Here is a 72089-nt window from a genome sequence, read left to right on the forward strand (position 1 = left end):
TTGGAAAATTATTAAATTTACATCTAAATAGACTACCTCTGTAATACACCAATAATCACTTTCAAAGGCATACAGAGAAAGAAGACCCTTAGGCTTAAGGAAGCGCCACCAAACCATGTTGGTCTCCTGACTGAATTCACTGCTCCTGTTTGCAGTCAAATTTCCAGTCTGTAACTCCACTCAGGATTAGTAGTAGCATTTACCAAGCCTCCAGCTAGGACCACAGCTGACAGATTACTGTCAGCACACTGCATCCATTACACACTAAATTCAATGTTTTTTGACTGCTGCCCTATTTTATGCTCTTAAGTCTGTAGTTTTGTTCTGTTTGACCCCTCCAAACTCTGCTAGGCTGAACACAGAATCGCAATAGCACACACAGCAGGCAGCCCTCACAAAACTCCTGCTTCCGTGCTGCTATAAAGTCTATTCATCACTAGTCTTTGTTTCATAAATTCACAAGCTTCAAAATATTATTTTTATGAAAATGAAGTGTCAGCAGCTACACAGGCTCCTTTCTGGAGGAAAAAATTGAATTGCTACCACAAAAAAAACCCACAAAACAAAACCAAAAACAAAACCACAGCATTTTCAAGAGGCCCAAGCGTCACTGTGAATGGTGGAAAGAGGTCAGTCAATATTAATCTCCCATGGTTAGCTAAACCTGTATATTATATGTTGAATTTTAATCTTAATCTAAAACTAAACCAAAGCCATCAGGGAGCCAGTGGTCAGATATTAACATACTGATTGACAGCGGCAGTGTTGGTCTCAGTGACAAAACTAATACTGCAGAGTACTCTGTTGAATACGTGTCTTGTCCAAATATGTCTTCCCATTCAGTGACCCAGAACATGCTGGAGATACAATTGCATAATGACCCATAATTAAGCCAGATATTCAGATGAAGTTTAACTCTAAAGTATGCTTTCTAGATACAAGTTTCTCTTTTAAAAGATTACACATTTCCTCATTTTCCCCAGTGCAGTTCTTTGAAATTCTATTATATTAATTACTTTATAACTGAAACTATTATATTAAACAACATATATTTTCATCAACAAAATATGTAGAAAAAAGTAGATATTATTTTGCAGTACAAATTTCTGGAATAGAACACTGACTGAAGAAAAGTAAAGTGAATGTAAACATGAAACCAAAAAAAGGGTTTCCATTAGGATTTGGAAAAAGCTAGAATATCGTGTAAATGTGCAAAATATTCTGAGAATCTGCTTAATAAGGTCTTCCAGTGTATCTTTAAGAAAGTTTTTTAAACCAAAAGTTATACGTTTTACAGGAAATAGCAGCTGATTAAAAACAAAACCAAAAAAAAAAACCAAAACCAAAACCCATGAACAAACAAACAAACAAAAAACCCCACAAACAAAGAACCCTTTCCCTCTTGGATAATGAAGCATAGTGTTCATCCCATAAGAAAGACTAGATGAAACTCTTATGAACTGAAAACTCTGAATAGCACAGAAAATTTTCAAACCCAAAGCATTCTAAAACATGCTTTAGCAATTGAGAGATATAGGAATTTGGTTCGATACTTGGTTAGAAAAAGTGTCCTGGCAAGCTTATGGATTAAGAGAGAACAATCAGGTACTGAATAAAGCTTAATAAGAACATTCATGAGCTATGCTTACTCTGAAGAAAAACAAATTACTTTAGATATTCCTATGATGGCGTGACATACGAGTTTAAAAAAGGACCAGAGGATTTAAAGACTGTCAATAAAGAACACTTAAAAATATATGTTATTAGAGATGTTTCTTCAGTATCATAAAATAAGGTAGATAATTTTTCATAGACTGCAGAGCCTTTGTTCAAACAGGTGACTGCAGAAAATATTTTAGAACAGATGCTTAGTAAAGCTTGCCATGTTCAACCTACCTAAACACATTTACACATGAGGGACTGTGGCTTTGTCATTCTATTAAAAATCCTCCCTGAAACATATCAAAGTCATTCCACTGATAAAGGTATAAAGAATACGTCCTTTATGATCATGGGATGATATAATACTTATGTGTTATATGGCTCTCTGAATCCTCGTTGCAGAATAAGGGATAGCATAACCCTACAACAATAAAATATGACCAAAAAAAAAAAAAAAGAATCATGATTTTGGTTACTGTAGACCTAAGTACACATCCCATTGTACTCATTTTACAGCACTGGCCGCTCAATTTGGTTACCCTTCCTCATAGTGTTGACACTTATGATCATATCCTTATGGATGAAAAAGAAATGAAAAGTAGATATAAACTTTCAGGAATCTAGATGATCAGAGTGTCATAGATTGTGGTGGCTTATTTGCTTTATTCTGCTTATTTTTTAGTCAGATTTTTAACTATCAGCTGATAAGTAAGAACTGTAACATGTTTGTTGTTTTTTCCTAGTAAATTAATAACTATCAGAAAAAGTTAATAATTTCATTAGTTCTTCAGTAAATGATCCACACCAAATTTACTAGTGTTTCTATCATTTCTGCAACCCATTTGCCTTTTTCTTACCTGGCACCATCAATCTTGCAGAGTAGGAGGCATGTTCATGGTCAGGTATTGCTGCTGCAGCTTGGGAATTAAAGCATTATTGAAGTAGCAAACTAATTTTAGATTTAGTCTATAATATTGTGTCATGGTTATAATTAGTAAATTACAACAGAGCTCCTATGGGAATTGCATATTACAGCCATATGATTACTCAATTTGTTCACTCATGATTAATATTATTACACTAAACATAAAAGGAAATGATTAATGATTTATCTGCAAATTGCTTAATAAAGCTGGTAATGGTGCAGGATAGAAGAAAGTAAGTTTATCTATGTGTTTGCAAGCTAGTCTACACAGAACAGGGAAACTAAACCAGAGCTGATTAATTTCCTAGCGAAATGAAACAAAAATATTTGTCCTTCAATAATAAATGCATATCAATTTTATGTCATGTTACTTCAAACACATTTGTCAAAATACATAAGAAAAAAAAAAGTATAAATATTTTCTTATATTTGGCTCTTGGACTTTGCAGCCTCCTAAGACATTTCATACACTAAATTTCTGGCTTGCAGTGGAAGCAAACAGCAAAATAGCAAATGACAGCGAGGTTTAGAAATAGGTCTGTTTATATATTACATTACATAACCAAGCTGTTTTTCCAGTACTAATTTGGCTTTCAGGTGTGTATATATTAAGTAATAAAATGGATATATTTTTTTCCTAGCTAAGTTACTACAGTCTTAGAGGCCTTAACACAACATGGTAAAAGTCATGACATCAAATTTGCATTGTGTTTCTCATGAAAAGACAACATCCCCATTTTCTGTTGAAGGCTCTTTTAAGGGTGAAACAAAGACTAGAGGTAAACTTAACATTCATCCTGATTAACACGTTAACCCATGTTAAACCTATTGTAAAAGGTAGCCAGACCTGGTAGACTTTGGGACTCGGGGGAATTCTCCTTCCCAGCCCCCTCAGACCTTGTGGTATCTGCCATCCAAGGCCCATGGATGCAGAGGCTCCCTGTGCCCAGGTCCAGCCAGCGGTGAGGTGGAGTACACATTCCTGGTGCACACACACATGTGTGCACACAACGCATGCACACAGACTGGGATGTAAGCTCACTAGTGGTTCGTATACACACCCTCACTCTCTGGATTTAAGGCACACCCACATCCGTATTGTATATTATCACAGGCTCCAAGTCCATCTAATACTTTGCCCAGATCCCAGGCCCCTCACCCAGTTACTGGGTCAGATCTTGAGACCTTCAGTCTTTCCAGGCACTGGTGTCCTTCTACTACATGCTAGTCCAGTCTGAAGTCTGCCAGCGGTTCACCTCCACACCCTCCCACATGCAATGTTGCTGCCATCAGTAGCCAGCTCCTAGACCTATGGGCTCCTCAGACCCACAGGTTCTCTCTCCAGTGGCTAGCGCTCAGATCTCTCATACTGCTTACTGACTAGTCCCTCTTGAAGGTCACTAGTGGTTCACACACTCATACCCAGAATGGAGTGCACTCATACAGAAACTAGTTAGGAATAGAATTTAATAAAAAGACAGGGCTTGACCAGAGAAGTATACCATCCAGCATCTTACTTATACTCAACTGGCCTCTCTTGTTCCAGCTCCTCTCCATTTCCCATGCTTGTTTTCCCCCTCCACCTTGACCCCTCCCTTTCTCCACCTTTGTTTCATCCCGGATAAACAGCCCACCCCTAATTACTTTTCTCCCACTGAACTCAATTCCATTACATCTGTACCCAAATTTGATACCTCACAGATTATGGTTGCTGAGAGTCTACTGGCCTTACAAGATTTCAGTTGTCAAAAGATCCCCAATTGATCCCTCAATTATTTGTGAGCCTTGGCTGTGTATCACCTCACTCCCCCTTAACCACCTGTGAAATCTGGCCATTTCTCACAGCACAACTCATAACACCTGTCAGCTTCTCACTCTTTTATCTGCCAGGTCCAGCAATTTCCCATGCTATGTCCAGCAGCTTCTCATGGCGAGTTTAGTTAACTAAACCTCAGGCCATCTCCTGACATGTGCTGGTGTGCCTCACCCACCTGTATTCTGCCCACTCTTCACCAAGAGTTTCAGCTCATGTTTGCCCACTGAAATGAGTTAAGAAGGTACCTTTTTCCCTGCAGGTCAAAAGACAGTCAGATTGGATTAGTCGTTTTTAACACTTACTGTTCAGCATCAGAGACTTTTTCTCAGCCTCAGCCACAAAGCCTGCTTGTGCCATAGGACTCTTAAAAGAGAAAAACCAGTTTCAACAGTGGAACACAAACACCCATCCCGCCAACCACCAGGGCACAGAAATAAGTTGAACATGCAAGTGAAGGCAAGAAAGAAGATCTGAGTCTTTGACTTACCTCTGCTTCCTAAATATCAAACATATGATTGTTAGCACATAAGAGATGAATTATTAAACAGTACGGCTTCTCAAAATGCCTTAATATTCTCTTTTTAAAAGGATATTTTAATTCAGAAGTTTTATTCAGAATACGAAAGTAATGCTGGTTGTAGGTAGACGGAGAAGCAGATCAAAATTTGTGTATGATTAGGGTTCTATATTCCCAGAAGGGATGGATAGTCTTCTGAAGTATCAGCATATAAATGGAAACCAAACAATGCATATGTATTAGATATGCACAGGAGAGAATGAAGAAATAATAGCAATATACTAATTGTATGCCTTAAATTTGAAAAGAACACATATATCATGCTTATGTAACAGCAGTAAAAAGATCATACAGAGTTACTTTATTAAAAAAAAAAAACAGTGTGAGATAATTAGAAGTTTATATAATCAGTTCACGTTTTGAGGTCAAGATAAGTTTGGAACCCAATTAAAGAAGATAATTTCTTTTTTTTGCTGACAGCATCATCTAGCAAGCATTTTCACTGAAAAGGTATCCATGCCTTGGCTAGCCTTTCTTATTGTTAACCTGAAATGCCATCTATGACTTAATTATGTACATACACAAATTTAATGATCTTCTTTAAGTAAGACTTTTTGGCTCTAGTCTAAGAAAAAATTCACTTCATTTAAGTCAGAATATTTTGAAGAAATTTATACTTTTCTCAATGTTGTCAACCTTTGTTCAAATAATTTGATTAATAGTATCATCCACATTTGAGCTACTACCATTAAACAATAAAATAATCAAAGTTGCTATTGTAGTGCTAAAAAAATCTGATAATTTAGAGTCTCACAAAAGCACTGATGTGACGTTAAGACCAAAGAAAAGCTATTCTGGAGATCACTAGGCAATAATATCAAAAGTTTTCATTGTTAGATACATAAATAATATCAACCAGAATATATGTTACATATGAAAATTTCACCAGTGAAGTCTGGTTAGTCTTACTGATCCTGAAAAAACTGTGTGTGTAAAATAGAAAAAAAAAAAAAAATTCTTAATTACAACCATAATTTCACCCAATAGCTATACTTTCAGAAAATGACCTTGGATGAAAAATATTATTTGCCTGGAACTGATGGACTTTATGACAGTGCTTTTCAATGCATATCAAATCTCTAGTTGTGTACTTCATTGAACCACATGCTTGTGTGATGACAGGTCCAGGGACAGAATTTATTTCTGCCAAGGTGCACTGGCAAAGTGTATAATTATTTATGTAGAGGATGGTGCTATTATAACTCTCTTTGCCTAAAACCCTATTAAGAGGTCAGAATTAAAGGGAAGAGAATATGCAGAGAGGGGAGGAGTTTGTAAGAACGGCTCAGCCCACTCAAGCAATAGAAGCGGGAAAAAAAAGAACTGAAATTTGAGCAGATGCAACAATGTGTAAGGTTTGGAGAGATCACTGGCCTGATCTTGCTCCATACTTGGCACATCGCACAACCTCAGCAGTTTGGTTTGTGACTATTAGAAAGTAGCATCATGTTTCTAAGGCAATCAATGCTGTAGAACATTCTGTTACTTCCAAGGCATACCAAGTCCTCAACAAACTAACTGGATTTTTTTTCCCACACTTTATGGTTAGCCTTATATACTTCTCATTAGTCCTACACAGTTTTAAGTTGCAAGCAAGCCCATATGCTGTTATCTCTGGACAAGCCATGTCCAGAGAAATGTATAAAAAAACAAACACACCCATATTTTTAGAAATTAATGCTAGGCTGGGTTTTTTAATGATGCTGGAAATTCTTAGTTGCTTAGCAATTTTTTCAGCTCTTTCTGAACTCCAGGCTTGGAGCTGTGATGCTGACCCTGCACCTGTCTATGGAACTGCAGATGGCTGATGTATCACAGGCTATTGACTTCAAAACAGGAAGGAGGAGGAGAACCAGATTGCTTGTGTGAGATGCACACACATTTCCAAAATGCTAATCATTTTCTCCCTAAAATATTATGAAGGCTTGTGCATTTACAACTGGGATTCATCTTCATGCATCATTAAAGTCCTAATGTATACCTTTGTCGAAGGAGGGAAATCTGGTCAGAAATTACACACTTTTAATTGTACACAAAGTGACTTGCAGTGTTATTCAATAGTATATTCAGCTTCTTTCGGTGAATTGAAAAAATCAGATACAGGAGGGAAAATAGCATATAGAGTAACTTAAATAATGACTCAAATATATATTTCTTTTTTATAGTAATGAAGCTGCACCCCAAAATAAACATATATCAAATATACTCACCATCTTCAGCTTTTAAAAAATACCAAGGAACTTAGCAGTAGCTGAAGGTAATGTCACTGTCCTTATGCAGTTAACAAGAGACATCAGAATATTTAATTAAGAATAGTGGACTATTAAAGGCCTAGAAATAGAACAAAAATTGGTACCTTTCCAAAGACATAAAATGGCAGAGCAATAATAGCACTACTGAGGAAAATAATGGCCATTTTTTTTTGATAGAAGATCATATTATGAATACAAACACACACACATACATATATATATTTAAAAAATTGAAAAATTATTTCTTTGAACCTTGTTAATATTCTGCTTCAATATAGAAACTATTGTTAGTCCCCTTTACATGAACTATGAGCATCCTATATACATGTATAGGAACAGAAAAGCTTAAAAATGTGATTTGTTACATCCTGCAGAACTTCACATTTCTAAGCATAGAATTTAAGGCCAGTTGACGTAATATTAGGAATTTGAAATCATCCTAATGAATCTGAAGAAAGTACTTAATTTTTTAGGTTAAACTCTGTCTTGAAAAGTAAGACTCGTTCATGGAAACTATGGGTTCAGTTTCCTTCACTACCTTTCCAGTAAAAAGGAAATGATGGAGAGGAGCTCAGGTCTAGGGGCAGTAAATCAGCAACTTTCATCTTGCTTAAAGAAAAAAATATATCACCCGTTGGATTTTAAGTGCATGACCCACTGAGGCATGTCCTATGTCAAAGACCATATCTAAATTACAGGAAATACATGGTTCAGGTACATGCTGTGCCCCACACTGGGATAAAAAACAAGGCCATTGCTCCCCATTTGAGGGAAGGAAATCCAGGTGTGTAAACTGGAAGTGACCTCTAAATGACCTGTTAAACTGCTTAATCCAGAAAACTTGGAGAGCAAGACATGTCATGGACTACAACTTGCCCTTGGTCTAGGTGCAGTCCATAAAATGGACATTGAAACACAAAATTTGAAAGCCGCACATTTTTTTACGTATTGTAGCTCAGGCCTTAGAATGCAGAACTTCACAGACCAGCCTGTACAACTAGAGGATTCTTTCACTGGTAGATTTTGGATACTTGACCTAGCTGTTCATTTATTACCTTATTAACTTGTAGAATGTGAGTAGTTTCTACACTAGAAACTTTACAAGAAAGCTTAGGGTGTCCAACTGTTTTCTGAAGCCTTTGTCTATGAGTGCACCCATGATACAAAGGATTCCTGTTAAAATGTTACCTAATTTGGACTTTGAATGTCTAGAGAAGAACAGTACAGATTTCTTCATGTTAAGCTAAATAAACTAACAACCTTTTATAATCAATCAAAAAGTTTGTGACTGAGTCAGATAAGCCACCTTTATTTTGCATTACCCTAAACAGTCTTTTCTTTGCTATTCAGTCAGAGTGAAATTATGTTTCTGTGTGTAATGGGTTTGCACAGATGGCAAGGTTTTGGTAGCAGGGGGTGGGGCTGCAGGGTTGGCTTCTTTGAGAAGCAGGAGCTGCCCCCACATCAGACAAAGCCAGTTCCAGCCGTTTACAAGATGGACTCACCACTAGCCAAAGCTAAGCCTATGAGTGATGCTGGTGGCACCTCTGTGATAACATGTTTAAGAAAGGATAAAAACAGCAGCTGTGAGAGAGGAATGAGAAAAAGTGAGAGAAACAGCCCTGCAGACACCACGGTCAGTGAAGAAGGAGAGGGAGGAGGTGCTCCAGCAGCCAGAGCAGAGATTCCCCTGCAGCCTGTGGAGAAGACCATGGTGATGTAGATTGTCCCCCTGCAGCCCACGTAGGATCATGGTGGAGGAAATATGCCTATTGCAGCCCATGGAGGACCCCATGCCAGACAGAGCAGATGGATGTGCCATGAGGGAAGCTGTGACTCCCCAGCCCACACTGGAGTAGGCTCCTGGCAGGACCTGTGGCCCATGGAGAGGAGCCCACACAGGAGCAGTTTTTCCGCAGGGCCTGTGACCCTGTGGGGGACCCATGCTGGAGCAGTCCACGCATGAAGGACTGCACCCCATGGAAAGGATCCATGCTGGAGCAGTTCTTGAAGTGCTGCAGCCCATGGGAAGAACCCACATTGGAGAAGTTCATTAAGGACCCCACATTGGAGCAGAGGAAGAGTGTGAGGAGGAAGGAGAGGCAGAGACAACACATCATAAACTGACCACAGCCCTCATTCCCCATCCCTCTGCACCACGCAGGAGGAGGACATAGAGAAGCCAGAAGTGAAGTTTAGCCAGGAAAGAAGGGAGGGGTGGGGGAAAGGTGGTTTTCGATTTATTATTTCTCATTATCTGACTCTGTTATTAATTGGCAATAAATTATATTTAATTTCCCCAAGTCGAGCCTGTTTTTCCCATGACAGTAACTATAAGTAATCTCCCCGTTCTTAGCTCAATCCACAAACTTTTCCATCGTATTTTCTCCCTCTGTCCTGTTAAGGAGGGGAAGTGATAGAGCGGCTTGGTAGGCACCTGGCAGCAGCCAAGGTCAACCCACCACACTGAGGAAAGTGCAAACAAACATAAAGTACATACCACAAAGCATATGTACCTTCTCCAAACAAAATTTAGTGAAATCCTCATGATTCAACTCCATCTGCAGTTCTACAGTGGGCTTCCATGGTCATCTAACTGTAAGGGAAATGCAATCTGAGCATTAAGCAACACAGCTCATACAGAAAGAATAGGAGTAAGCAAGCTATGATTTTTGCGTAAATTAGTTCTTAAGGAATCTGAAAGAAAGTTGTTTCAGATTTAAGATTTTTTCTTTTATTTTTCTATTTTAAAAATGCTTGTCATGTCAAATTTTGCCTTAACACAGGAATAAAAAGGGTATATTTTTTTCTGGATCATTACAAAGTGCTCTGTCCTGACAAGAAAACTTAACAACAAATACTTGCATCCTTTGACTACAGGATCTTCTAAGAGCACACCAGCCATAACCCAGTTTGATATCTATCCATATTACAGGGGCATTGTGTAATCCCCCATTTTATTTTTTTTTTAAATTTATTTCAGGCATTTAATTACTTGTATGTGAAAATACACTGTATCATCATTTGATGTAATCAAATATTTAGGCCACATGATCCACTTTACTTCTGTCTTTCAGTGACAACTCAAAGGGAAAAAAATATTTAAAACAACTTGAATTTAACAGGAAATAATAAATGCAACAATGCATGACAGAAGTTGAGTTATTGGTATTAATTTTATTTATTTTTTTACCATACTTAAATCTATTTTGTCAAACTTTTAAATTCTTGTGTTTACAATATATTTTTGAATAGTATAAAATTAATTAATGATAAAATTAACAACAAACTTAAAAATCTTTAATTCTAGTCTAATCATGGGGGTTTTGTTTATCTTGTACCAAGGAACAAATACAAGTTTTGTATGTTAAAAATATTTTTAAAATCTACTTTCATTCATATTTCATACTTTCTGATACATACAGAGCCATAGTTCATGGAATATCATAAAACTACATAGAATACTCACTCTTTTTTAACCAATGAAAAATAAATTATGGTCAGTGGATTTCACTAACGCAGCCCAAAGTCATGCCTTCCATAAAGTGATAAAATTTGTGCCAAAGTGCTAATTACAGAGGTGGCAAAATCTTCTCAAGAACACAAGTTAGAAGAGTTTTGTGAAATCTAATGTCACGTGATACAGAGAAGACCTTATCAAATGAACCAATTCTTCTTATTCTTAAATTCTCGGAATACTTGAGCTGATGTTATTAACATCAGCTGATTGGTAATGTTCTTATAATTCTGCCAGAGCACATTCAATGTTATTACTACTTCTTTTAAATCTGGATGTTAAACAGAATTCAGTTTTATATTTACTACCTCTCTGTATCTCCACTCCAAATTCCAAGTTCAATGATAGGATCAAATAGAACATTGTAATTCTTTAGAGTACATTTTAAAAATAGAAGCATGTCCTACATACATTGTTTGTTGATCTCTTTATATCTCTGCAAACATCAGAGAAATGCAGTAGGTATTGAAAATAGCTCTTCACCTTTCCATACACTGGCACAAGAGCACACCATCCCATCATGCACAAGCCTGCAGTTCGCGTGTAATCTTACATTTTCCATTTGTAGGGTGGGTAGAAAATTGACATGCCATGTGTGTCAGAAGAGATAAGAGGAAGCAGCAAGCATTTCCTGCCAAGGCTAATCAATGTTTCCCCCCTGACTGGATCCCAGATTTAACTGCACATCTCGATTTCTCTTTCTAGCAACAATCAGAGAATTCCATTTTTACTGAAATTAGTAAGATGAGAGGCTATACTACTTGATGCATTCAAGGAACCACAGAAGATTGGACAACAATCATCAGACAGGTCTTTTGAGACTACTCACAAGATAAAATACATATGCAATGTTTAGGTCAACCAAGAAATTATACATGGCATATGGAAGTTTGTACTAATAAATGGCTAAATATTGCCACTTGACTTCGGAAAGAGAAATGAAAATAATATACCAGTAAACAAATATTATAAAAGAACCCAATTGCCATCTATTTCAGGAAGAATTTTGCTTTGGAATAATGACCAAAGCTGCCAATGATTCTCAGTTAAGTGAGAATCAGTTAAGTGGGTTCAGCTAAGTTTTTGCATTGTAAGGCTAAGTGTCGTGCTTTCATTCTCCACATTGAACAGCAACAGAAATTAAAATCTTCCTTCTTCAAAACACTGAAAATTCACACTGTAGCATTCACCAGGAAAGCCTAATAGTAGTTCAGCGATCATATTGCAATGCGTTTTGCCATTATATTCCTTCCTGTTATGTCAAAATCCAGCAGGTTTACAGAAGAGAAGAACAGAGCTTGCACTGCATGTCAGTGCTAGCTGAGATACCGTGGATACTGAGAAACCAGCTCAGTAATAAATCATCTTGTGTCCATACAGTTTGCAAAATTGATTTCATAATAAAAAGAAAATACAGCTTTGCCAGGGCAGAAATTAAACTTACCTGCTCAAAAACCAAGAGGTAAGAAGTGTTTACCACAGTTTCATGCAGACGTACATCTGGGTACCCACTTTCCAACAGTCACTGTAGCAATCACTCCTCTGTGATTCAGAATTAGTTGCATTCATAGTAAGAGCAGGACAAATCAACAAAGAATGAGAAAATTTAGAAAGGTCTGTTAAGCCTCTGAAAGTTATTGTTCATATGTATGATATATATCATACTGTCATAGAGTCATAGAATCAGAGAATCATAGAATTACAAAATGCTGCTCTCAGTCCCCAGGTCTGTAATAATATTGGGGATTGCTGTGACCTAGGTGCAGGATCTTGCATTTGGTCGTGTTGAACTTCACAAGGTTCACATGGGCCCGCTCCTCAAGCCTGTAAAGGTCCCTCTGCATGGCATCCCTTCCCCCAACTGCACCACTCAGTTTGGTGTCATCTGAAAACTTGCTGAGGGTGCACTCATTCCCGCTGTCATTGATGAAGATATTAAATAGTATTGGTCCCAGTATGACCCTTGAGGGGCACCACTCCTTACTGGTTTGGATTTGGATGTTGAGCTGTTGACTGTAACTCTTTGGATGCATATATATACACACATGCAAAGCAGTTTCCATTGAAATTATTGCTAAATATTTAATATTCTCACTCAAAGTTAAATAAAGAGAGAGATAGATATTATTATGTGTATTTATATATGAATAATAAAATTCTGGTGCTTGTCAGCTAAAATGTGAGATATACATATATGCACACATATATATATAGAAGACAAACATACTTCAAGAGGTACTTGTCTAGATTTTTATCTTTATAAACCTCTGCTAGGTATTTTCTTCCATTGTTCTGGGGAACAATCTTCAAACCACAATTTAGACAGCTACTCCTACAAATATCTCCCTACTATTTGCAACACAGTACAATCTTACTTCTCTTGTTGGTATCAAATAGAATGTAGGCTAGTAAAAAAATAAGAAATAAGCAGAGTTCTGACACCCCGCGAGTAGGACACTAAAGTCAGCTTCATTTGTCAAATAGTTGATGTAGCAGCTAAATAAAAACCTCTTAGTGAAACCCGAGACATTCAGTTTCTTTATACACAAACAAGGCTCTACTCCTTTGTGTTCATTCCCTATCTCTTCAGAATGCTTACAGCTCTCAGTAACATCTACTGACATAAAGTCTAAGGGTCAGCATTAAATCCCATTAAAATAATATGAAAGACTCCTTTTGAGTTGAATGGGTTTTAAATCAGACTCTTATTAGGCTCACCTAGTAGAGTAATAAATATTCATAGATGGATGAAAGAACAGAAAATCTCTCCAGTAGTTTTGAGTCCAGGAGGAAGATCATTTACTTGGAGAAGGATAATCCACTTCTTGTTCAAGAAAGATTCGTGGGCCAGGATGGAAATTTACCCTTTGGGGATATGCAGGATATGAACAGGTGAATAAGGTAATAGAAAAAAACCAACATAGGAGCACATGCCGCAGTTTCCAATGGAATCTCTGCAAGATACTTAGCTTTCTTATTTTTTCTTTAAGCTAAGTATAACTGGAATTCTTGTGAGTATTAACTGACTGTTTTTAACAAATCACCAAACTACTAAATACCATAGTAGTCCATCTACCTGGACTTATGCTAAACGTTTGACACTGTACAGTACAATATCCTGGTCTCTAAATTGGAGAGACGTGGATTTGACAGATGGACCACATGGATTTGACAGTGGAGACCAGTGATGACTGGTGTTCCTCAGGGGTTGATATTGTGACTGGCACTGGTTAACATCTTTGTCGGCAACATGGACAGCGGAATTGAGTGCACTCTCAGCAAGTTGCCTGATGACACCAAGCTGTGTGGTGCAGTCAGCATGCTGGAGGGAAGGGATGCCATCCAGAGGGACCTTGACAGGCTGGAGAGGTGGGCCCATGCAAACTGCATGAAGTTCAACAAGGCCAAGTGCAAGGTCCTGTACGTGGGTCGGCGCAATCCCAAGCACAAATACAGGCTGGGCGGAAAATGGATTGAAAGCAGCCCTGAGGAGAAGGACTTGGGGGTGTTGATTGACGAGAAGCTCAACATGAGCCAGCAGTGTGCGCTTGCAGCCCAGAAAGCCAACCGTGTCCTGGGCTGCATCAAAAGCAGTCTCTAGTCTGCTCTCATGAGACCCTGCCTGGAGTACTGTGTCCAGCTCTGGGGGCCCCAGTGCAGGAGAGACATTTAGCTGTTGGAGCAAGTCCAGAGGAAGACCATAAAAAAGATCAGAGGGCTGGAGCACCTCTCCTATGAAGACAGGCTGAGAGTTGGGGTTGTTCAGCCTGGAGAAGTTAAGGCTCCAGGGAGACCTTCTAGCAGCCTTCCAGCACCTGAAGGGGGCTTACAGGAAAGATGGAGAGGGACTCTTCACAAGCACATGCATTGATAGGACAAGGGGTAATGGCTTTAAACTAAAAGAGGGTAGATTTAGATTAGATGTTAGGAAGAAAATTTTTACTGTGAGGGTGGTGAGGTGCTGGAACAGATTGCCCAGAGAAGCTGTGGATGCTCCCTCCCTGGAAGTGTTCAAGACCAGGTTGGATGGGGCTTTGGGCAACGTGGTCTAGTGGAGGGTGTCCCTGCCCATGGCAAAGGAGGTGGAACTAGATGATCTTTAAGGTCCCTTGCAACTCAAACCATTCTATGATTCTATGACAAATTGGTACAACTTTAGGGATCAAAATAAAGCAAAGAAATTTCTAATTCTGCTTCTAGTGTTTCCCACTATACACAGTAACTACTCTCCATTTATATTATGCAGCTGTCAATGATATAATCTGGCTCAGCCTCATGTCATATAATAAAGTGAATTCAATATTCTCTGTTGTACATAATAAGATTCAAAGACTAGTTAGTTTAAGTGGAGACTTGGCTGGAAAACCTCAGCATGCTTTCTTAATACACGGGCTTTTCATTTTGCAGAGTCATTAAGAAAGGGAAAGGCAGAGGATTTGAGAGAAGAGGAGATTAAAACATTATAAGCTGTTATAAAACAGGACATTCTGGTGGGGGAGACTCTTCTGCTACAACACATAGGCAAAAGTAGTCTCAAGGTGCAGAATTTACACGGCTCTCACAATAGTTTCATATTAGCATTTAAACCACACTTTTAAAAAAGGTGATGCTGTGTTTCTGAAGTGCTAACTTGATAGAATGACAGCATGCTATAATGACATTCCTTTGTTTATGCAGAGAGAATACATTATACTCCTTTCTTCCATCACTCTGATCACAGTGCCATCCGAACATATGGAAGAAAAAAATCTAACAGGCTTTTTAGAGGCCTGAAAATCCACCTTTGTGAATTAACATGGTGGACAAAGACTTTGCATATAAGCTTCTGTTGTGGTTTAACCCCAGTAGGTAGCTCTTCCCCACACAGCCACTCGCTTGCTCCAACACATGCTGCTCACTCCAACAGATGCGGATGAGAACCAGGAGGGTAAAGAGGGAAAACTCGTGGGTCGATATAAAGACAGTTTCACAGGTAAAGCAAAAGCTGCACATGCAAGCAAAGCAAAATAAGGAATTCATTCACTAGTTCCCATTGGCATTCAGCTGTTTAGATCCATCTCCAGGAAAGAAGAGCTCCATCATGTATAACAGTGACTTGGGAAGACAAACGCCGTAATGCTGAACATACCCCCTTCCTCCTCCTTTTCTACTGCATGAAGTATCTGTTTGGCTAGTTCTGGTCATCTGCCTGGCTAGGTCCCCTCCCAGCCTATTGCACATCCCTCAATCTACTCTCTGGCTGGGCAGTATGAGAAACAGAAAAGACCTTGATGCCGTGTAATCGCTGTTCAGCCATAGCTAAAGTATCTCTATGTTATCAACACTGTTTTGGTCACAAATCCAAAACATAGCTCCATACCAGCTACTATGAAGAAAATTAACTCTATTCCAGCCAAAACCAGTACAGTTTCTCAGACGGGCAAGTCTATGTTGTCTTCAGCTTCAACAATGGCTGAGGCGTTTTGGCACAACCTTATAATAACAAAGTACTCAGTGCATAGCAATGTACTTTATATCATTGGCACTGAGTGTTATTGCTTTTGTCACTTAGTGCCCTTCCCTCAATTTAAATGCTACATGTTTATATAAGAATATCTTCTAATTCTATTCAAAAAAAGACGGGGAACATTATGTTATGGCATGCCTAAGGACCTACAAAATATAATGCACACACACAGCTGTAGGCATGTATAGATACAGAAGTAAATGCACATTTTATTTTCTTCTTCTTATATACACCATTCACCCTTCAGTGGATTCACCTGTCCTAATATAAGTATATTGTGTGTAAATGTAGCTTTAAAATGTGGTATAAGTGACTATTTAAATGCACAGTCATAAAGCATCTATACCAACAGAAAGGAAAGCTTAAATGACACTAATTGTCACCTTATCTGCTAGTCTTAGCAGAAAGAGAAAGCAGCAAATGAGTCTCTCAGCTGCTCCATCAGCTATAGGCATCCTTCCCTATTAGCAGATAGTAGATGCATTGGTAGGATGAAAATATGACACTAACGCTGTAGTTGCATGTGCCATAGACTAGAAAACAGGTGTTCTCTTGTCATGTCTGTCAGTTCAGTGTCTGTCTAAGGACAATATTCATTTAAAAATTGTATCTGCAAAGAAAAGCCCAAATTTCAGGAGTCTTTTCAACAGTAGCCAGTGGTCTGAAGCTATATTCTTCACTATTATTGTTGGAGCTAACGTTCACATTTGTTTTGGCTCTTCACTGAAAAATCTAGAAGAAATGCTCACAAAACATTAATAAACATCCACCCTAGTTTTCAGACAGATCTAATTAGTATTATCTCACTTAATTTAAAAAAAAAAAACAACAATGCAACATCCTCTTTCAGATAAGGCCCTCAAGTATACAGACTTACAAACAAAAATGTGATAAAGACACTAAATTGAGAACTTAACTAATTAAACTTAGGCTGACTTCTCATTTAATATGTTCAGTCTTTTACATTGATATATTCTACAGTTTGCTGTAAGACATTTCTATTTTAAATATTTCTACCTGTCAGTGCTGAATATTAAATATAATTGCCATGTTGCCTTCTGGTGATGAGTAAAAATTAAACTCATCTTTGCAATAAAAGAAAGTTACAAATAGGCCTTTTAAGAAAAGGACATCATGCAAGCAACCTTTTTGTCATGCTCGGAGAGATTGCTGCTATGAAGACCAGGTCTGGCTACTCCTTTCGCTGTGAAGTCAGAAAAGTGCATTTAGTCCTTCGAGAATCCTGGCCTCAGTACTCTACTGGTCTTTATGCTCCTTGACATAAATACTCACAAGCAGAGAAGAAAAACTATGAGAAGCAGAAGGAATGGAGAAGCATTACTTGTTAGAACATGACGTAAGAGGCATTACTATTGTTTTGGACTTTTTTCTTCCAATATACAAAACTTAGATGCCGATGCTTCATGTTCATCATGCAGTCACAGGTCAATAGATTGTGAGTAATCAGAGCTCAGCTTTCCACAGAGCTCATTCTGCAGCCAAAGTAAACCCTCGTTCAGGCCAAACCTCCCCAAAGACTTTCTCAGCAGTGACGAAATGTAAGCTGCATTTAGCTTAGTCTCAGAGAACATCACGTCCTGAAAATCTGCCTGCAGAAAAGCCACCGTGAGGAGTTACCACAATAGCTTCTCATTCAGCCACAGAACACCAGAGGCTGCAAAGACAAAGGCTGCTTTTTGTCTCACAGTGGAAAAATTCACGTGACAAAAATTCACGATAAACCTTAAAGAAAGCTGAATTAATGGAATTCTGATTGTGAACACTACGAGAGAAAAAGAAAAGCAGATACAAATGAGGCTACAGAATCTAGCTTTGCAAGGAGGAAGCTACTGCAGTTCAGTGGGCTCTACAGACTACTGGGGATATCTAGCAGGATAAGCATATTAAAAATTATGAGGAGTGTTAATACTACTAGAATAAATGGAAGCATAAATACATGAAAAACAGGTAGACTGTGTGCTTAATTTCTTCAGTTCTGTAAGAAATTTTCCTGAAATCCGAGTGAGGTTAAGAATAAGTGCTGTGATAGAGTTTGACAATTTGTATTGATAAAAATTTTCACCATGGGCATTTCATGAAGAAGTTAATCCTATTAGAGAGTTTATATTTTGTTATCCAGGATGATTTCATATGACAAAATGTGTCTTTGCACATACCCTTAAAGGAATAAGAAAATACACACAGCTAAAATGTGAAAATTCATATGGGAAAGTGTCCTGGTTCTGGCAAGGACAGAGTTAATTTCACAAAGAGCCAGGACAGGTGAGCCAAGCTGGCTGGGGGCTATTCCATACCATGTGACGTCATGCTCACCATAAAAGGGGGCCAGTCGGGCAGGGGCGGGTTCGGTGTGGCTCTGGGACAGGCTGAGCGTCCGGTCGGTCGTCGGATTGGTAAATTGTTCTTTTTTATCACCCATTGTGAATATCTGTTATCAGTACTGTTGTTGATTGTTTCCCTCTCCCTTGCTGTCCCAGTAAACTGCCCTTATCCCAACCCTCGAGGCTTTGCCGTTGTTTTTTTCCATTCACCTCCCCATCCCGCCGGGTGAGGGGTGAGTGAGTGGTGCGTGGCACCCAGCTACCGGCTGGGGCTAAAGCACGTCAGAAAGAAATGTTGGATTGAACAGAAAAAGATCTGTAAGCATTTTGAAAAGACCTTCTTTTGACCACCCCTGGAAAAAAAAAAAGAAAAAAAATTCTTGATGTTTTGGAGAAGTTCTGAAAAAAAGCCAAATATACAAAATATTCTATCATTTATTTAGAGTTCCTGTGGAGTTCCTTAACTGTATAAGTCACGGTTCTTTGCAAACTGAATATTAAATATGTTCTGTCCAGTCATTAGGTGTGTACAAAACCTAAGAATAACATAAATGCCTGACAACCATTTTTTGAGAAAATAATCTATAAATCCCAGTGTATTAGGTTGCATGCAAATAGTACTGAGAAAGTTCTTTTTCTAACTTGGCCTGAGTCTCTAAACATGAGTTTCAATGAATTTCAAGGTCATCTTTTATTTTTCTCTGGCATTTGCACAAAAGCTGAAAAAGAAATTCATTTGAAATTATCTCTTATACAATGAATTAATAGAATGATAAGGTGACACTGGTAAAGAATTAAGCGGTGTGATTTGGTGCTTAATCTTCTGTGGCCACATTGCTGAGATGTAAAGCCATGCTGGAACCAATTCAGTGACCTCATTTCTATATCTAACATATTTTCCTCTTGTTCTAGAATTGGGTTTATGTTGCTTCTGCACCTGAAGATGAGAAATTTGCTGCTGCCTTTGAAGAGGTCTCTTGAACAAGACACATAGCTTGTCAAGTCACAAACAGTGGGGCTCTACAGGATACAACCTGACTGAACTTTGTGGTTTAGAAAATGAAAGAGTTTTATTCAAATGTCTATTTTTCTCCTGTAAGTGTAATTACAGCAGCTTTATTAATGTTGGATTAAAGGGTGTTCCTCACATATTCACAGGTTATCCATTTCAAAACATTAACTCATAGAAGAGGCATAGTTCTTGCAGAATTAAAGAGATTAAAAAATTAATTAAAATCACAGCGAAGATACTAATAATTATTTAGGGGAAGAATGTTTATAAACATGGCTTCTTGCATCTCTTTCTTTTCAGATTTTATATGAGCTCAGCACATTATAAAGAAGACAGAGAGGGCAGAGCCCATCAGTAATTACAAATTCTATCAACCTTGTTAAGGAAAATGGAAGGATGAAACTGCATTGCTGCAACATTCTAAAGCAATCAGCACACAGAATTGAGCTGTCACAGTTGACAACCATAAGTCTACCCAAGCCTGAAGCAGATGGAGCTACCTCATTACTGGATGCAGCCTACCAGTTAATAAATAAATATATTTAGCTTGTATTCAAAGATTAGAAGAAATAGATATTGTTTTAATTATCTGACAAAGAATTTGGGTAATGATTAATAAGAAAGAAAACAAATACTGCACCTGTAATACAATATGCAGCCTGTAACTTAAATCAAATGGATACTCCAAAAATGAAAAGGAACTTCAAAGAGATGCTGTTAACATGACAACAATGCATTTCAGTCAGAAAGCAATTGGTTGTTTACGGTGTGAAAGGAACTAGTTTCTCATTAGTTTACTTTTAGTGATATGAATTTTGTAGGTCTAACTGTTTTGTTCAAATTCTGACCCTTTTCCAACACCTGAAGAAGTGCTAGAATAACTACCTCTAAAAAACAGTAGGAGATAAAGACACAGCAGGAAATCATCCCCACAGAGGAAGGCAGGGATCATGGCATGAAAAACCATGGAAATGCCTGAATTCATTATGATGTAGTTTAACAACTTTCTGGATAGCAAGTTAAAAAGAAATAAATATATGCATTGAATTTTAGTCACTGATGACTTGTGATCATTTGAGCTGGTATGTCCATTCCCCAGTGAACTCATGAAGGAAAGAAAATAGCTCTGCTTCACTCCAGGGTTCTTATGTATGGATGGATCCCAAATTAGGAATGAAACAAAAATTAACTATGTCATCAAGATAAACTCTGAGAAGCAAAACTGGAGTTGTGGTGCCTCACAAGAAATGGTAGGGTATTCCATAAATGAGGCCGAGTATTGTATTACAAGAACCAATACTTGCTGTGTTAAAGAAAGGTGTCAAAAGCATTCCAGCTAATTGCACACCAATAAACATGGCATAAATTTGTTCTTTGTCTCTGCAAATTAATAAGTTGTCTCTCCTCAAATACGAGATACTATTAGGTTTCTCAGCTTGCATGATTCTGAAAAGCAATTGATACTCACAAAAGCAATTGGCGCTCATTTAGTCCATTTTAAAATCCACCTGCATTTCTCATTCCTTCAAACTTCTGAGGCAATGAATCACTCAGCTTCACTAGATTGCACCTGAAGTAGTGCTTCTTTCTTCATTTAATCTTTTCCTTTCTAAGTCTCCATTTTAATTTAATTTGTATCATCTTTTCTTTACTATCACTCAATGCATAAATTAACATTTTTCTTTGCTCAGAGCACAGGGGACCTGTAAGGTGCGGTTCCAAAATACAGCGACTGTGGCCAAGGGCATCTTCATGGCCTGGTGTTCTCCCAGTCCCTTCTGAGTTCCCACACAGCAGGAGCTGCGAGCTCCTCTCACACAGCAAAATTCTGTGAGAAGCAGGGTCTCCCTTTGCATCACGAATTTAATGGGAGCTGGGAGCCGGGAGCAGTAGCTTCTGTGATCAGACAGTTTTGTTAGCTGGAGAGCAGGGTCACATCTAGCCAATCTAGGTCACTCTGAAAGGCAAATAAAACATTGGCAAAACCCTCTGAAAGTGGCCCAGCGTAATTCCTCCCTATCAGAGCTAAAGAATTCTTATTTTTATTAATCTTATATTACCAGAAATTTGGGCAGACTTTCCTTCTCTGTTCTTCAGATACTATCCCCAGCTCAGCATGTTTCTTATTGAGCAGTTTTATTCTGTGGTATTACACTCTGATTTCTGAGATTTGGATATAGATTTTAAGGGCTATAAATGGTAAAAGCTTATTGATCTCACATCTATTTGTATTCAGAGCTGTGAACCACACAATAATCCTGATGAAAGAATTAATTTCAATGGCTCACACTTTCTTATTTCTTTAAGATAGAAAATTAAGCAGTTTGCCTGGAGCACATTTTAATTTTAGTATTTTTCTCAGTTAGAGGATACATGTGTCGCTTTCTAGAATAATGTAAAATTTTGAGGGTAATCAATGATTCAGGGGGAAAGTACTTAGTAAACATAAGTTTTTACACGAATTGGTTTTTAAAAACAAACATGAAGTGAATATTTTTTAGTGTGCTGTAGAAATGGAGGATTAATGCAACGGTGAAACTTAAAAAGTATGGGTACTCTTAGGGCTAAAATATGTCTATTCCCAGAAGGACTGCATGTTTCAGATGGTTTTATTTTTCTTAGTGCTACTACCACTTACAATGCAATTGCTAAATGGATGAGTACCACCAAGTGACGCTCTGCTGGGTACAAACACTAAGCAGAAATTACAATATTAACTTTGATTTTCAAAGCTAGAAAACCACAGTATTGTGACAATTCTGTAGATCTGTAGCTAGAAGAATACTGATGTATCTACTTCTAATGAAATTTCAAACAACTAATTTTCTGAAATTAATTTCATGACCAATGTTTGTTTGTTTGTTTTTTCTATTAATTTCACAAGGAAATTTCTGAAATATTTTTTTTCCTGATACGTTTAAAATGTTTCAGGTAGTTCAACACTATTACTATGCAATCAAAACTTGCCACCTTCCATTTCCACTCTTTTAGGGCTTTTGCCTGCTTACTACATTTACACTATCAGTTTCAGGTTTTTTGCTAGTAACTTTAAATATCTTTTTGCTTGGGCTGGGTGAGAGGTGATTTGCTACAAACTCTTCAGATGGAAAAGTGATATATTATCATTCCTTTGATAGGACAACATTCTGTATAGTGACATACAGAAAAATAAGTCATTAATAGATACATCCTCACATGCATACTGGTTTATTCATAAACCCATGTTTTTCAATCAGTTATGATCAGCTTTGCTGCCGCTGCTGACATTTGAGCCTTTCTCCCTCAAATATGCTGAGCTGCCTTCAGGACATAACAGTTCCGCTACTACCAGTAGAGATTTTTACTGTGGTGATGATTGTAGTGATAAAATGGGGAGTCTGAATAAATTGGGGATAGTAAGAGTACTAGGGAGACATGATCAAAGAGTAGGCAGAGTCTGTAAAGAAAGCAAGCAGATTTAAACTCTTTCAGACTGAACCAACAATGCTCAGTCTGCCTCTCTCTCTGACTCCTCATGGGGTCAGTTCACCACAACATTGGAAGCACCATCCAAAGCATTGGTTATAGGACAATCTGAGCAAGATCTAGAGAAAATAATTCTGGTTGTCAATAACAGGGTTTTGAACATTGTATGGACTTCGAGTGCATTTCTATACAACAGAATCAGAAAACACATACTCTAGAGAAGCATTTTTAGTGTCTCCCTCACAGGAAAGTAAGAGGGGGAGCTAAGACCTGCTGGAAACACATGCCTGGAAACTCTGAACATTGGAAACGCCTGATCAAGGTAACAGAGATCCTGTGATCACGGTTTGCTCATAAACCTGATGTTTTCTTTGAAAAAAGGCAACCTGACCAAAGTCCCTAATATCACATTGCTTAAGTAAAGGAAACCAGTAATCTGAATGGCACTCTTCACATTTATTTCCTCTCTTTGTAAAGACCCTCTTAAAGTAGCAGGTCTGGATAATCTGAATGAACCCAAGAACCTTAAAGATTTGGCTGGGGTTCTTTCCAGCTTCCTGCTATTTATTTTTAATCAATAATAGAATAGAGGTGTAATTTCTGAAGATAAGAGAGTTAATAGTGTGCCAATGGAGACAGCAAGATGAACCAGCTAAAGTATAGATTGATTACCATGTTGTCATCCCTGAGCAAAAGAATGGAAAGCTGACATGTGATTCAATCAATACATAATTAAATTAAGAGGAATATAAATGCAATCAAAATCATATTATGGAGGACAGGTCTTATCAAACAAAACTGAATTATTTTTTTTTATGAGATTACAAGTTTGACTGACAAAGGTAAGTGCAGATGTAATATACTTAGATGTTACAAAGGTGTGACTTAAAGTTGCACAGACCTAAAAAATTAGCACAGAATTTTCACAATCCCTTGAGAAAGAGATTGAGAACTGACTAACTGGCAGACACTAAAAAGTACTGTTCAGTAGGAATCAATAAACTGGATATATCTAAGGAGCTTCATTAAGTCTTAACATTTTGACATAATTTTAAGTTCTGAACTACTGATGTAAAAGCAAATAAAAATTAAAAAAAAATTACTTCTGATATATTCCTAGAGGAGGACACAATACTGATATGCAATGTGGATATGGCACAGGAGGAACACAGAGCAGCCACAGATATAAGGTATTCTGAAGTATAAACAGAAACATAATAAGGAGGGGAAAGTTATTTTTACATTTTTTTAAAACATTGATGGGACATAAATGGAATAATGACGCTCAGTTATGAGAATCATATTTAGAAAGCAATGAAGAAGAAGAAAAGAACCACAAATTAAAGGGCTACAAAAATACCTTATTGTAAAGATACATTTTAAAAGCTCTGTTCATTTAGCTGTAAGGCCTTGTAGAGATGAAGCAAGTCTTCTTCACCGTATGAAAATATTTGTGCTCTAAAGGACTTGTTGGTCTAGTTGAGAAAAGCATAACAAACTTAATGACTCAAAGTCATATTCAAATGAGGAAAAAACATTTTAACTCTGAGTATGATCAGCCATCAGAACAAACAAAAGGGAAGAGATAAATTCTCTGGCTTTCAACTCGAGACTATTTGTCTTGATGGAAGATGAAACTGTAGATCCCCATCTGAGTAAGGATATGCATGACAACTATATGGACCACATGAGAATAACAGTTTACACAGCAATCTTATACAGAAGTCAAAGAAATACATATTTTATATGAATTCTAAACATGTCCAATTACAGGCTTTGCACTTAGAAGTTGCTGGACTTCATACAAGAATAATAAAAAGTTCTACAGTCTGAATTACATATGATATCAGATTAGAATGACTTGAAGTTCAGTTCTGCCCCCATAATCTAACCAATCACTTTGAAATTTAGAAATATGAGTTATTTCACTACTTTTGGTTTATGGAATTTTTCTACACTGGTCCTTCTCTAAGGAAAACTTGCTCATCTCAGCAGTATTTAAGGAAATACTCTGTTCTTTTACTAGCATGTTGAAGAGTTCAGTGAGTTTCAATTCTGACATCACAACCTCACAGAGATTTTGCACTTATCAGTACACTAAAAAGAAGGGGCCAAAACTGCTGCTGCCACAGTAATTGAACTTTGCTTCTACCCCATTGGGTGCCTTCGTTTCTGGAGTGTGATAAACACACTGGCAAGGTGCAACATGGAAAGCTTGCTCAGCGTCTGAAGAGGAAGCAAACAAGGCCGAAGCGAGGAGCTCCGGTGCTGGCACTGTCCACGGCAGACCAATCCAGCGCCATGCACAGGGGGGTTTTCCAAAGTAGAGGAGCCTCGGGGGGAGCCGAGAGAGCTGCCAGGACAAGCCCAACTGGCAGGCAGGATACATGATACGAGGATTCCCCATCCTCTCTCCACCTAGCTTAACACAGTGACTTAAGGGATAGGGGACAAAGGCAACAAGTTCCTGCCTGGTGCAGCAGGCAAGTGTCCTCTGTGACTGCTCCACCTTCCTAGGTGCCCTGGTGTAATAGGTGTGAGGCTCTGCAAGTGGAAGTGAACATTAACATGTTTAACATCTGTGTTGGCAACATGGACAATGGGATTGAATGCACCCTCAGCAAGTTTGCTGATGACACCAAGCTGTGTGGTGCAGTCAGCATGCTGGAGGGAAGGGATGCCATCCAGAAGGACCTGGACAGGCTGGAGAGGTGGGCCCATGCAAACTGCATGAAGTTCAACAAGGCCAAGTGCAAGGTCCTGCACATGGGTCAGGGCAATCCCAAGCACAACTACAGGCTGGGCGGAAAATGGATTGAAAGCAGCCCTGAGGAGAAGGACTTGGGGGTGTTGATTGACGAGAAGCTCAACACGAGCTGGCAATGCACATTTGCAGCCCAGAAAGCCAACCATATCCTGGGCTGCATCAAAAGAGGTGTGACCAGCGGGTCGAGGGAGGTGATTCTACCTCACTACTCCACTCCCGTGCGACACCGCCTGGAGTACTGTATTCAGCTCTAGGGTCCCCAGTACAAGAAAGACGTGGAACTGTTTGAGAGAGCCCAGAGGAGGGCCATGAAGATGACCAGAGGGCTGGAGGATCTCTCCTATGAAGACAGGCTGAGAGCTGGGGTTGCTCAGCCTGGAGAAGGCTCCGAGGAGACCTTATAGCAGCCTTCCAGCATCTGAAGGGGACCTACAGGAAAGCTGGAGAAGGACTGTTGATCAGGGATTGTAGTGATAGGACAGGGAGTTCACAGATTCACAGATTCACAAATCTGTAGGGGTTGGAAGGAACCTCTGGAGATCATCTAGTCCAAGCCCCCTCCCCCTGCCCCCAAACAGGATCACCTAGAGCAAGTTGCACAGGATCATGTCCAGGCGGGTTTTTAGTATCTCCAGAGAAGGAGACTCCACAACCTCTCTGGGCAGCCTGTTCCTGTGCTCAGTCACCCTCAAAGAGAAGAAGTCTTTCCTCATGTTCAGATGGAACTTCCTGTGTTCCAGGTTGTGCCCGTTGCCCCTTGTCCTGTCACTGGGCACCACTGAAAAGAGTCTGGCCCCACCCTCTTGACACTTGCCCTTTATATATTTATAAGCATTGATGAGATGCCCTCTCAGTCTTCTCTTCTCCAGGCTAAACAGACCCAGCTCTCTCAGCCTTTCCTCATACGAGAGATGCTCCAGTCTCCTCATCATCTTTGCAGCCCTCCGCTGGACTCTCTCCAGTAGTTCCCTGTCTGTCTTGAACTGGGGAGCCCAGAACTGGACACAATATTCCAGATGTGGCCTCACTGGGGCAGAGTAGAGGGGGAGGATAACCTCCCTTGACCTGCTGGCCACACTCTTCTTAATACACCCCAGGATACCATTGGCCTTCCTGGCCACAAGGGCACACTTCTGGCTCATGGAGAGCCTGTTGTCCACCAGGGTAATGGGTTTAAACTAAAAGAGGGTAGATTCAGATTAGATATTAGGAAGAAAATCTTTACTGTGAGGGTGTTGGAGGTTGCCCAGAGAAGCTGTGGATGCCCCCTCCCTGGCAGTGTTCAAGTCCAGGTTGGATGGGGCTTTGGGCAACCTGGTCTAGTGGAAGGTGTCCCTGCCCATGGCAGGGGGATTGGAACTAGATGATCTTTGAGGTCCCTTCCAACCCAAACCATTCTATGATTTTATGATTAGCAAGGACGATGGTTCATCTTGCTTGGAAGTGTCACCGAGGTTGTCTCCCATCTGAAAGGAACAGAAGACCCAATATGCAGACCGGACCCACTTCTTAGGGAAGTCTGTGGCCTCCCTGGGGCCCAGGTTAAAGATGTGAAGAGAAAGCTTCCTACCCTGGTATGGCCCTCATATTACTATCCATTATTGATCTTTCAGGTAGGGAGTGAAGTTGCAACAAGAAGTCAGAGGGCAATCAAGAGAAAGTTCAGGGCCTTTGGTCTACTAGTCAAGGGATCAGGAGCACAACTAGTGTTCTCCTCCTTCCAGTTGCAGTGAATGATGAGGGGAGAAACAGGAAGAGCCAGCAGATCAATTCCCAGCTCTCAGCATGGTGTGACCAGCAGAATTTTGGGGTTGTTATCATGTCATGTTGATACCAGGCCTGCTGGTGACTGATGGGGTACACCTCTCTCAAAGAGGGAAAAGGATCTTTGTGCAAGAGTTAGCAGGGCTCACTGAAAGAGCTTTTAGCTACATTTGAAGGAGGAAAGGGATAAAACCAGGCTTGCTAGAGATAAGCCTGGGAGCGACACACCAGTGTTTGAGGGTGGGTGTTCTAGCAAGGTCCTTCAGTCTGCCATCTCAGCAGAGGTAGGGGATGGACATCCATGCAGCAGCAAAGGCACAAGGGTTATTGATATGTGAGAAACCATGGAAGTGTCTGAGAACGGTCACATAGGAATTAGGGCTTTCCCCCTTAAAAAGGTGGTGGGATCAATAGCCCAACTGAAGTGCATCTACACCAATGCACACAGCATGGGCAACAGACAGGAGGAGCTGGAAGACATAGTGCAGTGGGAAAATTATGATATAGTTGCCATCGTGGAAACGGTGGGATGACTCACACAACTGGAGTGCTATAACGGATGGCTATAAACTCTTCAGGAGAGATAGGCAAGGAAGAAGAGACAGTGGGGTAGCCTTGTGTGTTAGGGAATGTTTTGATTATCTAGAGCTTAATGATGGTGACTATAGGGGTTGGGTGTTTATGGGTAAGAATCAGGGAAAAGGCCAACAAGGCAGATATCATGATGGGATGCTGTTATAGACCATTCGGCCAGGATGAAGAGGCAGATGAAATATTCTATAAGCAGCTGGGAGAAGCCTCCCGATCGCTAGCCCTTTTTCTCATGGGGGACTTCAACTTACCAGACATCTGCTGGAACTGCAATACAGCAGAGAGGAAACAGTCTAGGAGGTTCCTGGAGTGTGTGGAAGATAATTTCCTGACACAGCTGGTGAGTGAGCTAATTAGGGAAGACACCCCAATGGACTTAGTGTTCTCAAACAGAGAGGGATTTGTGGGTGATGTCACGGTTAGAGGCTGTCTTGGGCATAGTGACCATGAAATGTTAGACTTTTTGATTCTTGGAGAAGTAAGGGCTGGAGGGGCCAGCAGGACTGCTACCTTAGACTTCCGGAGGGCAGACTTTGGCCTGTTTAGGAGCCTGGTTGACAGAGTCCCTTTGGAGGCGGTCCTGAAGGGCAAAGGAGTCCAGGATGGCTGGACATTCTTCAAGAAGGAAATCTTAAAGGTGCAGGAGCAGGCCATACCCGTGTGCTGAAAGATGAGCCAGTGGGGAAGAAGACCGGTGTGGCTGAACAAAGAACTTTGGCTGGAACTCGGGGGAAAAAAAGAGAGTTTATGGCCTTTGGAAGAAGATACAGGCAACTCTGGACGACTACAAAGATGTCATGAGGTTATACAGAGAGAAAATTAGAAGGGACAAAGCCCAACTAGAACTTAAGCTGGCTACCAGTGTAAAAGACAATAAAAAATGTTTCTATAAATACATTAGCAACCAAAGGAGGGCTAAGGAGAATCTTCGTCCTTTACTGGATGCTAGGGGCAATATAGTGACAAAGGATGAGGAAAAGGCTGAGGTACTTAATGCCTGCTTTGCCTCAGTCTTTAACAGTAAGACCAGTTGTTCTCTAGGTTCCCAGCCCCCTGAGCTGGAAGACAGGGTTGCAGAGCAGAATGAAGCCCCCATAATCCAAGGGGAATTGGTTAGCTACCTGCTACACCACTTACAAGTCTATGGGACCAGATGGGATCCACCCAAGGGTACTGAGAGAGCTGGAAGAAGTGCTCACTAAGCCACTTTCCATGATTTACAGCAGTCCTGGCTAACTGGGAAGGTCCCAGCTGACTGGAGGCTAGCAAATGTGACGCTCATGTACAGGAAGGGCCAGAAGGAGGATCCAGGGAACTACAGGCCTGTCAGTCTGACCTTGGTGCCAGGGAGGGTTATGGAGCAGAAAATCTTGAGTGCTATCACACAGCGTGTACAGGACAAAGAGGTGATCAGGCCCAGTCAACATGGGTTCATGAAAGGCAGGTCCTGCTTGACTAATCTGATCTACTATGACAAGGTGACCTGCTTAGTGGATGAGGGAAAGGCTGTGGATGTTACCTACCTGGACTTTAGTAAAGCCTTTGACACCATTTCCCACAGCATTCTCCTGGAGAAACTGGCTGCTCACAGCTTGGATGGGTGTATGCTTCGCTGGGTAAAAAAACTGGCTGGATGGCTGGGCCTAAAGAGTTGTGGTGAATGGAGTTAAATCCAGTTGGCAGCTGGTCACAAGTGGTGTTCCCCAGGGCTCAGTACTGGGGCCAGTTATCTTGAATATCTTTATCAATGATCTGGATGAGGGGATTGAGTGCAGTAAGATTGAGGACAACATCAAGTTGCGTGGGAATGTTGATCTGCTTGAGGGTAGGAAGGCTCTATAGAGGAATCTGGACAGGCTGGTTTGATGGGCTGAGGCCAACTGTATGAGGTTCAATAAGGCTGAGTGCTGGGTCCTGCACTTGGCTCACAATAACCCCAGGCAACGCTACAGGCCGGGGGGGAAGAGTGGCTGGAAAGCTGCCTGACAGAAAAGGATCTGGGGGTGTTGGTCGACAGCCGGCTGAGTATGAGCCAGCAGTGTGCCCAGGTGGCCAAGAAGGCCAACAGCATCCTGGCTTGTATCAGACATAGTGTGGCCAGCAGGACTAGGGAAGGGACTGTCCACCTATACTCGGCACTACTGAGGCTGCACCTTGAGTGCTGTGTTCAGTTTTGGGCCCTTCAGTACAAGAAAGACATTGAGGCAACAAAGCTGGTGAAGGCTCTAGAATACAAGTCTTATGAGGAGTGGCTGAGGCAACTGGGGTTGTTTAGTCTGGAGAACAGGAGGCTGAGGGGAGACCTTATCGCTCTCTACAACTACCTGAAAGGAGGCTGTAGCTAGGTGGGGGTTGGTCTCTTCTCCCAAGTAACAAGCGATAGAACAAGAGGAAATGGCCTCCAGTTGCACCAGGGGAGGTTTAGATTGGATATTAGGAAAAAATCTTCAGCGAAAGGGTTGTCAGGCATCGGAACAGGCTGTCCAGGGAAGTGATTGAGTCAGCATCCCTGGAGATATTTAACAGACACGTAGATGCAATGCTTAGGGACATGGTTTAGTAGTGGACTTGGCAGTGCTGTATTAATGGTTGGACTTGATGATCTTAAAGGTCTTTTCTAACCAAAATGATTCTATGATTCTATGAAATGAATCCACTCACCATGGCAATCCATTGACAGCCTTCATGAGTTTCGAGATTAAACATTGTTTCGAGATTAAACATTGTTTCGAGATTAAATCTGTGTTAACTGCAGTTCTCTCCTGCAAGGCATGGATTAGATTGTAAAGGCTAAATTCTTGCACTCGCATCACTTTCATTGTTGCTTAGTATTCCAGTTGCATTTCTTGGAGAGTATGTCCATTAGTATATGATCCATGATCATATTTCTTCTAATTAATAACTTTGAGGAAGGAGAAAATTCATCTCTTAAAAATGTTACAAAGACCATGAAACTTTCATTGGACTATTATTTAACGTCTGAAGTGCAAATTTTATCTTTAAATAAGAATAGGCTCACAGCTGTTCCAAGGACTTTACTTAGCTATACCTACAGGAAAAAATACAGTCTTATACAAGGAGAATTATAGAACTCTGTAAAATTAACACTTTTACATGCTGACCCCATGGCCTGCACCTTTTCTTTATAGGAGGCTTATTTCCTGCCTTAGTGCAGGATGAGAAGATCAAATAACAATCAACCCAAGATCTAAAATGCTAATGTGTTACTATTAGTAAATTACGTATTTGTCTTACATCCTCTAATGCCAGAAATTGTTTTCAGTGGTTAGTCTTTCTGAATACTTCATTACACGTACTTGATTTGGCTGGTGCATGCATTAATAGTAGCTGAATGTCATATCCAGCTACGCTGGCAGGTAAACAGAAGCCTTTGTTAAGTGTAATTTACACTGAAGTCTATTTTTTAAAGTGGTGAAACATTTATTTATTGTACCAAGGTTAAGTTAAATTATTTTTTTTTTCTATTTCCTATTAGTGTTCATGTAACTTAATCTCTCCTCGCCTACATTCTCAATGACAAAACATAATGGAAATTTGGCCAGGTGATAATAGGTGGAGTGACTTCAATAAGATTTGGTAATGAGGTAGCTGATGAGGTTTCATGCAAGGGACGTTTCATTGAAACTGCATTAACAGATGATTAGCAAGCTTAAATTAAGAGGCAAAGAGAACAAACAATATGAAGCCAAGCAGGTGGTAAAGAGGAAATACTAAGGAAGGAGCTAGAAATGTAATAAAGCTTAATGCTGAAATACTTCCTCACTACTCAGAGATGGATGATACAGATCCTTTCTTAAGTACTTCAGGGGAAGTAAACATGAAAACCAATTAGCAGCAGAACCATCAAAACTTCAGGTGACAAAAGTACTCTAGCTAAAGCATTAAAGACCTTGGGTCATAGGAATAAGGTGCACAGAAAAGTTTTGAGTGTTAAAATTACATGTTTGTGATAATTTGAATAACGCGAATAAACCATTACTGTCTTTGCATGGAGAAGAAAAGGCCAAGCAAAAGGACTGAAAATATCAATTCATATAGAACATGTTTTCTTAAAAAAATCCTTGATAATTTGTTTTTTATCTCTAAATTTTTACATAAACTGGGAAAGGAGAATGTCACAATCCACATTAAAAAATTGCATGTTTTGCATGACTGCTTTATTGTTGCTTCAGAGTTATACAATTAGGTCATCAGACTATACAGCATGGCTACAGTAACAAAAATATACCAGCTCTAAGGCATTGATAGTAAATTATGAATTCTCAGAGAAGACATTAGAAGAAGTGCCCAAAGGAACCACAGGCTTAAAAACTTGTTTGCATAAGTGATGACTCATGATTATGAATAATTAAAACCACTACAAAAATCTTCTTGTGAGTAACATAAAAAGCTGGAACCTCAACTTGAGATCAGCTTTCCTAAATGACAATAAAATTAATTATGGCAACAGTTACTTTAAAAATCACGTGGAATTCTCAGTTTGGGGAATCTTATTATTTCTTTATTATGCTATTTCTAATATTACCTTAATAATAATATTAATACTTATTAATTTTAATTTATATTAATAATTAATATATAATGTTTTGATTTTATTATTTATTATTAATCCTATTATTTTCTGCTCCATCACTCTCCAGAATTAAATGCATACAGGCAATGTGATTCATAAGTATTTGTATGATTTAATGGTCCAGTTGTTCTGGTCCTTGCCAGAGCTATTTTACATCTTTGCTTGTTCTTGGTGACCTGAATCTTAATCTGTTTACCTGACTTTCCAGCTTGTCCTCAGTATGGACTTGCTTGGCAATCACTGGACTCCTGGTTGGCCCTGATTACCACCCCCGGACCTCACCTTGCTCAGGTCCTGCAAGATGGCAGTCCTTGCTGGTGTGCCTGCCCTGCTGTCACCCTCAGCTCCTGGCTCCCATGCCCGTGTGGAGCAGCCCAGGGCAATAAGGTTCTTCCAGGCTTTGTCAGTGTCCAGCTGCCTCTAGCACCACACTTCTCTGAAGAACACACAGATAGCTTTAATGAGCATAGAAGGCGAAGACCTTATTTGGAGATTTTTCAAGATTAACTTTTACCTGCTTGTGACTTGTAGGTGTGTGTGAACTTCATAGGAAGATCCACAAAATGGTGCAGATGAGAGAAGGATGCTGATGCCTTCTAATCTTTTCATTTCTTACAAAAAGACATTTACAACAGCAATCTTAAAAAAAAATGTCCCTTTGGCTGTAGCAACTCTTGTAAAAGAGGTTTTAGAGCTGGTTCCAACCACAGGATTTAGGTTCTGAAATGCCTGAGTTGTCTATTGTAAAAGAATTCAAAATTGCTGTAGGTATGCACTTGTATGTAGGTATCCTTGTTCCAGAACTTGGTATTTCCAGGGCACACGCTCATGCTCACTCTGCAGGCTTCTTCCTGTTGGAAAAATTAATCACAGTGACATGGTTTCAGCAAGAGATGTGAAGCCCACCCCAGGCCCACTGTTATGGATAAGGGCCAGAGTACGCCAGAAAGGAAATCAGCATGCATACTCCTAGATGAGTGGTGTCACCACTGTCACCAGCAGAAAATAACAACTCAGTCTTGTGAGATGGCCAGCACTGTTGGTGTTGGGAGAACATTAGGTGTGTTATGTAAATGCCAAATCCTCAGAGGCTTGAGTGGAAAAACACCTGCGTTCTGGACCCTCACTGTAATTTTAACTGGATTTTTAAGTTTAGACAGCCAGTTTAGTTCTAAGTCATAAATTATGCCAAGTCCTTTTTTTTTAATATTTTCTTAGGAAAATTCTCCAAACTCTGGGAGCACTGATTTCATGATTCTAGAAATCACTGAGTGAAACTGGATTATTGTTGGCAACTGCAGTATTTTCAGAGTATCACATGCACTGTTTCTCTTGCATCTACAATCCTATTTACTATTCTGTTGCAGCAGTTAAGGTTCCTCTTTCCTCAGATTTCCTTCCCTAAGATTAAAGTTTCTCAGGTATGTGGGTCAATGGATATATCTGTTTATAAAATCCTGAAAACTATTCTTTACAGCTGACAAATAGTATTTAAGGAACGCCCCACAACTCTTATTCTTTTAACTTTCTACCTTGACAATATTTAGAAAATATCAATCATTTCAAGAGTGTAATATTCAACATCCAGTCCTTTCAGGAATGCTTTTCAGAACGAAGGTCATTATGATTATTGCTCCCTTTTGACCTAAGTAATTTAAATCTAGACACTTGCTGTAGAATTATAGATCAAAACCACATCATAATAGCACATAATTTGCTTTTCCAAACCCCAATATAATAAAAAGTAAGAAAACAATTAGGCAGTTTAAAGCACTAGTTTAATGAGTAGAGTCCCTCTTTTCATAACAGAAGGCTCATTGAGTTGACTTCTCACACCGAGTTGAAAGGCAGCAATTCCTAGGGAAAATATAAAAGTAAATGTGAGAGATCTTTTTTGTTTCCTTGTAAAGGCATGGTAGAAGCAAATAAATAAACAGCTTCAAGATATAGAGAGTTTGATACTAGTAATCTTCAGTGAAGATCACTTGTCTCTCCACCTTTTTCTAACAGACTTCAAATGTCTAACTTCTAGGAAATTATATGGAATTAGTTTATACAGTATCTCTTCTGTAACTGAAGAGACTGTAAACATGAGAGAGATTGAAAATAAAGTAGTATGTTTTAATATTAACAAGTCAAATAGCAGAGCACAGAAAAGTCAGATATTAATAATTTTGAAGTTTTTTTAAAAATATCCAAGATATCCAGGTTTTGACATGTTGATCAGTAGAGTTGCTTGAATATAGGATATAGTCTTTAATGTTAATTTTCAGAATAAGTGTTGCTACTTTAAAATTTGAAATATTTGCAAATATTTATTTCAAAGGTGTGAATTTCAGATACTTCTGAGAAGCCATTCTGGTACAATACTCCTTCAGCTAGCATAGCTCTCTAGAGCCTTTGTTCATTTCTGCAGTGGCTAGCCAAAATTTTTTTGAAGCAAAGATGCAGAGGACACACTTACTTGTGTAAGAATGGTCAATAATGGAGTTAGCCTGGGAGATGAGGGTGCTCCAGTCGTGATCTTTGCATTCCATTGATAGCGAGTTCTAATTAGTGCACCAAGTGCCTGCTGGCTCACCGGAACCTTTGACAGTATAGCAAGAAAAATGTCTTTTGTGATTACCAAAACCACTGTCTGGGGCAAAGCTACTTGTGTTGTACTAATGCATAAAGCTCTCCCTCCATCCTCTAGCACTAGTAATTAAAGAGCCCGATTCAGATTATTTGCATAGTTGTTCTGAGACCGGGGTTGAATCCATTCACTTATTCTTAACTGCGTATGATAAGAATTCAGATAGCCAGACCCAGAGCATTTTTGCTTTTCAGGTACCATTTACTGAATCAATAAATCAAATATACAAATATGTATGTAAAGCAGTTCACTAATACATGGAATTTAATTAAATATATTGATGGTCATAATCTCTTGGCCAGAGTCAGCTTCTAATCTGCAAATAACCTTACTTCTGCAAATTAACCTGCATTGCTATGTTTTCTCATCAAGACAATAGCTAAAGGATTAACAGTAGCTGATATTTCAATTATCCTTAAATAGAGTCCTACATCCAATTTCCAGAACACGCGCTGCATCAGTATTTCAGACCACGATAAGAAATACAGAAATACCCTATCTGTCTCTCCTGTCAAGACCATCACCATCTTTTTCCTTTTTTTAATAACTTTTAGTAATAATAATATCAAATTTTTGACATTTGAAACAACAATCCCCAAATTAGATAAAACTGTGCAATGTTAGGTAGCAGCAGCTAGGCAGTTCTATGTAATATGATAGCATAGATGATTACATTTCTCCATGAAGTAACTTTGTTATTTCTATAAAGTTTAACTATCTGCAAGTTTTCTTTCACATGTGGAAGGACTGGTCGTCTTATATTTCTTTGATGAGATCATACTCCTTGTGTGCGGATGAGAAAGAGAAAAGTGAAAAGAGAGCGCAGCACATGTTAAAAAGCTATGATTCAGCAAAGTAAATGCTGAACTTTAAGCATGCTGACGAATTTGAAAACAGGAATGCTGAAGAAATGTTATGAGTTCACACATAAGGAAATTGGCATACACTATTTAGGATTTAAAACTACTGTTTGTAATTATTATTAATTATATAAGTATGTATTAAAGTAATGAATATATGTAATTTATACATGATGCATTTGAACTTGTTTGTTTGTAGTCAGCTGCCACAATAAAACAAAAAGAAGGGTACAATTATTAGTGGACAGGATAAAGCAGAATGTAGCTAGGTAAAGCAAATTAAAATTAGACCAGTTAAAACCTTCAAAATCATTTCCTGCTCAAATGAAATCTGGAGACAGAACTCAATAAACTTGAACTGTGTCATAACAAATGGAGAGAAAAATTTAAGAGGTAAACAGTGTCTGCCCCATCTCCAGCTGCAAATGCTTCTACTTGGAAGCTATTTCAAAGAACACTGCATGCAGCTCTTGCCAGCTGTCCCAATGAGTAGGAGGAATTTCTTAGATCACCAGAAGCTAAAAAAAAAAATCTACTTCCTTAAGTTGAGATCACCACCACACTTTTTTTTTGTCTAAAGTGAGATACAAAACTAGTATAATACAATGATATAAAATTATAACAACTGTGTCATTAAGAAACAAAATACAGGAGACTAAAATTAATTCAGATATTGATGGGAGAAGATTAAGTTCCAATTTTGCATGAAAGATATGTAAAGATATGCCTACATACTACAGTAAAACTGAAGAAATCAATCTGGTGTTTTGCAACAAGGAATATGCATCTATATTTGCATGGATGATGCATATTGGTTTAACAAGTGACATTCAGGATAGTTTACATGTGAGTTGGATTTTCCCCTTTACTGCTCCTTTTCCTCTTAGTGGAAGAGTGAGATTTGTATATGATGACTTTTGTGCTAAAGCTTAGCTAATTCATAGTTATTCACTGTTATTCACAGTGTTTTCACTTATCATATGAATTCCAGAGTTTTGAAAACAAAAATAAAATGAAGACATTGCAAATATCCGAAAGCAACAATAATCAGGAATAGCTTTGCAATGACCTTGGCGAGCTCCCTCAGCACTTGTAGGAGCATCCCATCATGGCAATGGACTTATGTCTTCCCAGTTTATTTAAATGTTCCCAATCTAATCTTCCTCTACTGAGGACCTCAGAGATTTCTTAACAGGTTATATGTTTCCCTCAGCTAGGATTACAGTTGAAGACTTGGTCTATATACAAATACTCACTCATTATATCCTCTACCTTAAGAAATGTTGCAAGCTATAGATACTTATTTACAGACCACATAGCACAAACAGAGCTAAGCAGAAAAATATATCACAAGAATCCCAATGAAGAGGGAAAGAGTAAAATGATGATTAACTCCTTTAGGTTCCATGAACCACTTTTATTCATTTATTATCTAATAAAAGAGAATAAAGTAGGTTAAATCATTTTTCTTATAGTGTTTCTTTATACAAAACATTTCTCCATAATACTCAGCATTGCTGTAGCCGTTGAAGATTTACAGTACTTTTTGTAAACATTGATTTTTGAGCCTGAAGGTACCGAATGAAACTCTATGATATTAAAATTAAGTATATAAACTATGCAATATTTTACATATGCATATTTATATGTGGATATTTTTGAATATTTATATATATCTGTAACTATCTCTACATATATATGTGCCATACTCGTGCTCAACAGCCATAAGCATTCACACTAGCTATCACAGTCTAATTTTTCAAGTGAATACAAGCATGACCCTTATTCAACATCGATTTACGTATAGTTCTTGCTCTCCAGGGATGGGTATGTAGTTAGCTATCCAGAGGACAGTACGGCGTAGCAGGAGTCTCCTCTACCCTTGATACCAGCCCAACTTGCTGCAAGACAGTCGTTGACAAACGCATCCTCTCCTGGCGCTGGCTGTGAGGCTTCTGGCAGCTCTTCAGCCTGTTGCCTGCTGGTTTCTGCTGCCTCCACTGCTTCAATGAATGTTTTATGAATGCATTTCAGTCTAGAGAAGCCAGATTAGCTTTAGACAGTTTAACGAGTACTCTTTGCTAAACTGGGTCCCTTCATCTGAAATAAGGCTTAGGAGTGTTCGTATCTCTGCAGACAAACCTGAGAGCAAAGTTACTTCTTTGGAGGGCACAAACAGAAAGGCAAAAGATGTATATGTCTGTAGCCCTGGATTAGAGGAGAGGTGCCTCCTCCACATGCTCCTTCTGTTCTGTCACATCTACTGTAAGTAATTTCTCCTGGGCTACCTTTTAGAGTTCTGTTAAGACCTGACTCCCCCTGCTTCCAGACTTACTCCTTTAAATTAAATTCTTTCCACTTTTCCTCCACTCTAGTATTTCTTTCTTCCTGCTATGTCCCCTGTGCCTTTAATCTCTGAGTAACTTCCCCGCTCTCACAGGTGCCCCATTTATGACTCATCTTGTTACTGTTCTGTTCTGTATCACTAATCACGGTGACACTCAAAGGCTCCGACACTTCCAGCATACCCTGCTATATAACAAGGCTGTGCTTTAATGCCAAATTCTGTTTCCATTGTGTCACAGTATTTTTGGCTAGCAGTGAAAACAGTAAGTCATACTGAAACTGCATTGTCCCTTACAGTAAATTCATTTCTCAGACAGATATTAAAAAGGTAAGATGTGAATTAAACATTTATTTCTAAAGTTCATCTGTGTATGTATGTTTTCCCAGTAAATTAAGATTAATGTACTTTGCTCTTCAGGATAAATTAAATTTACAGATTTGATAAAAAATACTTTCAGCCAAATACAGAAGTGGTCTATCATGTGCTATGAGCTAGAATCCATTAATGTTAATGTGGATTTCATTAGGTCTGCTTGTGACAATTCAACCAATATGCAATGAAACCCCAGCAATTATAACTTACGTGTCAAGAATTTGGAACAAGGGGTAATATCCCCATAGAAACATGGAAGGAACTATTTTCTGGAATATGCTTGTCATACTGACACCATGTAAAAAATGTGAATGTAAAACTTTGTGTCTCAATCTTCCAAAAGCAAGTCTGCAAAAATGCAGTGTGGAAAACAGTGTTAATATACATACATACATATGTTTATGTGTGTATATACACACAAAGGCTTACATATATCTATTGAAATACTATAAAAGCAACAATGAATATCTTTACATCACACACTGTAACCCTTTAGCCCTGTAATATGCAAACCTTTATTGACCTGCCTGCAGCTTTGTCTCCTGAATAAGTGGCTATAGCTAACTTGTTTTACTTCTGCTTATGGTACCATGGGTCTATATGGATAGTATAAAGCAGTAGTTCAGAGAAATAAAGGCTAGGTATAATTGCTGAGGCTTAAGAAGTGGAGGCGCAGGATGTGGCATAGAGGGGTACAGGTATGGGGTGACAGGAGAAGGGCCACATTTTTGGCAGTGGCAGCCCCACTGCTATAAACTCACCAATGGCCAGTTAAAGAAATGCAGACCTCAAGCAGGACAAAAAAAATTTCAGGATAAATAAGAGAGTAAAAAAGAAATATCCAACATCTGTAAAATGCACCATATAATGAATCTGAATGTAACGTGGAGACACAGGCCAATGAAGAAAGAACAAGATGTAAAAGAGTGTTAGCAAACACATAAATATGACCCCACATAGATCTCCAGTGTGAGGATGAAGAAACCATCAAGATGAACATCACATTTCTACTAGCAAAGGACTCCAGGTGCCAACAACTCCCTGTAACACCCTACCACCACCACTGGAGTGACACAAGGAACGTTGGGATCCAGAGGAGCAGGGGAAGGGTGAGCATTACTCCAGGAAAAGGGTAGAAACTAAGTGTGTGTATAACAATTTTAACTGTATTATTGAGACTTTTCCCGTATAGAAGGATTATTTCTTTTTCTGTAATAAATAGATCTGGACTATTAATTATTCTTGGATTAGACTGTTAAAGGCATCAATTATATCAGCAATAAATTCTTGGCTTTATGTATAAAGTGTGTTTCCTCTTTGCCAAGAAACGATCTTGAGCACAACACAGAAATATATACAGACATACACACATATGTTCTATGTTCATACATACGTATGTTCTATATTCATTCAGCAAATGTTCTAGGCTCTTAATTGCTCTGGGCAATCTCAAAGGTATAACTCTGCTTGACTCACCCCTGTCACTGCATGATCTGCTGATCTTTTCCGTCTCTTGCTGCATTCTCATTCTACATACCTCCGCCCCCAGTACCATAAAGATGTCCACGAGAAGAAACATTTAAATTTGCAATACCTCTGCCTTGGAACATGTAAAGTATGGACCTGAAACTGTCACATCTCCCTGCAGTCACATTCACAGGGGTCACAGGTGTCTGCTTTATTGCCATTAAATACACAAATTAATTACGGCAGTAGGTATTCAAATCAGTTTGTGATTTCGATTTGAAATTCCTCCCTGAGGCTGAGCTGTATGAGTGGGTTCTCTGTCCCTGGAGCATGGCCATTTACAATTTTCTCTGTCAGCAGCCTGAACTTACAGTCACAACAGTAAAAATTATTGCAATGGTAAAGTATGCAAAGAATATGACTCAGGATGTGGTAAGCAGATGTACACTTTCAAATCTGGCACTGTATCACTATACCTACTCTGATCACTTGTACATGCACTGGGTCTAAAAGCACTTGCATTGAGTCTAAAAATGGCAGGAAATGAGGAATGGTATCAGTAACAGCCTGAGGACCTTAAGCTGGAACAGGCTATTCTGTCATCTACCATTATCCCTGCTAATTGAGGATTGCTTCTGACATATGTATTTTTTTACATTTACTGTTTTACGTTTCCTTTTTTAATAGCACTTTCACTGATTTTCTTCTATTTGTCAGTAAATTGCAGGTGTCTCTGTTTGGTGGTGATAAGCATGCTTTTGAGAAATGCTCACCTGTTTTCCTTATTCCATTGTACCAGGTTTTCAAAAAGTATTATTGTGCTCCTGCATTGTGTGTTTCCAGGCCATCCAGAGTAGCCAAATTACCTTTTCAATATCTTTTTTTAAGGACATTTATATACTCTGTAGATCTTACACATGCCTTCTGCATTAAAAAGCCTGCGCAAAACACTTGGAACCTCTAGCTGGTGAGAAAGGTGCCCATGCAACGGGTGATGATGGTACTTACAGAGAAATATCATATGAGATCTCTGAAGATTGCTTTAGCAATTTGGTCACTAGTGGCTACAATGCAAAATGGCAACAGAATGATAATACCAGATGGGACATGATTCCTTTGCAACTCATTTACTGTAAATGACTGCAGTTTTGTGACTCATCTAACTGTACATGACTACACTGCGTGCCAAGCAGTAGACAACCAGCTCCATACATGTAAGGGGAGTTTCGACTCCAGTATGAATAGGAAGAGAAAGAACTGTGCAGCAGTAACCATAGTATGTGCCTCTGCAGCAGTGCTAATGACAAACACCATCTTAGCACTCCAGGAAAATCCACAGCAGGCTTAAAATATTCTTGAATGATTAAGCAGACTCCCATGCCATGACTTCCACCCTCCATGTAAGGTGATTGTAATGGAACACACATTTTCAGTCAACGCCTCTTCAAGGGACTGCTGCTGCTCATTCAGGCTGGGTCAGGCAGGAGCGTGGGCTATGCATCTCCTGCCCTGGAGCTCCTCCTGGGAGACAATCATGCGAGAGGGATTGGGTATTCATCTAGTGTAATAACTCCTAATCCCCCTGGGGGAACAAAGTATAGGAGGAAAGGGATCAGCTAATTATAGTTAACTGTATTAGCTGGGAAAGAGTGATTAACATAATTAAGATAGCCTTGTGACTAGTAGCTCTATGTCAGGAAAGTGTTCTTGGATGTAGTAGGTGAAAAACAGAATTAAAAGAAGTATGAGCTAGAAGACCTAGATGAGTCTTGAAAGGATTATTTTTTGACAAACACGTGTCAAAGAAAGTGCAGAAGGTTGCTGCAAGCATGCAAGGACTGTAAGTGAGGCAGGTTTTACAGAAAGACAGAAGATTGCAGGTTAATGCACTGGAAAGTCTGCAATGTATGAGTAATGTGAAAGAGGTAAGCATATATGAGTTGCCTGGAAACAGAGCCTGTGGGCTTGGAAGCAGGTACTGGTGTAGGGTGAATGTAGACATGGACTTGACAAGTGGTGGTTTTGTTTGGTATTGCTGTTGGTAGGGAGTGGATTTTTTTTTTTTCCCCTTTTTTTTGTTTTCTCTTTCCCTCTGCCCCCAGGATTGAATGTAAGCATAAGTTATGATAGACAAATATGCTTTGGCAAGAAGTGAAGTTTCTTGTTCTCGATGCTTTTCCTGGGGTCTTTCATGACAGTAATGCAATGTAATTTTAAAGTTGGGAGATGTGAAAAGGTGCATGCCTAGAAATATAGAACTGTATCTTTTCAGTTCCTTCAGGTTAGTAATCCCCAACAGCTAATTTGATGACACCTGAGAATTTAAGATCTATGTCAGGTGATTTGTAAAATTTAGTTAAGAATTTTTTTTTTTTCCCATTTCTGCATTTTTCCCAAAGTGATGGAGGTCTTCCAAATTTGAAGGCCAAACTGTTTGGGAAAGGCATGGTTCAGCTTCTCCCATAGCTAATAAGAGTTTCCTGGGTTGAGCTTTTAGGCCTATGCCTATGTTTTTCTTTTGTATGTGTGTTGGTCTGAAATGTTTTTACATTAGGTTTTGTCTTAGTTACAATACAAAGCAATCCAAATTGTTCCTACAATATTTTTTTTCTTTTTAAAATGAGGTAGCTCATGTTGCACAGTATAATTAAGAATTCATTGTGATCTTAATTTTTGTTTGATTTCTGTAAATGAAGAGCTTTGTCATAGAAAAATTACTTTAATTTTACCTCACCTAATTCTTATGTTGTATCTCTGGTTTTCTTCCCTGAAAAAAATATGTCTCAGGAATCTTTCTACTCCTTCCTGGGTAGCTGCAAGGCAATGCAACAGAGATGTCTGTTATACTTCTTATAAAGAATTTTAGTTTCTGGGCTGTTAGTGTTCCTCAGTTCTAACAAAATAGTTCAGCCATCCCCAGAGCCTTTGCCCCTCTATGGCCTTGCAGTACCACTGAAAAAAAGCAAAAAGTACAGTTTACAAAGTGGAAAATATCCTTATTATCACAGAAGGAACTATGAATACTGATAATAGTAAATCTTCAACAGGAGGGCTAACCTACGAATGTTAAGCCTATTCCTGAACCATCATTAGAAAGGGTACGAGCATTGCAGTGGAATGATATGACTTAAAATTTCCTTTTCAGACAGAGGTATGTTACGTGCCTGCTGGAAAGAAACAGTGATTAGGGCCAAAATATAAATCATATGTGTGGACTCAAAGCTTTGACCTGTTGGTGGATTAAATCTACACCTTTATTTTAATTAACAAACCCAGGAGTTTCTTACTGCTCTAAATCCAGCATAGTTATATCTATTCAAAACAAAAAATCAAGTGGAAAAGCTTTCAAACTCTTTTCTTCCTCTGTATCAATACAGTCCCACAGGGAACATGCCCTGAGGCTATCACTTTAGGCACTATCCAAACAAATGCTTTCCACAGTCTCAGGACACAAATCTACAACATTATTGATGAAGAATAATTTCAAGTGGAATGTGTACCAGTCAGATATGCTGATCCAGCAGCATGACAGCGTATGAGGTCACCGTTGACTAAGTCTACATAAGAATTCAAGTTTGATGAAGCTAAAATACATATTGCTTTCAATTCACTTTTAATCAAGGTTCTATGAAAAATTAACACATATATATACACACATGTATATATTCTGTTTGAGATTTTGCTATTTCAGTGAGATTCTTGCAAATAAAAAAATTAAAGCTTCTGTTATAATGGGCTATTGTAATGAAGCCTTAGTTGTGAGCAAGTTTAAAGGGATTGTAAATATGTAAAAAAAAAAAAAAAGCGACTTGACATTTGTTGTGATCTCAAAAATTGCTACAAACGTTACAGCTAGAATTCTAATGAGAAAGAATCCAGTAGTCAATTGATAATATAATAATATTATGTTTAATGGGAACATATTTCTAAAAAGTATATTATAATAATATGTGTATATTACGAGTACACAGTTCTTAGTAATTCAATTTTTAGTAAATTCAGAGAAGATAAATATACTCTGAAAGAATAGCAAAACACTCAAACCTTTAAAAAGCTTTAGTTGGCTTTTTGTGCTATTTCTGCTTTTTTTGAAAAAGCCCCTCCACTAGCTGTTTTCAAAGTAAGGCTCATGAGAATCAGCAAGTTTTGATGTAAGTAATTTAACATACACTAGCCTGTTTATGCATCTATATTAAGCATTTTGGATTAGTGCTAAAATGCAAGCAATAGTTAATATTTATAATTTTTATTTCAAATTGTAATGCACTATATTAATATAAAGTAATACTGAACAAAAAGTTGAAGTTGAAATACATAACGAGATACTTAATGATTTAGCTGTCATTTCAATTTTTTAAACATATTAATAAAAATGCATGTGTTCATTGTTCCATACATATGCACATTCAATAAAGCAGTAATAATTAGATTTGGCAGCCAACAAGCTGGCTTTTCCTGAAGCCTGAACTCTTCTTGACATAGCTACCAGCTGTACCAAACTCCTCTCAAGAGTTCATCTGTTTTCCCTCAGGAAAAGCCTAGGAGAAGAAACAGACCTAGCAGAGTGACCTAAAGTCAACAGAACTGGTCTTCTGTAAACTGAATAACACTACAACATTTTATTTTAGTTCCTCATAGTCAGAATATTTTTCCTCTCACCCCATTAGAAATTAAGAGGAAGAGGAGGAGAAAGTAAAAAAGACAGGACGTATGCATTTTTATGGAATGAGTGACAACACTTAATCTAAGACAAGTGATGATTTATCTCTTCAACCAGATGTTTTGGACTTTGAGTTGAACAACTTCCCAATCAGTTTGAACTGTATGAATAATTTTACAAAGGTGTATATGCAGAAAGGCATATATGGATGTTTGCTAAGAAGTAAGGCTTGCTGTTTATCCAATAACTTCTTTTAACTGGAGTTGTAATATGCCATCCAGAGGGACCTTGACAGGCTGGAGAGGTGGGCCCGTGCGAACCGCGTGAAGTTCAACAAGGTCAAGTGCAAGGTCCTGCATGTGGGTCAGTGCAATCCCAAGCACGACTATCAGCTGGGCAAGGAATGGATTGAGAGCAGCCCTGAGGAGAAGGACTTGGGGGTATTGATTGATGAGAAGCTCAACATGAGCCAGCAGTGTGCGCTTGCAGCCCAGAAAGCCAACCGTGTCCTGGGCTGCATCAAAAGAGGCCTGACCAGCAGGTCGAGGGAGGTGATCCTGCCCCTCTACTCCACTCTTGTGAGACCCCACCTGGAGTACTGCGTCCAGCTCTGGGGACCCCAGTACAGGAGAGACAGGGAGCTGTTGGAGAGAGTCCAGAGGAGGGCCATGAAGCTGATCAGAGGGCTGGAACAGCTCTCCTATGAGGACAGGCTGAGAGAGTTGGGATTGTTCAGCCTGGAGAAGGGAAGGCTCCGGGGAGATCTAATTGGGGCTTACCAGTACCTGAAGGGGCCTACAGGAAAGCTGGAGAGGGACTGTTTATCAGGGACTGTAGTGACAGGACAAGGGGCAATGGGTTTAAGCTGAAGGAGGGTCGATTTAGATTAGATGTTAGAAAGAAATTCTTCACTGTTAGAGTGGTGAGGCACTGGAACAGGTTGCCCAGAGAGGTTGTGGATGCCCCATCCCTGGCAGTGTTCAAGGCCAGGCTGGATGAGGCTTTGGGCAATGTGGTCTAGTGGAGGGTGTCCCTGCCCATGGCAGGGGGGGTTGGAACTAGATGATCTTTAAGGTCCCTTCCAACCCAAACCATTCTATGATTCTAATACCAAAAATCATTCTCTCTTGCAAATGAATAATGACATGTGGAACACGTATCTTGGCAGTAAAGTACACTGTCCTGGTTTTGGCTGGGATAGAGTTAATTTTCACAAGAAGCTGGGAGGGGACACAGCCAGGACAGCTGACCCAAACTAGCCAAAGGGGTATTCCATACCATATGACATCATGCTCACTACATAAATGGGGCTGGCCGGGGAGGAGGTGTTGCTGCTCAGGCACATGCTGAGCATAGGATTTTGGGGAGGTGAGAAATTGCATTGTGTATCACCTGCTTTGTGTATTCTGTTATAAGCATTGTCGTTATTTTCCTCTTCCTTTGCTCTCCTAGTAAACTGTCCTTAATTTTTCCTTTTTCTTCTGATTCTTCTCCCCATCTCACCAGAGTGGGAGGAGTGAGTGAGCAGCCGCATGGTGCTTAGCTGCCAGCTGGGGCTAAGCCACGAGATTTACTTTTTAAAGGAACTTAATTGGTAGTTGTAATGAAAAGTAGTACAGCTACTTCCCATGAACGATCCACTTACTCATATGGATTGATTATATTGAAATTAATTAACATGGAAAGCACAAAAAAAATAGTTAATCCTTTTCTAGTTGTAGTGCCTCCCTTCATCTAATTAATTGGTTTGGACTGTTAATGGGTAGCTTCATGTAGTTTCATTGGTGGTTTATGGATGTCCAGACACAAACAGAAGTGGCTCCAGGTGACATCTGGTACCTCCTGAGTTCTGTCCTTCTGCAAGAACTTTTAGCCTTTTTTTTTTTTTTTAATAAATAAGAGCTGTATCATGAAATAATTTCTGCCCGCTAAGAAAGCACCTGAGAGCACCTTTTGCATGAGCAGTGCCCTATGTAGGCACAAGCAGCTGAATCAGCTGCCCCCCTCCCCCCCCCTTTTTTTTTTTAATGAAGGAGAAGAGCTAAAAATGTCATGTGCAGTATGTGGGACAGTGAAGTTTACGGTTTTCTTCTGATAAATACACTGATAGAAGCAACAAATTTAAGAAATGTAAACTTGAATTCTGTTTGCAATCCTTTACAAATACTAGCTGTAACTTCTTTACTTATAAAAGGATAATAAGTGGACTTTCAAAAGTACTCAGTGCTATGATATTTTTTTGTGGAATGAGAAGAAATTTCCCTTTGATTTAATAGGAATATTCTAAACCCAATTCTGTAAATTGAAATAGGAAAAGTATTATAATGTGAGTTCTCCCAAACTGCAGATGATGTAGATTGGTACTTTAATGCAGCTGAAGGAAGGAAATGACCAATTGATATTGAATGAGAAAATATAGATAACAAAGAGATTTTTGCCAGATAAAATAACAGCAAAGTACAGATCATAGTTGACAATAGCACTGGTAATAAACCAAAATCCAGCATACTGTCAGTAAAAAAGTCCTATGTTTATGAAGAGAAGAGAGTCTTAAGTTTTTAACAAAAGGCAACTTATGGATAGAGTCTCGCAGGTATGAAAAAGAAGAATGACTGCATGGAATGTTACAGAAAAAACATCAGGAGGAAAAAGTAAATACAAAGATAATTGAAAAATAAGAAAAATTTACCCAAGAACATTACCCTCAAACACTAGTGAGTAATGCGAGTTCATCTGTTTATAATGAAATATAACTAAAGGTACAACAGGCTGTAAGGGACTTATATAGGAAAAGTAGCTGGTGGCTCATATTATAGAAAACGATGTAAGGAGAAAGGCAGGCTGGTTACAGAGTTAGAAAGATGCTAATTGCAAGAGAATTTTGAAGGCTTTGAAAGTGAGAAGACTACTTCTGAGGCTGGAGAGAGAGGTACTGCAATGAGAAACAATAGTCTAGTCCCTTCTCTTTCCCCTAAAAATAAAATTAAAACAAACCCAAAAAACCACATTACAAACCACAAAATCCGCCCCCTTGATGATGATTTCAGAGTATCAGATCCCTTTCAAGTTTCAAGTATCAAATCCCTTGAGCTACTTTCCTCATCATAAATACATATCTATATTTTAGTGAAAAATATTTTTTTTTCCCTTTTCCATGTAATCTTAACTACAGCTATTAAAATTGCTAGATCCACACTTTTGGGTCTGCCTCTAATGTTAACAAAGTAATTTGAAACTGTTTAGTCCTATCACTATGCATGACTCTTCCATTAATCTAGCTGTGAACTGAGACAGCAAATTATATCTTTGTGTTGCAATTTCATTTGTTGATGCATTCATTTTCAGGTTTTAGGAATAATATAAAATTAATTTATTCATCATGCTGCATTTATTGACCATGAGACTCTGAAATCTTGAATTTGCTAACTCTGCTTCAATCCATGTCATTGCTTTGATGTGTCTTTAAAATTGACTTGGCTCAGACCAAAGCATTTCTGGAAGGAAAGCATTTCTTGTGTGTGTATATATATATGTCCATACAAATGTGTGTGTTTATACATGGAAAAAATCACGTTTGATGCAGTCTCTAGTTTAAAGACAAGTTACTTCTAAAAGTGTTCAAATATTTTTCCTGTAAATTTAAGATAACCATGATTGTTCGCTTTTAAAAATGGTATCTGTGAAGAGTTGTATTTTCATGGGTTTTTGTGTTGCCAGATAGAATTTTGCTGAGGATTTATATGCTGATTTGCTCTTTAATGTGAACTATCAGCTATGTTTGTGTAATTGTGCCTGACTGATGTGTGCAGGAGGAGAAGGAGGGATAGCTGGAAAGAGAGGAAACAAGAGAGCATAACTACAGAGAATGAAAATGTCTATCATCTGCCTTTAAAAAAAAAAAAAAAAATCTGTGTTGGTTTATTGGAATAGATCTCCTCCTGGGACTTTTTAGTGGGCAGTGAAGCCTTTTGTACGCTGATTGCTACTGTATGGTAGTGGGAAGTTTAGTTAATCGTTTAAGCTGCTTCTCCTTACAGTTGTAAGGATACTCTTCCCCATCATCGCACACAATGCATTCAGCAAGTTCTCCATCAGTGAGCTCTGGATTTCTACAGAGCGTTGCTTTTCAGTCAGCTGGGCAGCACAGCAGATCTGTCCTTTTTCACAGCAGATGTCGTACAGCAAAAGGGCTGCACCTTTAGCAGAGATGAGGCAAACAGTGCCCATATCACAGAATCACAGAACGGTAGGGGTTGGAAGGAACCTCTGGAGATCATCTAGTCCAACCCCACTGCTAGAGCAGGATCACCTAGAGCAGGTTGCACAGGATCACATCCGGGTGGGTTTTGAATATCTCCAGAGAAGGAGACTCCACAACCTCTCTGGGCAGCCTGTTCCAGTGCTCGGTCACCCTCAGAGTAAAGAAGTTTTTCCTCATGTTCAGATGGAACTGCCTGTGTTCCAGGTTGTGCCCCTCGCCCCTTGTCCTGTTGCTGGACACCACTGAAAAGAGTCTGGCCCCATCCTCTTGACACCCACCCTTTATATATTTATAAGCATTGGTCAGATCCCCCCTCGGTCTTCTCTTCTCCAGGCTAACCAGACCCGGCTCTCTCAGCCTCTCCTCATATGAGAGATGCTCCAGTCTCCTCATCATCTTTGCAGCCCTCCACTGGACTCTTTCCAGTAGTTCCCTGTCTGTCTTGAACTGGGGAGCCCAGAACTGGACACAATATTCCAGATGTGGCCTCACTGGGGCAGAGTAGAGGGGGAGGATAACCTCCCTCGACCTGCTGGCCATGCTCTTCTGAATGCACCCCAGGATACCATTGGCCTTCCTGGCCACATGGGCACACTGCTGGCTCATGGAGAGCTTGTTGTCCACCAGGACTCCCAGGTCCTTCTCTGCAGCGCTGCTTCCCACCATGGCAACCCCTAACCTGTACTGGTGCTTGGGGTTATTCCTCCATAGCGGAGGAATCTCCTACAAAAATCTCATGACTACTCAGAAACATGATTGTCAGACAGACCAGATAAATGTTTGCTTTGACAAATCAAGATGTTTCAGTGCAGATGACTCAACCTTAAACTGAGACATAAATGAAGAGATTCTCATCCATTTTTATGGCAATAGACAACATAAAAACACAAAGAATGGTCTCAGTCATTTGCCTGAAAATTTTGGTGGAATTTCATTTTCTGCTTGAAAGGACAGAGGATGAAAATTTCTTGACTACTATGCTCTGATTTTCCTGAAACACTGCTTTAGAGAGGTGTTTTCTTTTTTTTTTTTTTATGCTGAAGACCTGCTCTTTCCCCCTCTTCTCATAACACTAGTTGCACTACAGTTATTTACAACAGAAGGAGGGAATTTTGGGCTATGGATTGGTACTTTGCCCCATACCCATTTCTGTGATAGCACACAGTTCCTTCCCATTGCCAGAACAGGAATATACACATTTTCATGGTAGATGGAAGCTGTACAAAGTAAGCTACTTTGATAACCAGTGATCAGGTGGTAAAATTAGAAGAAACTCCTGTGAGGATGAGTAGTACAGTCTGAGCTCTCCTGAATGGAGAAGCAGCAGCAGTCTCAGTCAACATTTAAAGACCTTCTGTAATTACCTATGCCAAACTACACACTTAAACTGGGTGTAGAACTTGTCTCCCTTTTTTGTCTTTTTATACCTTTCTTGACACCAGTTAGGAAAGCCTTTCTGGTAAGCAAATGAGGCAGGGTTGTTAATCTTCACACTAACTGCTAAACAGTGTTTTACCTGAAGCACATCCTGGTCCTTATGCTGGTACACCCCCACAGTGAAGCTCTGCGCCGGGGTCCTCCCTGCAGCCCCAGTCCCCCCACTTCTCCCTGCTGCGAGGTGTGTTGGGGCTCTGCCATCAGAAGGGAGTTTAGGAACGTCAGGACACAGAGCTGGTCGGGGAGCTGGCCAAAAACCTGATCATCGCTGTGCAAGAAAGGGGCCGTTGCTGTAGCTACTGAGACCAGGGAAACTGCAAGCTAGAGATGCAGGGAAGAAGGCAAACCACAGATGCATTGAAACCATTGACCACTATATATCAAGCAATATTAAAGTATTCCTGAGGCAGGAGAATGCATACAGGTCTATACTTTTATTGTATCAATGTTTCTTGCTGACAACACAAACCGTCACAAATCTCTACATAAGTGCCTCAACTATTGCATGTTTCTGGAGATACGTGTAGCAAGTAAGTGCTCAAAGTTTTGGAATACTGTCAGAGGCCTAGAGAAAAAAAGTGGAGTGCTACTTCACCTTGGGAGATTAAAAGTGCACTGGCCCAGTATGACTACCAGGCTTAACCACAGAGAATGCATCTATCTCAGTAAACAGTTCATTGCCCATTTGTATTAAATTTCTTTATGTGCACTATCCAAGAACTCCTAATACTAACTTCTCCTGAGTATGTAAAGTCCTTGATGGTGTTCAGTCACCAAGCACTTTTGCATCAGCTTCATAAAAGCTCTTGTACTTCTTCACCCTGGATTGTATGGGCATGTTACAGGTTTACTAGTCCTGCCACACTGAAGCAATTCATCAGCACCACAAAGAATCCTGCTGGCACTGGAAATGTATCTAATAATAAAATATCAGTAAAATCTTCCAAATCTCACTGAAGACTCTGGAGATTCTGGTCAGCCTGCCATAAATCTCCTCTGGCATCCAGGGCTCCAGGGCATTTTACTTTTTGATCTGAAATTGCAACTAACAATCTCCTTGCAGAAAGTTAAACCAAAGAGAAAGTTGAAGCAAGCTTTGGAATTCTCATATTGCCATTGAGAAAGCTCATTATAAAATACAGTTAATAGCTGTAAGCATATACTTTGCTCTGGTACAATATACTCTCTATAGCTATTATTCCAAGCAGTAATGATTTAACTGATGCCACTATAATTACCGTAACAGATTCCTTACCGTACTCTTCCTTCAGAATTTTTAGAACTAGATTCCTCAGTCAGTTATTAATAGTCCTGAAAAAGCTTTTACTTTTTGTATTTGATCATGTGAATAAATTGTGGTCCTCCTACCTGAAATGCACTGAACTATGCATGTGTCTAAATTGGTGTCTTCCCTTACTTTCAATTTAGCATATCTGAACTAATTAAAATACACCTTATCTAACTGCATTATTATAGCTGGGAATTAATTTTATAGCATCAGTAAATGAGTTGCCATCCAGGCATCTAATTAAAAATTAACTTTAATATTGGAATTAATTTTTAGAATTAAAATAAAAATGCTTACAGACTTCAGTGCTTCTGAAATATGGCATTCTGTTAACTGTGCTTTAGCCATACATTTTCTCAGAAGAAACTCTGATCGTTAAATTTAATCTGATAAGGAAAACCAAAGTTTGGTTATGTTTAAATACATTCTTCCTTTTCCTAGATGTATACAATTCCCAATATCTTATTTAACCTAGACCCCCCCTAAAACCAGTTTTTCCTTCTAGATAAGGGAAAAAACTTTTAGAAAATATTTATTCTGTATGCATAAAGAGTGCTACTGTCAAAAGTGCAACAGGCACAATTTGCTTAGGTAGGTAGTTTATCATTATGTAGTAATTCATTTCATGTCAGGTGTTCTACATCCGGTAATGATATTTTACCTCAGATTTAATATCCTCTATCAAAAATGAGAAGAAAGAAGTTACAGAATATAAACTTTAATATTATGAAAAATTAATATTATTAAACTAGTTCAATTTGCTTGTAAAGCAAAAGGAGTATTTTAAGAGTCAAGGATGGGTGACAAGTATAGCTCTCCCTGACCATGTGTTAAAAGACAAAATTGAACTTTGAAAAATATTGTTCTTTACAACTACCAAAAATTGTTAGAATATCATCCTGTATAACATTTCTGCAGCATTATAGCAGAGAAAAGGCACATGGACAGAACACATACAAGAATTTTCAGGGTATTCAAAAAAGAATTAGATACTGAGGAGGACTTCCTAAATTTTAAGGAATGTTACTTCTGATAAGTTTTGCTATTCTACTAATACAGAGAGCATTTTTCTTCCCATGACTAAGGCAAAGGGTAAGAACATGGGTAAAAATAAGACCTCCAATAAGATTACAGAATTTAAACCAAATAAAATCTATGGTGGAGGTGTGTAATATTCACAATATGCCAATAATTGTGAAGCACTTCAGCAGTTTAGTTTTCTATGTCATAAACCAGTTTGCTACCCAATATTAAAAAAGCGCATCTGTTTCTGTTATGTTTTCTACTTCTCTTTCAATCCTTTGTATATGACTTCTCCTCTTGGAGCACGTTTTGCCTGGTCTAGGCCAGAATAGAACGCTGGGATGTTTCAGTCGAAGAAGAATGTTAAATATTAAAACTCTTACCTGTAATTAAGCAATTTATGTCAGCGTTGGATGGTGAAAGGAAAACAGGAAGGGTAAAAATTATTTTTCCACACAAAGGGGCTGACAAAATAATTTGAATATGTCCCTTTGAGATTTACAGCAAAGCAATTAAAAAAAAAATGGGAGTTTAGAGTTTTCATGTTAAAATCCATTTTGTTTTCAGACAACAAATATTTTGGCAGTAAGAGTATTTTTACTGAAAACACAAAGTAATATAAGAATGGCAAATTCAGAGAGTCTAAATTAATTTCCTTGGTCAAAAACTTACCAACTAACATCCTTATTCAAAAAATAGCAGTTGCATTTTCCATTCACATTTTCCATGTCTTCTACCTGGCTGACCCAATAAGAGGACAGTTACTGTTCAGCTCTGATCAAACAGATAAAGGTTTTTTTGCAAGCAGCAATTAGCTTATCTTAAATTTGTAGTAATCTCATTCATCTCTCAGTGTCCAAATTATTTTTGGTCCTTTTAATCCAGAAAACTAAATTCTTCTGAGAAGGTAAGAATTATTTAAGCAATGGGGATAATAGGATAGTGCCACAATTCATGTTTAAATAATGTTTAAATGCTGTAAAACTATACTAACAGGCATTGAATGATGTGATTTGGAAAACAACTTCATCAGTAGTATGATACTCTTATTTGTTAATAGTATTAAATGACAGCCTTGTGAAAACATGATGTTCATATTACCATGTTACCAGGAAAAATATGAAGTTTAAATAAAAATATTAGCAGAATTAAAATAATTTCTTATCTCCTAGTGCTTGTATATTTATTTAAATCTAAATATTTTCCATAACACTCACACATCCACACCATCTGCTCCAATATTTATTATTATTTAGCACCCTCTCCCCGGTTTGATCCACTTGGAAGCTTTCCAACATTAACTTTCTCCCTTTAGCAAGACTGGAAAGTAATTACAACATAACATTTGGAATAAGGATTAAGGCTTGATGAAAGGAGCTTGTGATGAGCTACTTGTGCTAAAATGATTTGTAGGATCATATCTAAGATGAATGAATGAATGACTAGCAAAATCAGACCTGAAGGTAAAGAATTTGTAATATTTTCTAATTACTAAACAAGCAGACAAAAATGTGAAGAAATCTAAAAATTTTTCAGGGGCACTTAAAGAAACATGAAGGAAGGATGAAAGGCTTTGGGTACTGTTCAGTGAATGGAAAGTGGACAATGGAAAGATATTGACAGGGGATGGGGCACTGACATGCACCAGGAAGCATGAAATACTGAGAGGAGCTATGTAAGGTTGATGGAGGGCATGGCAATAGCAGCAGTAAGTCTTACAGGAATAAAAGTAAAGCATCTAAAAAGGCTATGCTTTGTACTTCCGTTATCAGTTTATGAATCACAGACAGATAGTGTACAAAACCTTACAAATTCATTGGGCTTAATTATGTGAATGGCTGTGAGGTGGAGGACTATGACTTAGTTGAGAAAATGGCTTGATAGTCAAGGGAAAAGGAAAAAGAACACTGAGAGGAATGAGAAGCAGAGGTGAGATTAAAGGTATAGAAAAAAACATGCAATTAAAATGTCAAATGGGAAAAGACAGATGACATTTAAGGAACTGTGCAGTGATGAATGGTGGTCGTGGGAGCAAGGGAAATTAGGACAGGATCCTGGAGTTGAAAGCATCAAAAATGTTTAGGAGGATTGAGATAGGTGAGAGTGAAAGGAAAAGGGTCTTCTGTTTGCTGCTGCTGTACCTCTAGAAATCTTTTTCTTTACATCTCTTGCCAGATTCAACTCCAAGTGCGCTTTGGCTTTCCTAATGCTATCCCTGCAAACTTGGACAGTATCTCTATGTTCCTCCTGGGTCACCCAATGTTGCTTACACCTGTTGTATGCTTTCTTTTTACATTTGAGTCTAGTCAAGAGCTTCTGGTTCATCCATGAAGGCCTACTACTGCCTTTGCTCGATTTCCTGCATGTTGGACGGATCATTGGAGGTGACTCTTGAAAATCAAACAGCTTTTCTGGATCTCTCTTTTTTTTCCTGGACTATATTACATTGGATTTTTCCAGTCAGGCCTCTGAAATGGCTAGGGTCTTCTCTCATGAAGACCAGGCATGTCATCCAGCTTTTTGCTTTGTTCTCTCCTTTGAGGATCCTGAACTCCACCATTTCATGTTCACTACAGCCAAGACTGCTGCCAACCTTCACATCCCTGATCAGTTCTTCTTGTTGTAAGAATGACACCTATCAGAGTGCCCTTTCCTTGTTGCCTCCTTGATCACTTGTGTTAGGAAGTTGTCATCACTGCACTCCCAAAACCTCTTCTATTGCCTGTGCAACACAGCAGTGTTGTCCCTCCAGCAGATATTGGGGTTAAGTTCCCCATGAGGATCAGACCTGGAAAACGTGAGGATTCTCCCAGTTGCCTGAAGAAGGCCTCATCTACTACTACAGTCTGATCAGGTGATGTGAAGCAGACAACCACCACAACATCACCCACATTGGTCAGTCTGCTCGTGATCCAGCTCATGACTGGATCATCGTCCATATCTAGGCAGAGGTTTATGAATTCCTGTTGCTCACATAAAAGGCAAGTCCCCCTCCTTACCTTCCCAGCCCATAGTTCCTAAAGGGTCTGTATCCATCCATTGCGGTGCTCCAGCTGTGTGAGCTATCCAACCATATCTCTGTGATCCCAAAGAGTAGTAGTCCTGTAACTTCACGCAGACCTCTGGTTCATCCTGTTGTTCCCCACAGGTGCTTCAGAGAAGTACCCAGTCATGCTAATTTCCCTATGTATGGGAGTTTTCCCTAGGTATAGGAGTTTTCCCCATAATAATGTCCTCTGGGCTGCCCCTTTTTTATGTGCATACACTTTAGGTGGGCCCCTTCAGTCCTGTATTGCTGATCACAAGGACGCTCTAGTCCACACGATCTCAAACTTTTACTTCACATCCCAGTCCATCTTTCCTGCTCTTTCTTGACTGGTGGAAGAGCAGCAGGGGGTAATAGTCTGAGGGCCAGAAAAATTTCAGCAGCCTCACCATTAGCAGTTTGCTCTGGCAAGAAGATGAAAGGCAAATGAAGCTGAAAGGTTATAGGAGGTGTTAGAGGTAAAATAGCCAGTGCTAGCTGTAACAGAAAGGTCACGGGAGCAATCTGCAAGTAGAAAAGCATGGATCAATCTGAGAAAAACTGCTAGAATATGGTTTTTCACCTCAGGGATCATCAGAAGGGAGCTGCTGGGACAACAGTGGGGCTGGCAGCAGCCTGGAGAAACTCCTGCTCACACAGCTGCCTTCCAGCAGCCGGAGTGCCACTGGGAACAGAGTTAAGAGATGTGATTCGTCTTCTCCTTGTAATTGGAGCTGACAGAAGTTGCATGTTTTTCTGACAGCATTGGCAGAGCACTTGCTTGTTCTCCACCAGACTCCCCGGGCATCTGCAGGAACCTGCAGAGCAGACCCCAGCAGGCACCCCGTGCCAGACAGGACCTGTACCACACTCAGGCAAGGGGAGCACACCCGTGCCTATAGCGGTCCTTTGCAGATGTGTATAAGCAACCATACCAACAAAATCAAAACAAGTTGCTTGGGTTGTAGGGCAATGCTGCTATGTAAATGCTATAAATTCACCCCAAAAATTATTTTTTTAGTTCGCTGAGTGGCAGTTCATTAAATGGCTCCAGAGCCCCTATAAAGGAGATCCGCATTTAAAACATATTTTTATCACATTCATGTTTTAAAAATAATTTTCTAATATTTTTTCAGTAATTTTTGTCACTGTTTTTGTGTATAAGGTGGAAATGCAGCCTATAGGAGTCTATATTTTATTGTTCAAGAAGGGGTTTTAAGTTAATTATCTTGCCCTGCTAGTTAGACTAAATAACAGTGCCATCTGCTGAAAGGTAGTAGTGACTTGCAGGAAGTTTACAGTCATTGTACTTTATTTACTAAGTAGAAGTATAAAGAGAGAGATCAAAAAGGAAAAAGAGAAAAGAAAAGCAACCTGAAGAGGCAAAGATGTAGAGGTACAGGGAAGGATCTTCAGTAAAAGGAGGATGAAAACAAAAAATAAGAGTTGAAAAATAAAAAAATAAGTAGGCTGAAAGGTGTCTATTTTTAACACTATTGATTTGAGGTTTAAAAAAACACGATAGTTTATATTCATTGAAGTGACCTCTCTTGTCATATTACTACATAGTTCATCACCCCAATGACAGTGGTCTGCTCATGTCAATAATCTTCAGCATCAACTTTGCAAAAAAATTGCATGTTAAACTCTTCCAATCAAGGGAGAATAATAGCAATTAATTGGAATGTAGTTGTAGCCCGTATGAAAATAAACATTCTACTTATACATTCCAAACAGTTTCTTGGATTCTGAAATAAGATGGTTTTATTATTATTAGCTTTTGGAATGGATAGGTAATGAAATGAATATCCAGGCATGGGAGAAAGACAGTGTTGTGTGAAAGAAGCAGCAAAAAAAAGAGTGCGTATGTTGGTAAAACCTCTGCCTGTTAACTCTTGTTTTCTGATTTTTTTATAGGAAACTGATAATTTATACCCTTTCCATTTTTCAGCGGGAGATAGGTAGGTGAAAGGAACCTTGTCATACATTTCCTCTGCTTTTATCATATTATCCAGCAGTGCGGGGGTGGGGTGGGGGGGTTGTGGTGTCCCCCAGATTTTCTCCCTGTATGACTGCATTTACAATATGGACTTCTGAGCAAGAAAAGCCACATGATTGTTGTAAGGAATTGCCCTTTTTGAATCCCAAGAAGTGACAAGTAACATTTTCTTAGAAGGAAACAGAACTTTGATTAAGATATCAAAATGGAAAGTGGTGTGATTTTATCATTAGCTATATATCTTGGAAATAATATTTCCTGGAGATCTAAAAATACAAGTATTATTTTAGCAAGAGTGCATAAATTTATCATGTAGAAGAAGTGGCTTTTTATATTTGCTATTGTGCTTTCAAGGTACTGTAAACATGCCAACTAACAGATTTTCATTATCCTTCATAGTGTCTTGTGTTGGTTTACTTTTTACCCAAGAGAATGACACTCCTTTTTTGTATTATATTTAAAGAAATTAAACATTTGCTATCAAGTCTTACACCAGATAGCAAAATTGTGCTAAAAAACATGGTATGCAACATCTTCATAATAGTGCAAATTCTTTTCATTTATCTCAATATTTTAAATATTGGGCATTTTTTTAAAAGCTTCAGTTCTTGGACGCATGATTGTGAAAGTCCTAGTATGTTAGTGTTTGATTTCGAGTTTAGTGTCCTATTCATTCTCATGGAAAAATGACAACATTTGTACCTGAAATTTTTAAGGATGAAGAAGGTGAAGCAATGTAAAAAGATTCCCAACATCGTTATGGGTTTAAATTTTGTTTCCATTTTTTTAGGACAGCCTAAAGTCATAGTATTATTTTAACTTGAATCAGTTAAAAAAATATCCTTTTTGTAAATGTGCAAGACAGAAGATTAAAATACATGTTTGTGGTAGACTTCTTATGGTTATCAATAAAATCCATTAGGTAGGTAAAACTTAGCTTAGGAAGGAACTCAAACTAGCCAACAAATGACAGAGACAAATCAGTGTGATTTAGAAGATGGAGTTTACAAAGTGCTGTGAAGCAGGCTTTGAAATAAAACTTTTTTCTCATGGTGGGACACAAAAGTAGGAAAAAGCTGATGCTGAGAGAAAAAATGGTGGTGAAGAGCCACCATCTAATATTATAAGGAACCCTAACATTTGAGAATTTGAAAGGAATATTTTTTTTTCCTTTGTTACTGAAATTCTTATGAGAGTTGTTTGGGTTGGTTTGTTGGGTTTTTTTTAAATTTAAAATTTTCTTTTCTGTATCTAAGCCTGAAGCACACAATTTAATTAAATGCATAAGATGGATAAATATAGATATGTTGTTTAAGCAAATAAATATTTGGGGGTTTGGGGGGTGCATTTTGGACTTTTATTTCAGTTTTTCTCTGATTTCAACAAATCCTGCTTGAAGACTTTTCCCACTTTTTCAGCATTTTAAAGAATTGTCCCCACCATTCCCTTGAACAAGAGAAATTAAATGGAGAAGAAGAAATAAGAACTATACATGCTAAGTCACGTTGAGAGGCCATCATTAGTTTTCCTCTCGTATTGTGATCTATTTTGAAAAGAACTTAATAAGATGACAGGCTAGGAGTACTTCTTACATTACCAATTAATTAAAAATTAATTACATTACAAAATTGCTGTAGCACTTCCAGGGTACAGTTTTGGTTGGTTTTTGTTGGTGGTTTTTTGGGTTTGGTTTTTTTTTGGGGGGTGGGTGGTGTTGTTTTGTTTACATTTCATGATTAAAATACCGCAGTGATTTGAGATGGCAAAGTTATGAGATAATATGACACCCTGTCAAAGACCATTAGTGAGCAGGGGAAAGACTTTCAAATATTCAAAGATTCTATGAAAGAACATCCTACAGATTACTGTGGTTCTACATACAGAACATTAAATTTAGGAATAAAAGGAAATAAAAAGAAGTTTGAATATTGCAGATGGTAAAACAGGTAATTCCATGCATATTTTCCAGATCTTTCAGAAAAATTTGGATTAGGCAGTCAGGACTTACTCAGTAGTAAGCATAATAAGGGATAAGAGAGTTAAGTGTGTCCAGAGCAATGAATTAAAGCTGTGAGAAACTCCAAAACTGAAAAAATACACCCTCTCAGATATTGTTTTCATAGTGATAATGTTACTTTTATCCACAACAATCTAAAGAGATATGCAAGGCAGTGTTTGGCGGGAAGCAACATTATTTTTGCATTTTTGTTGTCCTTGTTGTATTAGACCAACTGGTATGTACTGCAGACTGTTCCCAGAAGCTTGTCTCATAGAGCTGGAGGAAGGTGAATTATATTTAATGAAATATATCACCTCTTCCTGATAAACCTGGCCACCTCTGGTTCTGGAAACTCAAGCTATCATAGGAGCTAGAAACAGTCTTTACAAAATTTGACTCAGAGCTGCTTAAAATGTGATTCTGCAGGAAAAGTTTAGTCTCTCTCCCTTTCTTTTCCCTACCACCCCCAAAAATGTGTTTTCCTTAAAGTGTGGAGAGTTTGTACTTGCACATAAACAGTTTAATTTTAGTTACACAGTTAACTGTGAGAATTTGCATGAATGTTCAGCTAGCCATGCACTTCCCGGCCTCCTGCAGTTCAGAAATCCATCTTTTACTATTGAAGATGACCTGCAGTCTCTGCAGGAGAAATCATGTATCTGCACAGAAGGGACAAGCCCATCCACAAAAAAAAAAAAAAAAAAAAAAAAAAAAGCTTGCAAGATTTTGAGCATCCATCTATTTTAAAGCTTTATAATTAATTCAGTTCTTTTGTTCTCAACAGTCTTAACCAAGAGTAGAATTTGTAATTGTGAGAACTTCAGGAGTGAATATTTCTCTTGGGTTGCATATCAATAGGGAAGGTAACATTTTTCTGAGAGCTGGTTCCAGGTTGAATGCAGGGATGTTGTAGAGGTTAATGGCTAATATTAAACTCCTGTTGTTATCAGCAGTTTGACTCCACAGTTCATTACTACTGCCTTAGTCTGCTACTGATGCTTTTCTTCTTTCCTGTGTGTTTACAAGTTAGCAAAAGAGCCCTGCAAAGCAGTGTAAGGATTTCAGGTATATTGTGTGAAAGGATTTAGACAGCACTACTTGTGAGGAAGTAGATAGAAGTCTCTTTATTCAAACAGAAATTTTTACTGTGTGTTCATTTTCATCCTTGTTCCTGTTCTGAAGGATGAATGAATGAATGAATAAATAAATAAATAAATAAATATTTTCTGGTTTTGTAAGTGAAAAAAAAAAATCCCCTTTAACAGAATTAGATTGGGACATACAAATCAATGCTGTCCCTCCCCACTTCATTGCCTGATGAAACCCAGTTAAAAAAATGGATTAAAGAAACACTGAAATGTTTTGATTTTATCTTCCTAAAATGAGAACTTGGATGAAATTGCTTTTCTCTGAGCCAAAATAAAATATTATGTTTTGGAGTAGACATGAAAAGTGAAGAAAATGAAGGGCTGGTTTCACAAAACTGCTGCAGGTGGTAGCATTTATGGCTGAGTAACAGAGAGTTTGGGCACCCTATCAGAATGGGAGAAGTACTATTAGCTTTTTTACTCTCCCTGAGGAAATTCAAACCCACCATTTCTTAATTTCTAGGGACTCAACAAGCTATAATAACTAAATGATAAGCTAATTCAGTGTTTTCTCTTGGTGCTTTTTCCACTTGTACAAATACACAAATATATTACAGAACAGATGTTATACTGAGGTGCCGCACTTCCCAAGAAGCCACTATTAACACTTAAATAGTTTTATAGAAAGTAGAACAGCTCGTGGATAACATATGAAAGGACATAATTTCAGATTAACTAATAACTGGTTAATTAATATGCCTTGCTTTCCACTCCCCAAAAAAGAACCCAAGACAGCAAAACACAAAATGCTACTCTGTGCTAATGGTAAGTTACTAACTCAGTAGATGACACGGTTTCAGTCCCTCTACTAATGAATATTCAGAAGAGAAAATAACATTAATAGAGATTAAGAGAAGCCCAGTGTGGACTACTGTAATTAGAGTGGTCAGAGCCGTGTTCAGAGACTTCAAACACAGACTAAAAATCCATCAAGCAGAGAAAGGGAATTTGAATTGTGTCTCCCAAATCCTGAATGTTTTCATTTAGTAAAATAGAACTCTATTTTTTTTTTTTTTACAGGTGTTCCTTCTTGCACCTTGTTGTGTGACTTCAGCATCTCATTGTGTACATACTCTTCCAATTTAAATTCTGTGGCCACCTCAGAAAACACTTCCAGATGGAAAAAAAGGTGTGGGTTTTGCAAACTTTTATAAGTAAAATAATTTGCTAACTTTAGGGTGTTGTTTTATGATCAAAATACTAAGATATACACTTACGTGTACATACGTTATACACTTATTCACACCAGTTTACCCCTTGGAGATTATAATTTCACGCCTCCAGAATTACTTTCTGTGTTGGGTTTTGTGTGGCAAGGTTTTGGTAGCGGGAGGGGCTACAGGGGTGGCTTCTGTGAGAAGTTGCTAGAAGCTTCCCCTGTGTCTGATAGAGCCAATGCCAGCCGGCCTCAAGATGGATCCGCCCCTGGCCAGGGCCAAGCCAATCAGCGCCTCTGTGATAACATATTTAAGAAGGAAAACAAAAGAGTTAAAAAAAAACTTTTGCAGCCGGAGAGAGGAGTGAGAAGATGTAAGAAACTCTGCAGACACCAAGGTCAGTGCAGATGGAGGGGGAGGAGGTGCTCCAGACACCAGAGCAAAGATCCCCCTGCAGCCCGTGGTGAAAACCATGGTGAAGCAGGCTGTCCCCTGCAGCCCATGGAGGAAGGATGAGGGGGTGTAGAGATTCCACCTGCAGCCCGTGGAGGACCCCACGCCGGAGCAGGTGGAGGCACCTGAAGGAGGCTGTGGCCCGTGGGAAGCCCACGCTAGAGCAAGTTCCTGGCCGGACCAGTGGACCCGTGAAGAGGGGAGCCCACGCCAGGGCAGGTTTGCTGGCAGGACTTGTGATCCCGTGGGAGGGACCCCACGCTGGAGCAGTTTGCTCCTGAAGGTCTGCACCCTGTGGGAGAGACCCCACGCTGGAGCAGTCTGCTCCTGAAGGTCTGCACCCTGTGGGAGAGACTACGCTGGAGCAGTTCGTGAAGGACTGTAGCCCGTGGGAGAGACTCCATGTTGGAGCAGGGGAATGTTGAGAGGAGTCCTCCCCCTGAGGACAAAGAAGCGGCAGAGACAATGTGTGCTGAACTGACCGCAACCCCCATTCCCTGCCCCCTTGTGCCGCTGAGGGGGGAGGAGGTTGAAGCCGGGAGCGAAGTTGAGCCCGAGAAGATGGGAGGGGTGGGGGGAGGTGTTTTAAGACTTGATTGTATTTTCTCATTGCTCTACTCTGTTTTGCCTAGTAATAAATTAGATGAATCTCCTCTCTACATTCAGTCTGTTTTGCTCCTGACGGTAATTAGTGAGTGATCTCCCCCTGTCCTTATCTCGACCCAAGCCTTTTGTTAGACTTCTCCTCTCCCATCCCGCTGGGGGAGGGGTGAGTGAGCGGCCGCGTGGCACCCAGCTACCGGCTGGGCCTAAACCACGACACTTTCATCTGGAGATTTCCAGAGTGCTTTTAAAGCAGTTCTGTAACTAGGGTTCACAACACACGTGCGCTGGTAAGAGCTCATATCACCAGGATCGCATTGTTTGCCATGTGCGCAGGAGCTTGTCTCCAGGCAGCCTGTAACAGCATCGCACAGCGGTTTAGTGTTGCCAAGCAAACGACAGTTCTACAAACAGCAGAAAGGATGTGTGGGGAGGCAGAGTTAAATTTAATATATTTTAATACAGTCTCTGGAAGAAAAGAGGGGGAAAATCTGGGGTTAAACCCCTTCGCTGTAAGGATGTATTATGGGGACTTTAGCTACATAATCATAAGCAGCAATGATCCTTATAGTATCTCTCAAAACCAGCCTTCGTCAGTACTTCTTCTCTGGAGCTCGTGCTGCGACGTGGGTTCAGCACTGGCTCAAAGGGAAAAGTTTCACGTATGGACTTCTGAACTGCATTTCTTCACACCTTGATCCACCCCGGTATTGCTCCACCTGCATACGAGCCAGGCTTCTCCTCTCTTATTTCTGAGTCATGCCAGCTCTGCTAACCTACACTTGGGTTACTTCCCTCCCCCTTCATAGGCCAGGAGCAATTCAGAATTTGTCCACCTGGCAGTGCACCAAAATATCTGTTGCTGGCAGGCAGACAAGTCGTGCTGGTTCAGCACTTCCACTTGCTCATTTGGCACTGCGTTTTCATCGAGAGAGCAAGATCGCTCTTCTGTCCTGTCCTGCAAGCCATGACCTCTGTGTGCCTGTTTTTATCACAGGAGGACATTTCTCCAAAGAACCAGTTTCTGTAGCAATTGCTCTAGTATCTGCCAATGAACAAGCAGATTTATTAGTAATATAGAATAAGTTCCCCTGCCCCTCTACACTATTAGATAAATATTCCCTGTCTTAAACCTGCCTCTCATATAACACAGTTCTGATGAAGACTGAGCCTAAACCTATCTAATATGGTCAGGTTCTGGAACAGTATGGAAAAGCCAAGGAGCTATTTCCATCCGTAAGACAGATGGATTAAAAGAAATCCATGACAAATTCCAATTGATTAATTTTTTTTTTGTTAAATTTGTTAAAGCCTGTAAGTATTTTCATTTTGAAAGAATTAACAGTCAGAAAACTGGAACATATCAGCTTTGTTTCCTTTAAAAATAGAGATTGATGCAGGCATATTTGAGGATATCAAGTTCCAGAGCTTTATAAGGCATAATATATCTTTTCCCAGAAAATAAGTTAATCATTATTAACCTATACCTAAGTTACATTCAGCACCTGCACACTCCAGTGTCCCTAATACCTCTATATAACTGTGTAGTTCTTGCACAACTCCTGTCGTGCACTGTGATGTCTGTTCTCTTTGTGAAGTGTATGATTCTCATCTCTGGGCTTGATTACTTGACACTGGTGAATAGCTTATGCCGTAGTTTGTACTTCATGTTCTGTGGTTAGTTAAGGTTTTCCTTTCTTTTGCTGGGAGTGGGAGGAGGAGGCTGTTGACTGACATAGCTATTTTGATGGAGTGGTTAACAATACACAAGGGAACAGAGTCAAGTTTCATCTGCTGCCTTCTGCAACATGAATTACAATAATGTATTGACATCCACTGCTATTAATTTGTGTATTTAGTCAATTGACCTTAGTTGACAGGAGTCGCACACACATATACACATACATATGCACACCTCACCCATACAGATGTGATAACAATTCCATTTCTAAAGCATTTTTTTAAGTGTAAAGAAGTGCCACTGCTATTGGAAAACATAAATTCTCTAACACTTGTTTTATTAATCTTTAAACGTTCATAACTTTTCTCTAAAAGCTTCTGACAAAGGAATAGGAAAAGGAATCACTCCAAATTATACTTAAACCATCAATAATAATATTATTCAATAGACTAAGTACTGTACAGGTTTATTCGGGGGGAGGGGGGAATACTGGAAAAAAAAAACCCAAACAAATAAAAAAACCTAATAAAATATTTCAAGCTAAGTGTATTTCTTTTCCAGTTGTACAGAGCAGAAAGGAAGGAAGGTTCCTTTGCACAATCAAGAAGAGCAAACTGGGACCAAAACTGCATAATTCAAGGGGAAGTACAAATCTCACATATTTAGAAGTCCATCTAAAATCAACAATAGGCTCTACTCTATTGAATAAGTCAAGAAAAAGGTTGGTGACTACAAAATGAGATGTGGATGAGTACATACTGCTACACACTTTTTAAGCATTGACTTCCAGAATGCAGGTTTGCAAACAAGGCCCAAATACACTGCCTACTGGTGTGATATTAACTAGGCCATTCAGGACACTGCCAAATTGGGTGACTGAGATCTAAATAGTCTGTCAAGGGACAGATTTAAGAAATACTTTAAATTTTTGTTTGTTTATGTAAAATGCATTTTACCTTTTTTTATATATGCTTCCTTAACAGAAGTACTGACTACTCTAAAAAGTCAAGAAAAGCAAGAGGAAATAAAGATGAGGTCTCACAGACTCATTGATTATCCTTGGTTACAATTTCCTGCTTACCTTCACACAAAGGACTCTGAAGATGCTAAATTGCAGATCGTAACTGCATTACAGCTTTGTAGCTGACACTATGACATTAAAAATCACTGCTTTTAGGTAAACAACAAAAAATCTCATCTAATCCTGCAGTTCAAAAATAAAGATTTTTCACCGGAGAAGACTTTTGTACTGTTTAACAAAATATGTATTTATTAAATGGCGTAAGAAAGCCTCATTTATTATTACTTGAAGTATACAGGAATCTTTAGTGCTAAAAATCCCAAAGATAAATGTGAGTCTCTCCCCAGCCCTGCAGTGGTTTTAGTGATGCTAAATTATATCTCTATGGTTATAATATGTGCTTTAAGAGTTTTCTATTTGGGTAGAGGTCTGATGTTTCATGCTGTACCTGCAACAGCAGTCCTTGGTAGTTTTATAATTTTTTTTTTTTTTTTCTGTGAACCAGCAGTGTGCTAGTTGGATCCCAGATCTAAGGTAACTAGCCTGAGGAGGAATATTTTGGCACAAGTGCCAGTCTCATCTGTTTTTTGAAAGTGCATAGCAGATGTACTTCTCCCACCTGCAAAAGAAAGTACCTCATGCTTTCTTAGCCTGGTTTCTAGTTTGATGCACGTACTTTTCCTTACCCTACCAGCTCCTCTTTCATTGCTTCTTTCTCTTTCTTTGATTCTCTCACTGCTACATAATTTAGCTAGTTTTGCCATTAAAAAAGAGTTTGCGTATGGAAATGGGATTGGGACAAAGATTATCCACTTCACAGCCAAGATAAGGTCCTAATCATTTTACAGCTTCAACTTAATTTATCAAAACATACACCCCCAAGTAATTCTCTCAATGAGAATAATAGCTGGGTTTTATCAGATGTCAGCTGGGAAGAAAATCTACTAGTGGGCAGTTTGAATCAGTTGGAAAAACTGCTGCATTGTGTAGTCTGGTGGTGTTTGCCATTGGAATGACAGGTAAAATACACAAGGTAACAAGCAATTGAGATTACACATTCTCTTGTCCCCAAGGAAAACTTTAAATTCTGCTTTGAGATAACAGGCAGAGATTCACACCTACTGGATAGTCTATGAGTCCCCAAGGGTGACAGCTTGTCAGTGAATCCAGAAGTCTTACTCCATTTTATAACAATTGAGAAAAAATACCTTTCCTTTCCTTTCCTTTCCTTTCCTTTCCTTTCCTTTCCTTTCCTTTCCTTTCCTTTCCTTTCCTTTCCTTTCCTTTCCTTTCCTTTCCTTTCCTTTCCTTTCCTTTCCTTTCCTTTCCTTTCCTTTCCTTTCCTTTCCTTTCCTTTCCTTTCCTTTCCTTTCCTTTCCTTTCCTTTCCTTTCCTTTCCTTTCCTTTCCTTTCCTTTCCTTTCCTTTCCTTCCCTTTCCCTTTCCCTTTCCCTTTCCCTTTCCCTTTCCCTTTCCCTTTCCCTTCCCTTCCCTTCCCTTCCCTTCCCTTCCCTTCCCTTCCCTTCCCTTCCCTTCCCTTCCCTTCCCTTCCCTATTTCCTTTCCTTTTCCCTTTCCTTTCCTCATCTGTTTCCTTATCTGTTTCCTTACCTATTTCATTTCCTTTTCCTTACCTTACCTTTCCATGTACCAATATGGGAAAAGACAGTAATTTAAATATACTTAGAACAAAGCGAACTTTGTAGAGTCAAAAATACATAGAATCATAGAATCATAGAATATCCTGAGTTGGAAAGGACCCATCAGGATCATCGAGTCCAACTCCTGGCCCCACACAGGACCAGCCAAATCAGAGCATATGACTGACAGCGCTGTCCAGACGCTTCCTGAACTCAGTCAAGCTCAGTGCTGTGACCACTTCCCTGGGGAGCCTGTTCAGTGCCCGACCACCCTCCTGGTGAAGAACCCTTTCCTGATATCCAACCTAAACCTCCCCCGTCACAGCTCGGGTTCTATCACTGGTCACCAGAGAGAGGAGATCAGCGCCTGCCCCTTCGCATCCCCTCGTGAGGAAGCTGTAGGCCGCAATGAGGTCTCCCCTCAGTCTCCTCTTCTCTAGGCTGAACAAACCAAGGAACTTCAGCCTCTCCTCATACGTCTTCCCCTCTAGACCCTTCACCATCTTTGTTGCCCTCCTTTGGACACTCTCCAATAGTTTTATGTCCTTTTTGTATTGTGGTGCCCAAAACTGCACGCAGTACTCGAGGTGAGGCCGCACCAGCACAGTGTGGAGTGGGACAATCACCTCCCTAGACCGGCTAGCAATGCCGTGCTAGATGCACCCCAGGATACGGTTGCCTTCTTCCTGGCAGCCTGGGATCACCGTTGACTCATGTTCAATTCTTCAAGGATTTTTTTTTCCATGGGGAAAGCAGAGATAGATTCAGAGATTTGTGAAGCAGTTGTCAAAAGTATCTGGCATATAAAGGATGGTGCATGAATGTCAAGTTCAATTATTCTGATTTTGTTTTCCAGACTTCAACACACATTGATCTAGCATGGCTTAAAGAATAACCATTTAGGTGATATAGCACAGAGGGTGACTCACAATTCACAATTATTACACATTAATATGTAATTAATATTACATTATTAATTACTCATAATTATTGATCTTATTATGAGAAAATGGTACCATTCTTTCACTTTTATCATTGCCTCAATGTTACTTGCAACTGGCTTCCTATCAAAGATGGAAAATGAGAGACTTTTCAAGGTTTTTCTTCCATCCCTGGAACTTCCTAAGGAAGAATAAAGGGTTGTTTTGCATCTAGGTAGTTCAGACAAACATCATATCCACATGGTATATGTAGGGAATAGGGCAACACTTGGTGAATTAGGCGTATGGTCACATACTGTGTACCATGCCTGGGAGGTTTCACATTAGCAGAGGCACAGTTCGAACAATGCAATCCTCACTCAGTTCGGCTGAGGGTGTCCTTGGCAGGCAAAATTAGAGTATTACTTAGTTCCAGGCTAAGCTGTGGGTCTTTATTATCCAGGAGTCCTTTAGGGATAGGACACACGTAATAGGCAGCATTGATTCAGCACTGGGGTGCTGCTTCCTTTCTACTCACCCACTTGTTCACGCAGTTTCACAGCGTGCCACAAGAGATGTAAGACCCTGCTCAGGCTGTTACACCTAACCCATCACATACTTGAGCTGGTTCCAAGATCTGAGAGGGAACACGGCAATGTGCCGATTTCGTCCAAACAGCCTGGGCAAATTAAGAAAAACTCTGAAATGGGTTTCAGTGAGCATCTGCCAAGAAAAGCAGCCAATTGGCAATCAGCTGTCATGGCTCATCTTCCCCACATATGTACAATTCTACAAACATATCATTTATTCAGGTCAGAAATTTTGGGCATGAGTTGTCTTTTGCCCTGTCCTTTCTTCATGAAGAAATTATAGGAATCATCTCTAGACCTGAGACTAGGAAAACCCAAGTGCAGCATGTCCCTTGTTTTAAAAACATTTTCAAACGAGTTGAGTTTTCAAAGGATTTTGTGTTCTGTTCCATTAAGCATTCCCTTTGTAGCATTGCAATGGGTCAAGGAGAGAGGAGATACCATAAATAAAGTCATTGTTAAAACAATATGTTGAAGGGCACTGTCTCCTTCCATAATTTTTGATACTTTAGCAAAGGAACTACTATGAATCTGCATACAAGTAGGTATAAGAATCCTCAAGGAGGGTTTCAGGGACAAGCTGTAAATATGAAAGTTATTCTGGTACGCATCAGTATGACATTTTTCATAAATAATCTATTAAAACAGTTCAGACTAGTACGGTGGGTTTTTTTCTGGAAGCAGGCACTGATTCAGTATTCTGCTTGATGGACAATAAAGGGTACATAAACAATGGACAGAATATATGCTACCATTTCATGCTGAAAATATTTTGTAGGAATTTTTGATATTTATGCTAATATTTTGAACAATGCAATGAGGGAAAAATAACTTGATTTAGATTGTCCTTAACTTTGATCTAATCTGTCAAAATATGACATCTATGTTAATAAAATGAAAACTAAATTTAAAAAAAAAATACAAACCAACATCCAAACCCAAAACAAAACAGCAGCTCTAGGGAATGATCAGGAATTAGCAAAGTGCAAAATCCTTTCTATCATTATTATTTCAGCTTGGGAAAGAAAACAAAAACACTAATACAGATTAGGTGTGAATTTTACATCTTTTTTTCTCTGTTCATGGGAGGTATGATGCCAACTCACATTCATAAGCAGACTACCAGATGCCTAGTTTGTAATGCATAAAGAGTATCATGCAAGCACTCCCTAATCAGATCTGAGCTAATAGAATGCATTTTTTCACAAAGGCTCAAATATTGTTTTCATATTTCTTTCAAATTCATTCATGATGAAATAATCTACTTTTTCCTTTTCTGTCAGCCACCTACATGTGCAAAATTATTAATACCTCTGAGGAATTTGCTTTGTCTGTGACCTAACAGTAGCAGCTTTACTAAGTTAAGGTGAATAAACTGCTGGTTCCTTAAACCGTGGTACTTCCAGCATTATTCTAGGGACTTTTGCTGGGTTAGGGGATGACTCCAGCGCTTTAAACAGCAAATGCCGGATTCTGGGTGAGTTCGGAAGCAGGTAAAGGTGGGAAAAAAGGAGTGCTGTGGCTCTTGGGAAATTTTTTGTGGCTCGGTTTGTTTAACTGAGTGAGTCTCTTTTAAGGATAAAAATTATTGTGACGCTCCCAAATTCAGAAGATATGCCATGAACAACCAGCATTTTTAAAACACTTCTTGAGCAATTCCTGTTAAATATGTGGTTGGATAAATATCTCATCCTGTCATTTTTATAAGAGTAATAATTTCCCCTTCCCATTTGTATATATCAGCATTTGTGTTGATTCAAACAAATTTCCATGAGCTTTGATTGACATTTGCCTAAATACAATAATTTTTCTATTTTTAGTATCGGTGTCATTACTACTACTGTAGTGTAGTGCACATCAAATACAATTTCTGTTCAGATTGCATCTGAGTTAAACTATCAATCCATCCTAGAGATTTTAATTGTACAGCTTTCACTGCTCAGAATGCAGCAGAGGGAAGGAAAAAAAATCTTTGACTGAAGATTTACAATCAGCCTGCCGGAACTCTTTTTTTTTGTAAGTGGAATTTAGAACTAGGCTACAATTAAGTGCTTTTCACTGTCTCTTGACATGTCACTTGATTATCTAAACAATATGGAAAACAGTAACATATATTTTAGACTATGTTGAAAGTACCACATCGAAAATGAAGGTTATTGATACCATATAGCATCTGTAGATTTAAGAGAGCTTCTGTCGAAGCACAGAGGACTTCAGAGCTGCTGGAATTCATTTTAGCGAAGTAGCTGTGCACCGGAAACTGCTTATCTTTAGGTTGCCAAAGTAATACTATAATAGCATAAATGAAGAGAGGATGGAAAGAACATTTCTGAGTCTTGAATATTGAGTTTTTTATTATTAATGTCTTTACAGTTATGAATATCTTTACTGTTAAAAGGATGGCTTAGGCTGCAGAGGTTTGCAAGAGGCTTACAAGTTAACTAATCATTAGTCAGAGCTGAGTTCACATTGATTTCCTCATCTTTGGTGGCAGAAGCTTTCCACTAGACTCACAGTAAAACAGTGGCAGTTTGGTTGAGGAATTCACAGAAATTCATTTCCATAAACTGAGGCTGTAGTCTGATTTTGTTCCATTCTGTTCTTATCTATCTATCTATCTATTGATAAATTTATGGTATATTTGAAGGAATGTATTTCTGAACATGTAAGTGTATTCCTGGGATCAGTGTCCCTTTCTCTAGTTTTTAATATGCC

The 72089-nt window shown here is 39.0% G+C and overlaps 1 long non-coding RNA gene across 1 annotated transcript; it reads left to right on the top strand.

Moving 5' to 3' along the window:
• Positions 1 to 18633: 18633 nt before the first annotated feature.
• LOC129213724 (uncharacterized) lies at positions 18634 to 20790 on the top strand. The gene is made up of 3 exons (XR_008579510.1): positions 18634 to 18669; positions 19510 to 19692; positions 19910 to 20790. It is a non-coding gene; the product is annotated as an uncharacterized LOC129213724 (long non-coding RNA).
• The last annotated feature ends 51299 nt before the right edge of the window (positions 20791 to 72089 follow it).

Source organism: Grus americana, chromosome 1, assembly GCF_028858705.1.
Source record: "Grus americana isolate bGruAme1 chromosome 1, bGruAme1.mat, whole genome shotgun sequence".
Taxonomy (NCBI): domain Eukaryota; kingdom Metazoa; phylum Chordata; class Aves; order Gruiformes; family Gruidae; genus Grus; species Grus americana.